The following is a 72089-nucleotide window of genomic DNA, read 5'->3' on the forward strand; positions in this document are numbered from 1 at the left end:
AAACTCTATGAACACAATACTTAGCAACCTCGTCTGCATATCAGTTGCCACTGTAACATTGTCATCTCCTTTACGGTGCACAGGGCACTTCACAACAGCAAACTCCATAGGCAGTTGTAAGGCAAGCAAGTTATGGATATACTCTCCATTCCTGATGGGAGATCTAGAGGAGGTCATGAAACCTCACTGCGGACATAGCTGTCCAAAGTCATGGACCACACCAAAGCCATTCTGACTATCAGTGAAAATTGTCACTCTTTACTGCTCAGAAACACAGCAAGCTCTAGTCAGATCAACTAGTTCAGCCACTTGTGTGGAAAGAACTCCATGATGCCAGAAAGCTTCAACTACTCTTGAAACTGTACGAACTGCGTAGGCAGCTCTCAGATTTCCTCCATGTTCTCTCAAACAAATCTCATCCACAAACAATATGTTATCAGACCCAGGTAGTGGCTCATCTTGGACGTCCAGTCTTGGCTTGGAGCACATGTTAATAACATCTAGACAGTCACCCTCTTCTCCCCTAGCTTCAGGAAGTGGTAACAGTGTAGAAGGATTCAGAGTGGTACAATGCTTAACCATCACATTCTCGGCAGCCAAGATCACTTGTTCATAATGTGTTAACCTGCTGGTGGTCAAGTGTTGGGTACGAGTATGGTTCAAGAACAGTTCAACTGAATGGAGTACAAATACAGTGAGGCGATGACCCATCACAATATTCTCACACTTCTCAATGCTGATACCTCTCGACACCACAGATTGAAGACATTCAGGCAGTGCTGCTGCTAGTGGATCATGTGTAGCAGAAAAAAAGTCCATAGGCCTCTTTGTATTACCATCCAATTGTGTAAGCACTGAGAGAACACAGCCCCCCTCTCATTGTAAAAGAGAGCAAACTACTTGTTGTAATCAGGCATTCCCAGTGCCAGGGCACAGCAGAGACTTTCTCTCAGCTCCTAGAAGGCAACCAAGCAATCATCATCCCAACATACCAGTCAGACACATCCTTGAGTGTCTGCCTCTGTAAAGGCTTGACCACTAGGCAAACGGTGGGTATCCACTGATAACAGTGACACCTTCCTCGCTCCTTTATCAATGTGATGTCAAAGGTATTGGACTTCTCTTTTGCAGTACTGCAATTTACTTAGGGACACTTTATGTCCATTCTCAGCTAGATGGCCCAACACAGCAACAGTGTACTGCTTACTTGTTTCGTGTGTATGCAATGCCACCAACAAGCCATTGGTATATTGGACTAAGACTGAGCTGCAGGGCATGACTAGGGACTCCAGATTCTTTTTGAGAATCTGGTGAAGATCAATGGACTCTCATTATAGCACCTTGGGTCTTGGCACCATGCCAAAACACATTTCTGAAACCAGAAGGCAAAAAGGAAATGGCTCTCCTCATGCAATGTTATGGAGACGAACATTTGGCACAACTCAGTAACACTGAACCACTAAGTCTTACATTGGGATCTGTAACAATATTACATCTGGATTCGGTACTACAGGATAACATGAAACAACAATGGTGTTCACTTTTCTCAGATCTTGTACAATGTGGTACTTACCGCTAGGCGTCTGTAAGCCCATAATGGGTGTGATACATGGACTTCCCATTATTTCCTTTAGGATACCTTTTTGTATCATGAATTTAATCACTGGAGTGAACCCTGAAGTTGTTCCGGGGGTCCAACTGTACTGTGGAGTTCTTGGGTACTCAACATTAGAATTCACTTTAATTTGGACAGGCTCAGCACCCCTGAGGAGACCTATGCCCTTTCCTGAAAAGTCCCAGATTTCAGGCTTCTTTGTATATCTGAGGTCTGGCAGTAACTCATCAACTGTCATCATGGGGAACAGTGTGACAGAAAGACCATCTCTTGCCATTATAAAGGCAACGTCCTGGTTATACGTCTGCAGTACAACACCTCTTGGGGTTTGAATTCAGCCTGCACAAAATATCTCTTCCCAAGAGACTCACTGGGCTAGAATCTTATACCACAAGCTGGTGATTCTCTTCAAACGGCCCAATTTTAACAAGAATGTCTTCTGTTACCGGGGTTGTCATTTATTTGGGCGCAACTCCTACAACTTGGATTCTTTATCCACAGAGCAGTAGGTTTGGAACCTCCACTGTTCTGACTGTATGACAGGTAGCACCAGTATCGACCAAATTCACCTCACCATCCATGAATGGACCACTCAGGTTACCTCTAAGCACGCAATCTTCCTCCCCTCTCAGTAACTGTCATAAGGGAGAGTTTGGACCATCGTTCTCAAACTGAGGGCACTGCTGAAAGGCACCCTGATTTTGGAAAAAATCTTGATTCAGGTTCAGGACTTGATTCAAATTCAATCTGGAACCATATGCATTCTCCTGTGGCATTGGGGCTCGGGTAACCTACATCACTCATGGAAATTCTGTGTTCTCTAGCCCAGCATGTTCATTTACTGTATGGGATTATGATTCTAAGACCCTGCAAACCCTGAATTTTGAGGATTCATATGACATTCACACTTCCAATTTTCCCATTTATTACAATAATGGCAAGGAATTGTCTTTTTCAAAGTTGCCACATGAATTTCAGTACTTGAATCAATTGGATCATCACAACTTCTACCCTGCTGTGGGAAGTCATTTCTATTGTGCATAATCGGAGCTCCCTGCTGATATACTTTTGCATAGTATCAAGTTACCCACAAATGGTTGACTCTGAGTTCCTCTCTGCGCTGCTTTCACTTGTGCCATCATCAATTTCTCTTTCAAGTATTTCTGCTTCATTTCCATACATCACTGCAATATTTTGTATATCTCAAAATCCCATCAACTGCTTTCTTAAGCCAAAAAATCAAATGCTGCTGAATCATCAAGCTAACCTGAGATCCCAATGCCATCACAAATCTGGACACAAAATGTCATATGTCTTTAGTTTCAAGAGTCTACAATCCACTATGTTGTTTAAACACCTGCAACAATCTCTAGTAAAAAGCATGCACTGACTCTCGGGGCTCTTGTGTCGTCCTTTCAATATTAATCCAATCTATATCTTTAGCAGGTATTTTTCCTTTAAAAAAGGTGAACTCCTGTTGATACTTTTTCATCACCAAAGATGAAGGGGCTTTTGTTATTGGATTTCTCTCAGGCTCTCTTTCTGGACATTCTAAAGTCACTTTACACTCTGCCCATAAGTCACTCTGTACCACAATGTCAAAGAACGTGTTCAAACCCTCCCACCAAACCTGCAAAATCTTCTCAAATTGCTCAACCTGCTTAAACCATTTGATATGATTCTCTCTTAATTTAGGAAAACCATTGGTGAATGATGCAAGATCACTCCTACTCGAAGGCACATGACATAACTTCCACCAGGCACTTCTCTTAATGGGAAAGCTGAGGTACCTTGTCCACCCCTTAAAGATGGAGGCACTCTCCCTTTGGTTTCTTCTGTTCTTTCTTTTTCTTCCACCTACTTTCCTATTTATCCAGCTCACTCCATTTTTAAATGTTCTTGATTAGTTCTCTAATTTGCATTTGTATTCCTGCCGTTCTCAGACTACAAATGTCATCTTCATCAAAACATGTGCAATAGCTTTTCTGCAGTGACTTAGTTCAAATTAGGTCTACCTCATAAGTTTGGGCCAATTCAGACAGCTTATCATGAACTGCATGTTTAGTAACATCTTTGCACATAAATATTAGGCCTGAGTGGAGTGAAAAAAACTCTGCTGCGCTACGCAGAATTCCGTGAGCGGCGGAGTTCTGGTAAGTTGCACTGTTCATGCTGATTTGAAGTGCCAGGGCTTTCTCCAGTGCCGTAAAATCTGCACAGATGGCATCACATTAAGTGCCAGAGGGTGCTAATGTCTTTCTCCTGCGCAAGTAGATTTTCTACTAGAGCAGCAGTTTCCTTCACGAGCTTCCTCCACGAGAGCAGCAGCTTTCTCAATGTGAGTGGTAGCACCACCTACATTCACAAATCTCACCTGTGTGTGCCAACTTAGAGATTTCTGTTGATCGCACTTGCCAACTAAATGTTTCTGTTCTGCATACCACCTATCCTCGTCACAAGTGTGCATCACCTTTTGGTCTCTTCAGTGAAATATCTCTCTCTTCTTGACATGAGCTGTACACTCCGAAGCATTAAGTGCTTCATACTGTGCGGGTCTAGGTCTTGGTTTCCCCTCATACAGTACTCTCCTCAAATTCTCAGTAATTCTCAAATTGAATGTGCCATAAAGTTGAAATCTCAATGCACCTTCCTTTTCTGTGATCTTATGCCATTGACTCAGCCAAATACCCACAATTATGGCCATGTAATGACCTGCCATATCTTCGGGTGGCGCCTCTTTCCCTACCTGAACAGATAGTTGCACATCTCCTCTCAATAAATCGCATAAGGCTCTAAAGATTTTTCATTTTTCAACAATAGTTTCCAATATAACACTGAAATCAATGCCGAATAAAATCTAGCACTTCACCCACAGATCCCATCTGACAGTAACAGCCAATAGCAGCATATAACTCTATGATGTAGGCGACCAATATCAACTCAGCTCAACACCATCCCAGCATGACACACTTGGATGTCAACCTCACTCTTCGCAGGTGTATACCCTCCATTGCAATTTTCACGAACGCACTCTTCTTAATGTTAAACATGCACAACAAGGTGCAAAGCAAATTCAACAAACAACTTTGTCTTCTCCACTAAAGAAATTAAAGTAATCAATCACACAAAAAACAGTTCGGAATGACTCACTCTTAAAGGAAACCTTAGCCTGTGGTGAAAACCCAAATTGGTGTAGCATTTTTTTCTGTGCACTAGGAATCTTCAGCACACCAATTGCACCTTTTTTTCCACACAAAGATAAATGTCCCTGTCTTGATTGTACTGTTGACAATATCTCACAAGAAGCATCTCAAAACTTAGCAGGCAATATAGTGTCTTCTACACTTTTTAATGCTATCCCAGGATCTCAGGCCATGTCGGACCCAATAACAACCCCAACTTCTCTTCATCGATCGCCACAATCACACAACAGCTTAAACATTACTGCATCATATCACACAATCTCCACAACTCTGAAAGCGAAACATAAGTGATGACAACATACAACCTAATTGTTAGAAATGGGGTCTCTAGTTGGTAGAGGTATACACCCTTGTCCAAGTAGGGACCACAATCCCAGTTAGAGTTTGTCAAACCCGGTCCAAATTATCCTATGCCCACCTTCTGGTAGCTTGGCACTGAGCTGTCAGGCTTAACTTAAAATGAACTGTGGAAAGTATTTGTGGAATTAATCATGCAATAACACAGTGAAAACACCAAAACAATACACCACACAGTTTTAGAAAAATATAAGACATTTATTTGATTAAATTAAGGTAAAAAACAATCAAGATTTAATAATCACAAGTCAAAATATCACTTTTGTAATGATGAGTCTTTTGTTCTTAAAAGCGACAATTGTCTCTTGCAAGCACAAAGTACCTGGTCTGCGTCAAAATTACACGCACGAAGACCGCAGAGGTAGACATGCTTGGAAAACGAAGGATGTGCGTCGGATTTCCGGGTGCACACAGAAGCTGCGCAGATTCCTTTCCATGCGGCAAGGACTTTGCGTTGAATTCTGGCATGCCGGCTTGAATCCTCTTTGCTATGCGGGGTCTTTTGATGACTAGGGATGATGTGTGGAAATCCTGGACGTGCGGGACAAAGTCACAGTTGTTTCGTCAATCCGGTGGGTGATGTGGTGGAGTTTCTGTCGCACGGCTCGTGCTGCGGCAATTCATCTTGCAGGAAGTCGGACTGCGTCATTCGGCTTGGCGATGTGTCGATCCGGTTGGCTGTGTGTCAAAGTTCCAGTCGCAATGCTGGCACTGCGTCAATCTCCACTCGGGGAGCCGGGCCGCGTCATTCCGGTTCGGCGATGCAGTGATTTTCTCACCGCTGGGCAGGGTGTGCGTCGATTCCGGCAGGCTGTGCGTTGATTTTTCCCACACAGGAGTTTCTTTGCAAAGATGAAGTCTTTTCGGCCCTGAGACTTCAGGAACAGGAGGCAAGCTCAATCCCAGCCCTTGGAGAGCGCTTCTCAGCAGATCCAGAGGCCGGCAAGACAGCAGGGCAACAGCAAGGCAGCAGTCCTTTATAGCAAAGCAGTGTCGGTGAGTCCTTTGGGCAGCCAGGCAGCTTCTCTTGGCAGGTTGCAGGTTCTGGTGCAGAGTGTCTTTCCCAAAGAGTGTGTGAATTGGTAGGGTCAGGGACCCAGGTTGTATACCCAAAAGTGCCTTTGAAGTGGTGGAGACTTCAAAGAGTGGTTTTCAAGTGCATAAGGTCCCCTTTCAGTACAACCCTGTCTGCCAGGTTCCCATTAGGGGGTTTGGCAGTCCATTATGTGAGGGCAGGCCACTGTCCTTTGAAATGTAAGTGACAGGCCCTCCACCCTACCAGCCCAGGAAGACCCATTCAGTATGCAGATGTGTGCAGGTGTGACTTAGCATCCTGTGTTTGTCATTGTAGGGGTGAAATGCACAAGGGAGCTGTCAACCAGCCCAGCCCAGACGTGGATTGGAGACAGGCTGTAAGGCACAGAAGGATTTTAAGTGTATAGAAATGCTCACTTTCTGAAAGTGGCATTTCTAAAATAGTAATATAATATCCAACCTCACCAGTCAGCAGGATTTTGGATTGCCATTCTGGCCATACTAAGTATCACCTGTTTACCCCTTCCTGATCAAAATCTACCACTCAAACAATAGATGAGCGTAGCCCTAATGTTAGCCTATAAAAGGAGCAGGCCTCATAGCAGTAGAAAATGAAGTTAGGAGTTTTCCACTACCAGAACATATAAACCACATAGGTATATGTCCTGCCTTTTACCTACAGAGCACCCTGCCTTGTGGGTTACATAGGGCCTACCTTAGGGGTGACCTATGTGTAGAAAAAGGGAAGTTTAAGGCTTAGCAAGTACTTTTAAATACCAAGTTGAATTGGCAGTGAAACTTCCCTTTCACTACATGTAAGGCACCCCTAAGGTAGGCCCTAAGTAGCCCCATGGACAGGGTGCAGTGTATTCAATAGGTGGGACATGTACTGGCATCTTTTACATGTCCTAATAGTGAAATATGGCCCCATCTGTTTTTCACTTTTGTAAGGCCTATATCTCCCATAGGTTAACATGGAGACTGCCTTTAATTATCTTTTCAGTGCAGTTTTCCATTGGGAGCACATAGCGAGGTGGAGTTTGGGGTCTCTGAACTCAAAATTTAAAAATACATCTTTTGGTGGAGTTGGTTTTTAGAATGTCTGTTTGAAAATGCTACTTTTAGAAAGTGGACATTTTCTTGCTTAACAATTCTGTGCCTCTGCCTGCCTATAGAATCAACATCTGGGTTCAGGTAGTCTGCTGACAGTTGGGCCCTTTGTGAATTCCCTCTAGACAGTGACAGGTATAGCCTGCACATCCTGATGAGTCTCCTGATCTAGAGTGGGGAGGGTGGAGCTGACACCTGCACCTGAAAGGGCTGTGCCTGTCCTCATACAATGCAGTCTCCAGCCCCCAGGAGTGTGTTTGGAGCCAGGCCTGAGCAAGGTAGGATCTTGCCAACAACAGAGACTTTCCTTTGAACTTTGCCTACTATATAAGTATAAGTAGTGGACTCAAAACCCCAGGTGTTTAGAACACTTCTGGGTCAAGAGGAACCTCTACCAAGGAGAAGAGCTGAAGAGCTGGAGGAGGAGTACTGCCCCTTTGCTGTGTGTGCTTTGCTGGGTTGGCCTGCAGTTGCTGCTTCTGCCTTAAAGAGGGAAAAGCCTGGGTTTTGTTGTGTATCCTGCTTGTGAAGTTTCTCCAAGGGCTTGGAGTAGAGCTTGCCTTCTGTTGGAAGTCTCAGGGATATCAAAGACTTCAGTTTAATCTCCCTACAGAACTGGAAACTGTGTGTTTTGTGCTGCAACAGAAGAATAACCCTGCAACACAGTGAACGATGCTGCTGACTGCACCGTGACCTGACAACACCGCACAGAGCCATGCCCCTCTTCGCACCGCAACCCTGGTCTCACCGCCGCCGCCACCAGATGCCGTCACCGAGCCACTGCTTGCACTGTGACCCGTGGGCCCCGCACTCGGCATCGACTTGCTCACACTACAGCCTTTGCATCCCCAACGTCGCTGCTCCCTGCTGACACCGATGCCACTACCTGCACTGTGGCCCGCTCGTGAGGTACATGAAGCACCATCCCATCCCGCACCCCAGCCCCGGTCCACCGACGCCAGCGCCATGAATTCCAGCATCCTCAACAAACGCTCCTGTCTGCACCCGGATCCTTGGACACCGCATGGAGCCTGCCCTGTGCTGCACCACTGCCTTGGGCCTACCAACGACACCGCTTCAGCAATGATGATACCGCTGCCTGCACCATGACCTGGAGACACCACATGTCACACCACCCCGCTTCACACCGCAGCTGTCACCGAATCGCTGCCTGAACCGTGACATGTGGGTACTGCACATCGCAGTGTCCTGCTTCGCACGTGCAGCCCCGACGCCATCAACGCCTGCGCTCCTAACTTCATCATGAGCCCAAAGTTCAATCTGCAATGCACGTGACTTCACGGGCCCGACAACTCCTGTACCAATCTCCAGGAACTGATGCCTGCTACGCCAGCACTCCGGATCTCATCAAGAGGATCACGAGGCCCTGCATTTTCAAGATACTGCTTGCGGGTCTTCCCGACACCCTAGCTTGCCCGCATCACCACGGCCAGCCGGAACTGTTGAATTTGTTGTCCATGATGCGGTGATAGCCCCAGACAGAGCTATTGACTTCAAGGAACTCTATTTTTAAGTAATTCTTGTAAAATTCCTATCTTTATTAGTGCATGTTGGATGTTTCTCGTTTTGGCCTTGGTTTACACAGATAAATAATGGCTATTTTTCTAAAACTGGTGTGATGTCCTTTTGTAGTGTTTTCACTGTATTACTGTGTGTTATGTGCAAATGCTTTACACAATGCTTTTGAGATAAGCCTCACTGCTCGTGCCAAGCTACCAAGGGGGTGAGCTGGGGTTATCTGAGCTGGCTGTCTCTCTTGCCCTAACTAGAGTGAGGATCCCTACTTGGACAAACTGACTGCCAACTAAAGACCCCATTTCTAACAGAGCCCAAGTACAAAATACAACCATGTCTCAGAAAAGACAAATGTAGGCCACAATAATTGACTGAGTGAATTCTGTAGCAAACAACCTGCGCACACTAGAGGAAATTAGTAGGAGGTTGCATGACCTGCGGAGGAGAGTGCATTCCCTGGCCTCCAAGTATCACCTTGTGGCCCAGAGGACTGGTGGTGGTTCTCCCAGCCCCCCTAATAATGTTTTGCCTGGGGGGAAAAGGTCTTGCTGATCCTACATTCTGAAGGCTTGACAGGAATCCCTGGTAGAGTGGAGACTGGTAAGTTACACTTTTGAATGTCCTACTAAAGCTAAATGTCAATTTTGCTCTTACATTAGCTGTTGATATTGTGTTTTGCACCTTTGTAAACCATATAAACCCACTTTACATTTTTTCACATCTATTGTTTTAATCAAATTAGTAGCATTATGGTACTATCGCTCGTTTTACTACTGGCCAATATATGTGGTCAACATGTTGTTCTTCATTGATAATTTATTTATTTTGCTTGTTTGTCCATTTATTTGAATGTATTTTGTTGTAATTAAGATAACAGGTTTAATGCTCCATCTATTATACCATGAAGATATGGTGTCTGTTAGTGTTTTCTCACATGCCAACATATTTCACATGTAATTATTTAGGAAGTGCGTGTGTACATCTTCACTGCATATTTTGTACTAGGAATGTCCAACTTACAATTTGGCAAGTGTTTTTAATATTAAATTGAAGTGACTACAGTTACCCTGATGCCTTGCTTTTGTATCTGGAAAAAAGTTTTAAAATATGATGTTGGTCATTCTCTCCTTTATTCCATATATGCACATATGTTAAAGTGTTCTGCATTTGTCAATTTCCATTTAATGCTATGTATTAAAATGTCATTATTTTATTAAGTATGTTGTCACTTTCTTGTTATTTCATTTAACTGATGCAATTGGTTTCACACATGATAGTATTTTGACCTAAAGATTTCCCTCTATGTTATATTGTACGCTGAATATAAGTTGCAATGATATTAAATGTATTTTGCAATGTGTACATGGTGACTAATGCTATAAATCCTACTAAGTTGTATAATAGTCTGAATGTTTACCTGCTAGACCTAAGAATGGTTTCCTTCTCATTTTTCCTCTATAGTGTGCTGGGTTGAAAGTGTGGTATATGTTATGTACACTTCCTAAGTAATCTGTTTCTTTTCAGGATATCTCTTCACCTGCTTTTTTTGAAGTTTGCATGGATGTAATTTTAAATGTTTGTGTAATCAACAGGAGGCCACTGAAAGGTCTAACCATACTAATAATTATCTTTTTATTCTTAGGTTGCTTAATATGTAGCTCAAAACTCATACGATGCATAATCCAGACCTTTACATTATGGTTATCGTGTAAGTCATATTAGGTCCAACACCCTGAGTACGTGGCAACCATCTGCCACTGAGGATACCTACACTCCAGACCAGGATCAAGCCTTCACTGAGGACTCCACTCCTGTAAGTCAGGATGATGAGGAGCTGCTTGGTCCATCTGGTCTGTCTGGGCGGACAGCTCCATTGAGTCTAACTCGGCCCACATCTATACTGTCTACCCCAGCTGTTACCACACCTCAGCCTATGGATACCTCCACTTCCTGTGTCCAAAGGAACATCATCACAATCTTGTACCCTCCAGTCCTGACTGCTGTTGAGCCAACACCATCACCACCTCCAGTTCAGCAAGGACCCAGTTGGATGGGGCACATTGGCTTTAGGACGCAGGGTAGTGGGGGTGGAGTTCATGGGAGGGAATCTGTGGGGTAGCAGAGTGAGGCCACTGATTTTACTATCACTCAGGCCACCATTGACTAAGTCTTGGAATCCCTACATCAGTCTCAAGACAGGATGTCCCAGGTCCTTTCAAAGCTCCAGGACATGAGGAAGATGCAGAGGGAGCACAATGTAGAGAAGCAGAATCTAAACTCTAATTTGAGATCCCTGACTGGGGTGCTGTTTGATCTTTACCACCATATGTGCAGGGATTTCCCAGCAACATCTACCCCTTTCTGTGGCCCTACAACATCTATGCCCACTGCACCTGCCTCAGCCACAGAAAGGGAAACCCTGTCACAAGAAGAAACATCTGCAACCACCTAAGTCCCTGCAACTGTGGTTCCCTCCACCCCCACCAGGAGAAGACGTTCATCTGGACCACAAGGAGAGGATGGCAAGACCTCCACCACCACCAGCAAGAGACACAGAACCTAATGTCTTCCAGTGTGTGACTACCATTCACTCTGTGGGCTTTTTTATGGGCACATTTATATTTTTATATGCTAGTTGTATTTTGTGTCTTGAATTTTGACAATATTGGCTCCACAATATTAGTTTCATTCACCATGATTGACTGTTTGATCTGTTTTTTGCCTTTGACATTTTTGTTATCGTCCTGTTTCAGTTTACTTGTGTCTGTAAAAGCCAATAAAGTAAAAGGCTGGTGTTGCATTTTCTGTGCTGAATGTTTCTTTTGTTTTCTTTCCATCATTAATTTTTAAATGCGAGTAATAATAAATAATGTTTCTAAAATAATTTTCACATAGATAAAAATATAACACTACATCAAATCTACAAGTCATATTTTCATACAATTGTAATAAACATTTCTCAAACTTTTAAAAATTATTTACAACACTAGCAGAACACAAATACTCTAAGCTATTTCTATATTAACAGTCCCAGACCTTGACACCATGGAAATCAGATTCAATAGGCAACCTATATTTGCTTCATGTCATCAGCTGGAGCCAGACTTCCTGCCTTACAATAGGAATCCCACATCAATAACACCAATCGTCAAGATTATTGCAGTACTCCATTTTGTGGCCACAGGATCATTTCAATACACTGTGGCTGTATCTGGTAGAATGCCACACTAACTGTAAGTGATGTACTACAAAAAGTTCTTCCTACAATGATGAGGCACATCAACAGCTTCATACACTTAACACGAAACGAGGATTTTACCAAGGTGAAGGGATCTGAGTACTCTTTGTGTAACTTATACATGTGGTTAGACCAATTTAAGCAACGCATATTGGCTTGGTCGTAACATTCAACAGAGAACAAGTCTAATGCAATCTTAAAAACTTCAATTCAATGACTGTGCAAGTTGTCATTGTACAAGATATGTACACCCAAAGTCTATGTGTCTTTCACAGGCTCAAACCAGGTTCCCTTTGTACTTTGCAACAGCAGCATATAACTGCAAATGTCACAACTTTGAAATTTCCAAATGAAGATGATATGTTGAAGGAACCTAAAACAGAATAACAACAAAAAATTATTAACTTTACATGACAAAATAGAAACATTACAAATGATGACTTATGAGGGCACATTTACAAAGAACAATCACAGATAAATAATGTAAGTGAACACAGTAGTCAATGTGTCAAAACATTGATCAATAAACATCTTTGCCTTGGAATTTCCTTAGCTTCCCATTACACAAAAATGTCAAGCACAGACTTATATAATAAATATATTAAATGTTTTTCGACATTTGATACAACATTATATAAAGATATACTTGCACTCATGTGAAGAAGTTGTTGATAACATTTTGACATACATCAATTCCTTTCTCTTCACTGCTGCATTTGCAATTTCAACATCCTCACCCGGTGACTCATCATGGTTTCCATACTCTACAATGTGGGTGATGTTCCATCATAGGGCAATGTTGTGCAGCATGCATCGGGCCATGGTGATCTTGCACACCTTATCAGGTGAGTAGAGGAGAGCTCCACCAGTCTTATCCAGACATCTAAATCTGGCCTTTAGAGGCCACAAGCCTGCTTCACTTGCCTCTGTGATCTTCACTGGGCCTCATTGAAGCAGACTTCCCCTGGCGTTGTTGGATTCCTCAGGGGTGCTAACAACCATGGTTGATTAAGATAACCTGAGTCTCTTATATTAATTTAAAGAAATACAATGAGACAATATATATAATCCCATTGTAGATCCTTAAACTAGAAATTAACCAAATATTTATATTGACAGTTTGAACTTACGAACAAGCCAGACCCTCTCAGGTCCAAGTTGTGATATTTGCAGGGGAATGCTGTTATTCCATAGCACAAATGAAACATATGTTGATCCTGGGAAATCTACACAAATGCTGGTGATGAACAAATCAGGTAAGCAGACAACTTGCACATTGTTCTTTCGATTTTGATAGACCTCTTCTCTGTTGTGTGTTGGCACTACGCAATACGTGTACAATATGAATGCCATCAATTATTCCAACCACATGTGGTATGCCACCCAAAGCATAAAAATCTTCCTTCATATTGGCAAAATCCACATTTTGTGGAAACTGAACAAAGCTGTTGATGATTCTCATCATTGAAGAAATAACTTCTTGTAGCACACCTCTGAAATTTGGTTGTGACATGCCACCAAATATGGCCATAGTATATTAGAATGATCCTGTGGCTACAAAATGGAGTACTGCAATGACTTTCACTATTGGTGTTATTAATGTGATTCCTATTGTGAGGCAGAAGAATTGGCTCCAGATGATGACATAAATCAAGGATAGTTTGCCTATTCAATCTACATTTTTTGACAATATCCCATTCTTCCATGGTGGCAAGGTCTGGAAATGGTCTAAAGAATAGAGACTGTTGTCTTTTACCATTCAATGGGTTCATATGTCTGCATTTAAAAATATATATATATTACGTTTAAATGTGCAAAAAAATGTTTTTGATATTCAACACAAATCTAATGTCTTTGTAAAAATTCTATATATTTTTTGTAACATATGTGTACACAACACTTTTAATGATATTGGAAAATAATATAACTAGTTTGACATGCCTGATAATTTAAAAACATATGTGATTCATACATATAAAATGTATTATTTGCACATTATTTTTGTTTCTCAAAAATCTGTCTACAGAAGTATAAGCTAAACCGTGCAGCTTTTGCATTTAAACACAGTAACATATTACATAACACCGTTTTATTTAAGAAAAAATGAGAAACTTTCACATTTTGTACATGTCAACAACCTAGCCACTATTTTGAGTGTGGTGACCTACTCAACATTAAAAAACACACTGTTTCAGAATCCAAAATGGTGGCCACCTGACCTTGCTGTCAAGACATTTGCAAACATATGGCCGTTGGTGGAAATTGACCACGTAGTGGGTATAAACTCTGTAAAGGACACACTCATAGGCTAACATGTGTGACAGCAATGCAGGACAGCCAATGGCTATCTCCATCCCACTGACGCCTACGTACACTGTGTACCTGTATGTGGTGTTTGTAAAAAAGCTCACTTGCCTCCTAACACTGCGGCCAACAACACCTCCTCCACTTTTTCTGCTGTTTAGGGACTCTGGGAGCCATGAGGGCAGGAAGAGCAGGTGAAAGGTCCTCTAACTTCTCAGCTGAGGAGCTGGATATGCTGGCCACAGAGGTCCTGCTCCTGTACAGCAAGCTATGTGGCTCACCAGAAGAATAGGTACATGTTTAAAATGAAAATGTAATTCTCACTAACTTGTTTGTTATTGAAACACAGGATATAATGTCACTTTTAGTTCCAGTGTGAAGTGCAGTAAATGGAGTGCAGTCAACACAGTATTGAAGCTGTGAACAAAATGATGTTTCTGAATGCTTTTAAATGTCAGGGAATATGAATGAAAAGGTACTTTGAAGATTGAGATAACTATTTACTTCAGTTTACTCACCATGACCCAGCAAGTCAACGCCATCTCCTCCTCCTGCTTCAACCCCCTCTGCATGTTCTGAAAGATCTACAAATGGATACCCACCGAAACCAGAAGAACAGTCACCCAAGCCCTCGTAAACAGCAAGCTGGACTATGTCAATGCACTCTTCGCAGGAACCATGGGCAAACTCCAGAAGAGGCTACAACACATCCAGAACGCCTCTGCATGCCTCATCCTGAACATTCACCGCCACATCACAGACCACCTGAAAAACCTGCACTGGCTCCCAGTCAACAGGAGAATCAGTTTCAAACTCCTCACCCACGCTCAAAAGGCACTGCACAATACCAGGCCAGAATACCTCAACAGATGACTCTCTTTCTACACCCGGACCAGGCATCTACACTCCACGACCTGGCCCTCACAACCATCCCACGCGTCCCTAGTACTACAACGGGCGGTAGATCATTCTCGAACCTCGCCACCAAAACGTGGAACACTCTTCCTACCCACCTGCACCAGACCAAAGGCCTTGTTACCTTCAGGAAACTTCTCAAGACCTGGCTGTTTGAGCAGTTGCAGCATCTCCCCTACCTTTGCCCACCTCCCCTCCTCAGCACCTTGAGACTCTCACGGATGAGTAGTGCGCTTTACAAATTCCTGATTAATTGACATATAAAAGTGCTGACTTTACGAACTGCAGATCCCTTACTCCCAGTGGCAAGTGGACACTATGCCATAAGTATCAGTGAAAAATGCAGCCACATGCTGAAATGGGAGAAATGTGAATTGCAGAAAAATAGTTCATGTTATGAACTTGTCTGCATATATATTTTCGGTCCTTTAAATGTTTCAATTTTTCAGTATAATGAGTGTTTGTGTTATACATGTAATGGTGTCACTTATGGCGAAATGTATGTCCAGTGCTGAAAGTACATATGACACAGGCTCTCAGTCACTGATACAAATATATCCCATTTCTACACACACATGTTCATACATCACCAAAGACAGCACTTTCACTAACACACATGGAAGCCCGTCATAGTTTTAGTTTATAACCATAGTATCTGGTTCTATGGACATTAGGCATTCTGGGGGGGGGGTTGGTAACAGTGCACAAGCTGTTTAACTTTCAGTAGCTCACAATCATTTGCACTGATCATAAATGGCTCACAGTAAATGTTTCAACCCCCTAGCCTAGAGGATGTTAGTGGCCTACATTTGTAAAATAAAAATCTGAAAAGCGATGAGGGTACTTATCAGGTCACTACAAATTTGTAGTTAGAAGTAAAAAAATGTTTTTGAAAATACACAGTACTAACTTATTAAAAATGCTTGTGACAGATGTAGCAATATTATGTTACATCAACACAATAAACAAAAAAGCTAACAATTGTTTTTGTCCTTTCTTTTTTTGTCCATACAGGTCAATGCTCATCAGAAAAAGATCATATGGAAGGCCATCACAAAGAAGATGCGGGCCCCGGGGTCTACAAGTGTCACAGCATTCACTGCAGGGAGAGGTGGGAGGACATACAACGTTGGACCAAGAAAATATCCAAATTCCAGCGTGGCCAGTCCTCCCAATGTGAGAAATGTGTGCACAGCAGCCTGACCCACCCAATGGCCAACATACTTGCAGTGACCTATCCCGAGCTCGATGGGCAGTTGAGAGCTCAACAGCTGCATTTCGGGGGAGCTAAGGTTTTTTGAGTTCTTATTCTTAAATATCTTGTTTTGGCTACAGTAACTTATTATGGCATCAACATAAAGATTGACACACATCCAATGCACAAGAAGGGTTCAGGAAGGTGTAAGTTTTGTACAAGGTGTTTGACTACGCATCTTGTGAATTAATTTCTGGAAAATGTTACCACTAGATTTCTGATCACTATCAAAGGACTGTTTTGAGCAGACACATGCCTGCGTAAGAAAAAGGAAGCACCTGGATTTTCTCTATTTTATGAGGGACAGTTGTACCACACCGGCCACAATTCATGATTGTTTCAGGTGTGACGCTCCATCAAAATTGTGAGGAGATATTGGCCCTGTTGCAGGTGACATAGTATACAATGCACTTATGATACATTGGATGTTCCAAACTTCACATTGCTGAGTTGGTATAATAAACAAACAATAGTGAGCATGTGATCCAAAATGACTAGGAACATGAGAGCAATGGCAACATTTTTTAGCAAAAACATATAAAACGATGTTTTCACTTCAACATTCAAGTCAGTTCATGTTCACAGTTGCAGTGTGACATGAAGCTTTACTCCTTCACAAATGTGCATTTAAGCGAGTCTATTTTTACAAACATGAATTTTGTAGGCAAACATCAATTTAAATTAAACAGGCAGAAATGTACACACATTGGTAACAGAGTAACACATACCCAAAAACAACATTTTGGCCCTCATTATGAACACGGCGGGAATCCCCGCCATGTTCATGCTGGCGGTCTGGATACAGACCGCCAGCCTCTTGAGGACTCCGCTGGCCCAATAATGAACATTCCTCAGGGCTGGCGAGCATAAACAGTGTTTCCGCCCGCCGGCCCAATGGAATGCTGGGCCTGGACATTGACGATGGCTCTACATGGAGCCGTCGTCAATGCCACAGTGCGGCGGGTGCAGCAGCACCTGTCACGCAAATCACTGCCTATAAATCGAGCAATGACCTGAACTACGGGGCTGTGCACGGGGCCCCTGTGCACCACTTCCGCCAGCTTTTCCCTGGTGAGGGAACCCACCAGGGAAAAGCTGGAGGAACAAGGGTTCTTTATCCGGAGGGCAGCGCTGCTTGCAGTGCTGCTCTGTTGGATAGAGAAATCCGCCATTGTCATGCTGACTGGCGGAGGTAGCCTGGCAGTGGTGTAGGGCCGCCTGTGGCGGTCCCACCTGTGTTCATTTTGTGGCAGTCCAGAATGCCAGGCCGGTGGAGGTAATTTCTACCGCCACCAGCATGGCAGTCTGGACCGCCGTACGACGCCCTTTGTGTCCTTTGTTATGTCCAGACAATGTCAGTTTTGAAAAAAAAGAGTTATTGAAAGAAGCTTTTGCAGATAGACAATGTACATGGTACAAAGGTTTCTTGATACATATTTATTTTTGTGGCATGAGTTCACTATTCAAAACAACCAATATGTACCATTCAGGGGTCCTAAATAATTCCTGGAGAAATGTGAAATGTTTAAGAGAAATGATCAAAAGTGAAATGGGAGTAATAATGGTTAATTATAAAACTGTGAGCAAATGGGTCCTTGATATGTTTTCTACGTGCATGCTGTAATGGCAAAGTATACCTAGGTTTCAAAGCCTTGAATCAGATAAAATATGAAAATTAGGAAATGTTTTGTTAAAAAAAACCTCATGATCATTTTTCTTTGCCCAGATCAAATAAACATTTTGTGCCTGTCTTTCCAGCACCTTCAAGAGCGGGGACATTGGCCATAAACCAGGGGAAGCAGCTGGTCACTGTGTGCTGGGTGGTGAGACCTCAGACACTGATGGACACAGTGGTATGGAGGATGAGGAGACTGGAAGAGAGGCCACCAGTTTGTCACTTTCTTTGGAGGCCTCCACAAGCAACCAGTACCTGGTAGGGGTGGTCCCTGCAGGACCTTTGCCACCTGCTTCCTTGTCTGCCACCCAGATTCCCATCTCCACCTGCCCTCTTACTCCCTCGCAGTTGGCTTAACCCACTCCCATAAAGGTATGGGGGTCTCCTTTGCTGTAGGCTGCCCCTTCCACTCTCCTCCTGACTGCGATCAGTCAAGAGGGTAGTGACCAGTTATGCCGCATCAATGTAGGACAGACAATGATTGTGAATTGTGATGCCATTAATAGTTAAATGTCTGGCATGCAGATATTGCTTATGAAAGTAGCCCCTGCACTGACCGCAGTCCTCCAACCAGTCCCTTCCTCATTCCAAATTCCAACTCCCACCCAAGCTCAAGGACACTTACTTCTTTACACGCACCCACTCCAACAGACAAAAGCAGCACACCCACATACAAACATAAACACACAAAGAAATACAAACATACACCTATCCAACATACACACACGACTGGCCCTACACCCACAGGTACCACAGCCACCACCACAACCATCATACCCACCACTACACCCACAAACACTACTAACACACCCATAACCACAACACTCGCCACCATAGACACAAGCACCACCACCACATAAACAACCACCAGCACACCATCAATCACCACAACGACCAGCACACCCACAAACACCACCACAACCACATGCACCACAACATTCACCTCAACAGCACACTAATCTAAACAAACAGACTCACACAAAAACACATCTGCATGCACAACACCCACCAAACCTAAAAGCACACATTTACTTGAACACCAAACACCTTCCAAGAAACACACACCTAGACATACAGCAGACACACTTGCATCTGCAAAACATACATACACAGGCACCACAACCATGCCAACCACATCAACAGCACACTCATCCAAACAGGCACACTCACACAAAAGCTCACACACAACAACACCAACCAAACACAAGTACATTCCCAAACAACAAACATCTTCAAAGAAACACACACCCAAACATACACCACCTATACCACACCCATATGCACCTACAAAACAGATACACACACATCACCCGCTCCAGCATCCTCTACCTCCCAAAAACAATCCTCTACCCATCCCTTCTACCCCTTCTCCTCCACCCAATTTCACTTCTTACCTGTCCCTGACCCCTGTGAAACCCAAACCCACCCCTCTCAAGAAGGATTCGAAGTGCTGCCTGTGTGTCCACTAGATGCCCCTTCCTGAGGAGGTTGTTCCTTGGAGGTTTAATTAAGAGGCAGGTGCTTGGGTAAAAACCCAAACATTGATGCAGTGCATCCTGTGTTTTTGGACATTTTTGTTTTATTTATTCAGAACGTTTTTGAGAGAGGGATCTCATTTAATAATAAACAAACATCTTTTCGCAGAGTTTGTGCTGACATTTTTAATTAATTTAATTAAAAAGTAATTGACTGTTAACAATGGTATTCATGAAAATATTAGTAACATGAACTTAATTTCATTTATGACAGTGAACAAAACATGTTTTATTTTTGACATATTTGTATAGTGCACACACTAGTGATGAACATTTGTAATGGATATGGTAATTTTGATGTAAGCATTAATCATGAGAATGGACATTTACACAAAATTTAGCATGTTTTTTTAAACTTGTTAATACAGACATGTGTATTAAAAATGATAAGTGCTAATGATAAACACATATGGATTACACATAAAACTTTTTTAAAGTAAAAGGAAATGTAATGATATACAGAAAATGCGCTAGACAAGGGGAAATGTGACATTAATACATCTATTAAATGTTTTAAGTTTAGAAGTGACATTGAATATACAGTTCTTGTTAACCCACTTGTTACATTGTGTAGTGCAATTACTACATTTTATTAGAATAATTTTGTTCAAATAATGTGTAATGCATATGTATCTGTTTTGATAGTTTAGGAAAAAATAATTAAACACACCGGTATGGAAACATTGTGAATTTGGCATTAATGTGACTTTTTGTGTAGGTGTCCATTAGCATTAAGGCAGCTTGGAACAAATTGGTAAATGTAAATAAAATATGCAGGGGTGTTTCTTTACATTTCTTAAACTATTACATTACACACATGTGCATTAGGTGATATTATACTATTGCTTGTAAGTATTTATTCAAAATGCACGAGTAAAGAGCTAATGTAAACAGACAGTTCAGATGGTAATAGTTAAAAAAGTTCCTTACCTTTGGTTCCGGCGATGACGGGATTGACTTGCATCGTGGTCAAGTAGCAGCAGCAGAGGAAGGACTTGTGTGATCAGATTCATGGCGGCAAAGTAAGTGAAAAGTAGAAAAAAGGTATGTTTTGACCCCACATGCCTTGGAATCCGTCAACTCAGATGTCGAGGTTTAGTTGCCACACAGGTGTAAATTTCTGGCAGCAATGGTGATTCATCGATGGACTTTTTTCGTCTTTGGGTCTGCCAGCATTTAAAGAAAGCAGGCAGACCACCTTTTCGCCAGATGGATTATCCAATGAAAAAATAATGGGGAAACAAGATCCGGAAAGATCTAAATCATGCCCTTAGTTTCCTTCTTTTCAGCAAAAAGAAAAGTAGGGACATTTAGCTAGGTTCTAGGCTAGATTGGACTAGGTTTAAGAATATTGGGACAAGGCAAGGTAGGTGTTAGCATTGCAAAGACATCAATAGAATCCAAAGAATCCAATGTTAGCATGAAGCTGTGCACTGTGGAGACAAGGGGTCTAAAAGGTCTGCACCTCTTTAAAATCATTTTGCTGTTTCTCTAACAGCGTGAACACTAAATTAATGTGGAAAATTCTAGGAGCCTCTGTATCTTCTGAACACATCATCAGAAACCCAATTATTTCTCCTTATCACAGAGGGCACTTGCAACATGGAGTGATTCTCCCAACACACAGAATACTTATGAAAAGGTCAACCTTGATTTCCTTGTTCCCAGGTAGACAATGAAAAGGTGGCACACCAAATCATCCTGTCTGTGCCAAAGTTGTCTTGCTTGACTTTTGTATCTCTAATACACATTACTCCTTTCACTAGCTAAGCAATCAAGAATGTGCACCTGCAAAGAAAAATCATGTAAAGTAAAAAGAATGAATTTCATACGTTAAATGTACTTATGCTTATGCTAACTCAATAAGTCGTAACCAATATGGACTTTTAAACATTCTGCTATAATTTGCAAAAAGATAATTAGATAAAAGCAAACACAAGCAATAATTCATAAACCTACGAGCATAGCTGCTTTTGATAAATGCAGTACTTCAGAATACAAGTGTAAATATGAATGAGAACGTCAATTCTCACATTAAAGTTAAACATTAGAACTCACACATATAAATGAAACCCCTTATTTCTACAGTCAAATCAAATCAAATAAAAAAACATTTATAAAGCGCGCTACTCACCCGTGAGGGTCTCAAGGCGCTAGGGGGAGGGGGTTACTGCTCCTCGAAGAGCCAGGTCTAGAGTTGCCTCCGGAATGCGAGGTGGTCCTGGGTGGTCCTGAGGTTGGTGGGGAGGGAATTCAATGTCTTGACCGCCAGGTAGGAGAAGGATTTCCCAACTGCCGTGGTGCGGCGGATGCGAGGGACGGCGGCGAGTGCGAGGTTGGCGGAGCGAAGTTGACGGGTGGGCGTGTAGAAACTGAGGCGACGGTTGAGGTATTCGGGTCCCTTGTTGTGGAGGGCTTTGTGTGCGTGGGTGAGGAGCCGGAAGGAGATCCTTTTGTTGACGGGAAGCCAGTGTAGGTGTCTCAGGTGGGCGGAGATGTGGCTGTTGCGGGGTATGTCGAGGATGAGGCGGGCGGAGGCGTTTTATATTCACTGCAGACGTTTCTGGAGTTTAGCGGTGGTACCAAGCGTATAGGGTGTTTCCGTAGTCCAGGCGGCTCGTAACGAGGGCGGGGGTCACAGTCTTTCTGGTGTTGGCGGGGATCCAACGGAAGATCTTTCGGAGCATGCGGAGGGTGAGGAAGCAGGAAGATGATACAGCGTTGACTTGTTTGGTCATGGTGAGAAGTGGGTCCATTGAACGCACCTTCGATAATGCAGTTTGATGTTTCACTTTAAATCAATAAGGTTAAGGCACACAGTATATATGATAGAGATTACATTATCAAGTTACTGTCTGTAACGTGTAGGGGTACAGCCAAAACTGTGCTGTTCCACTTCCTGTAGACAGGGGTAGGGGGTGACACCTCCCCTGAGAGAGTACCTTCCCAGGGAATATATATATATTATCAACAATACTGAGTAATTACAAAATTATTTATTTGCAGTATTATAATAGAAAAAATATATATGCATACAGATTATTTTAAAAATGCATATATATAGCATTAATTTCAACAAAACTTGATAAATGTTTTATGTTATTTTACTTAAAAATGCTTAATAATAGAAAATGTGAAATAATGTAAACTGTTTATATTATTACTGAAACATTAAACTGAAGTATTAAATAGTAATAACTCCAAACTAACCAACTTCACCAAATTAAAAACTATTTTTGTAACTTACTTTAAGTATTCCCACTCCAAATGTAATCACTCTGGGGAAAGTGCTGGACTTTAAGTAGCTAGATTTACTATTCCAACTAGACATGTAACCACACTGGGGAAAGTGTTGGACTGGTGGGAGAGGGTTCATATTTACTATTACCACTCTTACGTAACCACATAGGGGAAAGTGTGGGGCTTTGGAGAAAGAGGTGTGGGAGGAGGGGACTAAATTTATGATTTCCACAACCACAATCGAGAAAAAGCTAGACTTGGGGTGGGGGCTGAGGTGTACTATTCCCGCTTCAGACTTAATCATATTTCTGAAATATTGAAATATGCAGTGGCTAGATTTACTCTTCCTGCTCCAAAAATAACTGCGTTGGGACAGTATTGGACTTGGTAGGTTATACTTACTGTTCCCACTCCAAACGTAACCATATTTGAAAGTTTTGAACTTTGGAGGGGCCAGGTTTGCAAATACAACTTCAAACCCAACCACATTGGGGAAAGTGTTGGAATTTGGGGAGTGGTATATTTACAATTTCCACACTAAACGTAACTATATTGGGAAAAGAGTTGGAATTTGGAGAAGTTTGATTTACTATTACAACTTCAAACCCAACCACAATTGAAAAAGTGTTTGACTTTGAAGAGTTGGATTTAATGTTCCAACTTCAAACTTAATAACATTGGTGAAAGCGTTAGAATATGGGGTAGGTGTTGGATTTACTATTGCCATCCAAAATTACCTACATTGGGGAAATTGGTAGACTTTGGGGGGTGTAGGATTAGATTTCTTACTCCCATGCCAAACTTAGAGCCTAATTATGAGTTTGATGGACAGGAAAACTTGTCCGTCAAACTACGGACAGGGTGGCTGCTGCCGTAGTGGTGACCACCCTGCCAGACCTATTAGGAGCTTCCCGCTATGCTGATGGGCAGAAACCAAGGTTTACGCCCTTCAGCCTAGCAGGGAAACATGCAGCAGCATTGTCCCCGGCTCGAAATCGAGCCGGCAGAAATGCTGTCACCTGCTGACTGCACCAGCACCCTTTCAATGTTCACTGCTCTGCACAAGGGTGTTGGACAGGGGGACCCCTGCACTGCCCATGCCAAGTGCATGGGCAGTGCAGAAGCCCCCCTGTGGACCCATACACTTATTCTCTGCCAGCCTTTTCATGACTGTGAAACCGCCATGAAAAGGCTGACTTACAGCGAGGTCGTAATCCGCAGGGCAGCCCTGCATGCAGCACTGTCCTGGCGGATACCGACCTAAACCTGCCGTCTATCCGTCAGGATCACCGATCCAGGCAGAGACGTTGGAACCCTGGCAGTCTGACTACCAGTGTCTTAATGTGGCAGACGGACCACCACAACAGCGGTGGTCCTGACCGACACCATGAGGCTGGTGGTCTTAAGACCGCCAGTCTGGTAATGAGGCTCTTAATCACATTGGTGAACGTGTTGGAATGTGAGGGGGTTATGTTTTCTATTCCCACTCCAAACTTTACCACATTACAAAAAGTGGTGGGCTATGGTGAAGGGTGCACTAGATTTATGCCTATCACTCTATACTTAACCACACTGAAGAAAGTTTTGGACTTTGGATGCAGAGATTTACTATCCCTACTCCAAACTTAACCACATGGGGAAAGCATTGGACTACCGGGGGAACGGGCGGTTGCTAGACTTACTATTCTAACTCTAAACATACCAACTTTGTGAAAAGTGTTGGGCATCCCTGGGGGTGTTGTATTTACTATTTCCAATGAGAAAATAACCACAGTGGTCAACACATTACATTTAATGCTCACCCTTCAATCTCAAACACACTGGGGGTTATTCCAACTTTGGAGGAAGTGGTAATCCGTCCCAAAAGTGACGGTAAAGTGACGGATATACCACCAGCCGTATTACGAGTCCATTATATCCTATGGAACTCGTAATACGGCTGGTGGTAAATCCGTCACATTTGGGACGGATTACCACCTCCTCCAAAGTTGGAATAACCCCCACTGTGTCAAATGTAAACTTTAGAGAAAAAATGCTAAGAACACACACAGTTTCTTACACTTAGAAACATCTCTAACATCTTGCATACAAGCACATTACATTAGAAACACACACATTACATTAAAACAAATAAATTACCAGTCAGATAAAAAGGTACATTTAAAAACATTTACCCTTTTCAAAGAAATATTTGAAATAATTTAACAATTATTAAGAAAAATAAAACAGACCATGAACAGTACACAATACAATTTTTGAATATTAACATGAAAAAATATTTTTAAATGCATCAATGTAAAATTAGCATAGACAAAATTAAACACAAAAAAGTAAATAAAGATTACAAACAACAGTTAAAAAAATAAAAACTCTAATAAAATTCTCCCCATCCAATTCCCCTTGTACACCCATAACCTGCTCTTGAAACAATAAAAAATCAAATAATATACTAAATAATAAATGTAAAAAATAATAACACCAAAATGGCTTACCAAATAATAAATAATGCCTTTATATGCAACAACATCTTAAAACTCCGTATAAAATAAAACAATTATTTTACAAAATGTCAAAACAATAAAACAATAGTTATTTCTAAGATAAACTATACTACAATATAAAATACATCACTATATTACTCCAACAATATTGAGAACTGACTATTTTTTGATACCACGTTACGGTCATGCGCCACTACACAACCCACAAAGCCTGAGCTGTGTCAATTTAGGCCTACTGAGAGACATGTCTAGAGCAATACAGATTCTACTGATAAACTTGCCGGAGCCAAAACAGAGTCTACTAAAAGACAGAACAGAAACTCTATTGCACCTAATGAGAGAAATAGTAGTGGCAATAAAGGGTCTGCTGAAACGCAGCCTACTGAGAGACACATTTGAAGTGATTACAGAGCCTTCTAGGGGTCAATTCTGGAATAATATTAAATCTACAAGACAGAGTAACAGAAAACCCCCTGAGAGACAAGGCTAGGGTAATATAAAGCATACTTAAACACAACACACTGGAAGATACAGCAAAGGTAATACTGGAGCTAGTAAGAGGCACAGCTGGGGCAATACACAAAGCCCACTAAGCCTCAGCTAGGTCAATATTCCGCCTACTAGAATGCATAGCTTGTGCAATACAGAGCCTACTACAAAGATCCTTCACTAGATTTTTTGCCTCTCTCAGAGGATTCATTAATTAGCCTGTTACACATTATAAAATCAGGATCTCCACTGGACCCTGCCCTTCTTCACATTTTGGCATTAGGTTCAGACATCATTGCCTCTGCCCTAAGGCCCTCATCGAGTCTTTAATAACAGGCCTCATTCCTTTCCATTGGAAACATGCTATCAATATACCGTTACTTAAAAAGCCTCATCCTTATTCAGCCCTACTGAGTAATTACAGGCCAATCTCTCTTTTGCCTATAGCAGCTAAATTGATCGAAAAACATGTCAATAGACATACGTCAGGTTTTCTTGAAAATCACAAGATTCTTCATCATACTCAAATGAGCTTCAGATCCCTACATGGTATCGAGATGGACCTTCTGCCAGTGTTCGAAGATGTTTGACGACGACTGGACTCAGTGGGCACTGCCGCTATTATTCTATTGGACCTAAGTGCTGCTTTTAACACAGTGGATCATGACATTCTGCTCCAAAGAATCTCCCATGCAGGCATTAAGAGGCGTGCCTTGAAATGGTTCTCATCCTTTTTGGAGGATAGAACCTTTTAAGTTCTTGATCGTGACTTTTTCTCCAATAGTCTTCGTCTCAGCTGTGGCATGCCACAGGGCTCCTCTCTCAGCCTCTTGCTGTTTGATATCTACATGTCCCCTCTGGCCGAGATTGTAGAATCTTACATTTTGACACTGGTTTCTTATGCTGACATTACACAGCTGGTCTTTTTATTTTCTACCATGTCCAAGACACATCAGCCTAACCTGACACCCTGCCTTCAAGCAGTAGAGAGATGGATGGCCAGCTGTAAACTTAAGCTGAACGAAGAAAAAACAGAAGTCATGCTTGTGGGTAACTATAGCCCACTTAAATCCTCCTCTTCTCTCCCGAATGGGTTGGAAGCCTTATCTCCACCAAAAGACAACATAAAGTCCTTGGGATTCTGGCTGGACTCTCACCTTACCATGGACTATCAATCTAAAAAGCTGGCAGCCTCCTGCTTTAGCCCTCTAAGACTGCTCAGAAATGTCTTTAAGATTCTTCCATTTCCACCCAAAAGACGAATCACTCAGGTGCTCTTAATTTCACGCATATACTATGGAAATATCCTGTTTTTGAGCTCACCCCATATGTACTAGGAAGACTTCAAGTAGTGCAAAACGCCATGGCACACCTACTCATGAACATCCCCCGACACCTTTCCGCAAGACCTGCTTTAGCTTCCCTTCACTGGCTGCCTGTGGAACAGCGAATCAACTTCAAGGCCACCTGCACTCTACACAGAGCTCGGCATAATAGGGGTCAGGAACTTCCTTAAACAGGTTGCAATGCCCTCTATCCTTCAAAAGGCTTTAATCCTCAACGGCCTCCCTAATTAATACCCCACAGATTAAGAAAGCAAGATGGGGAGGTCGATCTCTAGCATACAGAGATTCAAATCTCTGGAACTCTCTTCCCTTGGAGCTCCGTCAAGACAGTTTAGAAATTTCCTTTTGGAAGAATCTGAAGACCCTTTTGTTTACAGCATAAGTTATCTCTTTGCAGTCTGCTTCCGCTCTAGTGCTGGAAGGCCTTCAGGTAGCCATTTGTTTTATAAATCTCCTAAACTAAACTAAACTAAACTAAACTAAACTAAACTAAACTAAACTACTAAACGGTACAGCTAGTGTAATACTGAGCCTCAAGAAAGTCTAGTATAGAGTAGTACAAAGCCTGCTCAACAGCCTGCTGAGGGACACAGCAAGTGCAATACTGATCCCCCCAAGGCACATGGTTGGGGCAATACAGAGCAACTGAGAGACACATCTAGGCAATACAGAGCATTTTGAAACACAACTGTGGCAATGCACATCCTAATAAGAGACACAGCTGGAGAAATATTGGGTTTTCCAAGAGGCAAGTTTAAGGTAACAAAGCCTACATAAACACAGCTGGGGCAATACATAATTTACTGAAACAACTTAGATATACAGAACGTACTGCGAGAAATGGTTAGGATAATACAGAATCATCTGAGGAAGAAGATGTAGTGACACCGGGTAACCATTCTCTGCACTGCCAGAGGTCATTGAGTGGCCACCTGCAGTCTGCCATCCTGCTTCATGGGGGCACCGCTTTGCCTGCCTATGGCCTGGGAACGAGGGATTGTTAAGGAGGAGGCCTGAGCTGCCATTGACAGTGCTATGAAGGTCAATGATAATCTGGCCTTCTGGAAAGTGAGAAATCCCCAATGTTCAGAGACGAGAGCAGTTCATCACTGGAAGAAGCCATCCCGGCCCATGTATAGACTTCTCATTTTAGCAGTAATTATGCAATTAGAAATATAAACAAGAAGCCCAGCCCCAAGGTCAGGGATCATGTAATCCCCTTCCCTTCTTGCAGAGATGGTGCACTGTTTGCGCTGCTCTTGCAAGCGGTAATTACCACAATTAATAAATGCCCTAACTCAAAAGCCCCAGGCCCTGATGAGGTGCCATCAGATCATAATAAGGATAACATTGATTTTTGGGGGCCATTATTGACAAATGTCCTCGAGGTTTCTTGAAAATGAATACCTGGTCTCAATCTTTAACTGTTCCCATCTACAAGGTAATCGTAGTTACCCGAACTGCTATCGCCCAATCTCCTTGCCTTATACACTGGTCGATGTGCTGGGAAGAGTCATCCTAGGTAGGTTAGAGTGGTGAGCAGAATACCACATCTTGCGAGGCATCAAATATGGATTTTGGGGGTGTATAAGCATTATGGAACAGTGTTTTAACCTGTTTTTGTTGTCTTTGAAATATACAAAAGCTAAAAAGGGCACCATCTTTTTAGGCGTTATGGACCTGTCAAGTACATTTGATGCACACATATTTAAAATATCAGAGCCACCTTCTCTGGGACTGTTGCCTGAGTGTGGTGTGGAACTGATATGGAATGCTCGGAGGAATTCACCATAGCTAGGGTGGTGAGCAAGGGCTGTGTCCTCATGTCCTTTCCTTTTACTATTTATATTAACAACTTCAAGAGGGTTTTGGTGGGGGGGTGCAAGGACATGCCCCAGGTTCAACCCATCCATGTGCTCCTCTCTGCAGGTGACACAGTTTTAATGGCCAGCTTTCCAAAAACTCTCTAGCTTTTACTAGATAACTTTGCATCTTTTATGGTAGACTTAGCTCTGAAAGATAACCTTAATAAATAATTTGTAATGACCTGTGGTCAACTACCCCCAGAAGCCTATGATTTAGTATACAAAATGTCAGTCACATACTCATGCATTGTCATACCTGGGAATATGTTTTAATTCTGCTGGCACCTTTAAACAGCAAGTCAATATGAGGAATGGCTAATATACTAAGGCTGCTACTGCTCTTTTCTCCTTTTCAGCCAAGCCATGGATAAAGTCCATGAAGGAATGTTGACAAATTATGGTCCCAAGTGTATCTCAGCGGTCACTTATGGGACTGGGATATGGGGATATACTAATGTGGCAAGCCTAAAGCTCTGTGAAAATGCCTGCCTGAAGAGACTTCTGTCAATTCCCTCAAGTTGTGTGACTGCCATATGTCATAGTGAAATAGAGTTGCCTTATATAGAAGATCTTATTAGAACACAGACCCTTCTTCTATGGCACAAAGTATTGACAAAGTCTGATGCACAACTGAATAGATCAATAATGGAGAACTCTATTTCTCCTGACGGATGAAGTGATATCCTGTAAATTAAGAATATTAAGACTGCGTGATAAAATTGATACACCTCACTATTTTGACGACCAAGAGTCCTTGTCCTAGGTGGGTAGGACTGAATGCAAACATTTGTGTCTTCAGTATTTTGAAGAGGAGAGTGTTTTATCCATTAGTAATGAAGTGTCCTATGATGCATACTCTAAATTATCAACTGGGTTCAGTCTGCAGCCCTATTTAGCAGATATCACAAATAGCCACAAATAGTCAGCAGAGATACATCCTGACTTGATTTAGACTCAGTATGATATATCATATAGCCACCTTCCCAGAAATTATTGGTCTAGAATGCTAGATAACATGTCCGTGTGACGATTGTTCACCTCAAGGTATGCTCCACATGTTTTTTGTGGCTATTTTACACTGTTCATAGACTGTGCTTTTTAAAGCCTCTTTCGAAGGAATATAGGGCCAGATTTAAAAGAAACAGGTGCCACACTGCACTAGTTTTGAAACACAGGGCTGCGCCATATGTACAAGAATACAGCGCAGCCCTGTATTTTCTACTTGCACCAGTGGTAAATTAAGCTGCCTACGCCAAAACAGGCATCCTTACACCATAGTGCAAGGGTATCTGTGTTGCAGAGAGTTATTCTTTATGTGCAGGAAGGTGTCCATTCTACAATCAACAGTGGTGATTTGGCACTTCTGTGTGTGCTGTAAAAGTACCAAGCGTCTTTTTTGAATGATTGTTTATGTGCAGAAAGGAACACCTTCTTGCACATAAACAATCATCCATGGCATTTTGTAGAGTGTGGCACACCTAGAAAATGCAAAAAAACTGGGAGGGATAAAAGTATTCCTCCTCGTTTTGCCATGCAAACGCCACCCCTGGGGTGGCATTAGTTTTTGGTGCTGGCACAGGTTTACTATTTCTAGTAAATTTGGGGGAAGTGTCAAAAGCAGTGGTTGTTGTGGTGGAACGCCCACAGCAACACCCATTGCACACCCCTCTGATGACTGTGTCAGTGGGGCCCATTTTACAAGGAGGCCTAAAGCCACAAAAAAGTGTCATTACACCTCCTTGTAAATATGGAAATGTGGTTAGCGCATCTGGAGCATTGAAAAAAGTGACACTCAGGTGGCAATAGAACCTTGTAGATCTGGCCCATAATTTTGGATAATTTAAAGTGGCACTGAAGTTTTTACAACAGTTACAATCGTCTGCAGTTTGTACCAGTGTCTCGTCACATTTATGGCACTTGTTACGAATGTGAAAATGCATGGGGGACTCATGAATTTGTTGCTGCTGACAGAATGTGAGGTGATCATGTTTTAAAGGTTTAAATTAAATTGTACATATGTACATTCCGTTGATGACTTTGATGATTATTTTGATGTGTTTTTAAGTTGTATATGAATTAATACATCATTTCAGTGGTGTTCTGCTTCTGTGCCTATGAAATATGAAGTCAAATAAAGTATTTGAACTGAATTGAGTGAAATCTGGAATTACTGAGAGTGAACAAGATCCCCATCAGAGAGTGAGCGAGAGAGAGAAGGAGTGTTTGTAAGTGGACAAGAAGGTGAGAAAGAGATGAATGGAAGAAAAGAAACTGATGGTAAATGACAGTCAATAGGTAGTGGAGAGAGGGCGGCCTGTAAAATCTTATCTCAAGAGAAGTCTGTCGTAGACCTCAGTACTATCATTTAGATGGGAGGCTTTAATTTGGTTAATTGGGGTTAATTGTGGGACAGCTTAGGGGACAAGGGCAAAGTATATGTTTTTTTTTCCACTAACAGACTTACAGTGAGAGGAGATCCTAGGACACGGGCCCTCAAACTGTGAGACAGACTCCCTGGAAGACCTTCATTGATTTTGGGGAAGAGGTGACCTGACTCCAGCCAAGAAGATCATTTATTAGTGTTTTTTTTATTTTCTCTTTTTCCCCTGGGGTACAGAGACAAAACCATACTGAAAACAGTGCTGTCTTTTTGGTGAAAGAAAGAAGAGATGGAGTGAGCTACTCTGTAATGGGTCATTGGTGATGTAATTTGTCACTCATGTCCTGGTTAGAAGTAGGTGTCACAGTGGGACTGCGGAGGGAGGGCTCCAAATAGCTCTCAAAATCTCTTCCCTTATTTCTGCTAAACTAAAGCATGCAAAAAAGTGATGGATGGAATGCTTGAATTAATCTCAACCAGTGGTAACTACTTGGGCCTCATCCCAGTCTATAGGTATTTTACACACTATGCCACTGCAACTTGGACCTAGCCATATGCAAATCAGTCTTGAACCTTCTCCAATAGGAACCATCCAGCCAGAACTGCCAGGGTAGGGCCTCACTGAACTGGAACACAAGCAACCTATGACAGTTTCTCCCAAGTTAGGACATATCAGTAAGATATAGCTTGGTTCCAGTGACACAGTATGCACGGGACCCACTTAGGGTGACTGTACAAAAAAGTGATAGATGGAATGCTTGGGTGAAACCTATCCTAGGTTGCTTTCCTAGGAGGAACTTTTTTTTCTATGCTTGCATGTTTATTTTGTTTGTAGTTCTATTAGCAACTATGCTGTCAGCACAACACACAACATGAAACAATACGGGTAAAACAAACAGCTCAACCAAACAGAATACTCCAACCCAACAGCCACAGAGAACAGCATCCACCCATCCCAAGAACTCTGCAACACCATCTCAGACCCCACTCCCCAAGCCTCATTAGTCCCCAGGACTAAATTCAATTAAAAAGGGAAGAGGGGCCCTGCACCCCCCTCCTCAAGCCACCTTAGGCCTGGGTAACCCATCACCTGGGGTCACAGTCAACATAAAAGGGGATATGTGCCCTGGTGACCTCATTCTCGGGGGTAGTATTTTATCAAAAAGAGAAGGGGGCATACAGTCCACTTCCCCAAGGATGCCATCACCTAGGGCCTCTCTTTGTAATAGGTAGGTTCCCCGGTGCCCACCCGAGACACCCACAAACCAATGCATGGGAGGTGCGGGCAGACCCAGATCCCCTGCAGGCCCAGCCAGCTCCCCACATGATGAAGGAGATAGCATAGCTCCCAGGTCGTGTGAGCAGCTGCTTTTTGCAGGCTTCCTCCGGGCAGGAGCAATATGTGTTTTATTTCCCTGGCCTCATGAATGTTAGCAGGGAAACAGAAAACAAGTGTGCTCCCAGCCGACGGGGTCATGTTTAAATCTGCCACTGAATTGTTTGCTCCTGTTTGGCAGGAGACTTAAAAAATGCTCCCAACAGAATAGTACAAACATATGTTTCCTTCCCTGAGGTAGTGCAGGCACAACAAACTACTGTGTCCCAGGGATGGGCTCCTGGGAGACAGTCACTGAAGTCAGCACCGGGAGATGGAGTCCCCAGGACCTCTAAAGGCTCAGGGAGAGGGGCTGTGCAGCCATCCTTTACTTTAATTTACATTTCAACGCCAGGGGATGGGGTCTCTAGGACCTTATTCAGCTTGTGGAAGCACAAGCCCCCTCCCTTCATTAATTACTTGGCTCAGAGGGATTGGGTCCCTGGGGACTTTCAGGTTCAGTGAGGGCGGCTGTGCTGCCCCAGTCCCCTTTAAATGCAATTCAGCCACAGAGGATGGGGGTCCCTGGGGCCTTTTTAAGCTCTAAGAGGGAGGCAGCGTACCCACTTCCCTGTTTTTATCTTAGCCCCATGGGATGGGATCCCCGGGGCCTCTCAGAGGCTCAGGAATTGGGCCACAAGCCCTTCTCCTCAAAAAAATAAACAGACGTCACCTTCTGGGCCCTGGTCAATCTCGGGGTAGGGGCAGAGCCCACATTTGTTTCTTTTTAATTTTGCTGCAGGTTTGCATTTTGTCTTAAGTAGGGTCCCTTTGAGACCTCACCAGGTGGCGTTGGGGTCAGGGTATATGTACCCTGCCCCCTATGTCTTTTTATTTAACTTTGTTTCCTTAGGACTCCGAACTCCTCCCTCTGAGTCTTAAAGAGCCCCGGGGACCCCGTCCTCAGGGGCTGGTTTCTGCAAAAACCAGAGGGAACCACATGACGTCCCTCCCCGAGCCTTTAAAGGCCCATTGGATCCCACGCCCCAGAGTCGGAATGAACTTAAAAGGGAGGGGGCTGTGCCGCCCCCTTACCTGAACCACTTAAGGTCCAGGGGATCCCATCCCCCTGGGCTGGCTCACAGGCTGTGTTCTGGGGAACCTAGCACTAGGACAAATTAGTTTCCCTGTCCGCATGAGTGCGGGCTGGGAAACATATGTTTGCTTCCACTCAGCAGGAGCATTTTAAAATCTCCCACCAAGGTGGAAAAAACATGCCTTCCCTGTCTGAAGGAGCATTAGCAGGGAAGGCATGTCTCTTCTCACTCAGTGAGAACTTTAGAAATGCTCACCCTGGGTGGGAGCAGCAGACTTCTGGTTCCCTGCCTGCGCTTACAGGGCAGGTAAACACATATTGCTCCCGCCAGGCTGAAACATGGATGAATAGTTTCTCCCGCCAGGCAGGAACAATGCTGGCTCCTGCAGTATGTGGGGAGCAGGCTGGGATCGCAGGGGTCCTAGTGTTCCCCCAGAGCCTCCAACTTGCTCCTTGGTGGGTGCCTTGGGAGGGCACCCACCTATAAATAAGACAGACCCAGGGGAATGGGGTCCCTAGGGGCCACAGTAGCTTCAGACAGGGGGGCACAATGCACCTTTAATACATAGGTCATCCCTGCGGTTGGGTCCCCAGGTCTATTAAGGCTAAGGGAAGGGGGTGCGTGCTTCCCTCCTCTTATAAATGCAATTCAGGCCCGGGGGATGGTGCTCACAGAGACTACTTGCCACCCTCCTTTATTATTAATGTATTTGGCCTCAGGAAATATGGTCCCAGGTGCTTCTTAAAGCACAGGGATGGGGGCCATGCAATCCCTCCCCTATATTTAAAGTATTTCTTTGGGGGTGGTGTCCCTGGGGCACTTTTGGGGTGGGGAGGGGAGCCACACGCACCCTCCCCTAATATTAATGAATTTGTCCCCAAGAGATGGGTCCCTGGGGCTTCTTAAGGCTTAGGAAAGAGGACTACTCACTCCTTCCCCCTAATAATTTATAATTTATCTCCAAGGGATTTGGCCCCAAGGACCAACAGTGGCTTGGGGAGAGGAGTCATGCACACCCTCTCCAGTTAAAAAAAACAAAGGATTCTATGGTCCCCAGGACAAATAGTGGCTTCGGGAGGAGGGCTGCACAACACAGCGGGGATTGGCTGAGAATCTTCTGCCGCACTCAGCCAAAGAATGTGCGCAGTGGTTTGTTGGCTTTATGCATGGTGAAAAATATTACTTTATGCTAAAATAACCATAGAAATCCACTGTAAAAAGTAAGTGTCAAGTCACGTTATATTTATGTGAAAATCTTAGTGCCAATGTAATGTTTTAAACCAGAAAAACACTGAAATTCACCAGTTATATTTACCTCTAGCAACTATAACGTGTGCCCTCAGGTAACTATAACTGGCACCCTCACCTTTCATTGCTAGTTACCTCCTATAGTACATCATTCATGACGTGTTCTATGACATCATTGATAACATCACTACTACATCTGAATTGACGTCTTTGATGGCAAGACTGTGCATGGCGAGAGCATGAGTTGTGGCTACTTTAGGGCAATAATTATAGTTACTAGAGATAGCTTTAACTGGTACATTTCAGTGTTTATCTTTAATTTAAAAGGCTAGGTTGACACTGACATTTTCACCTAACTATAACATCCTTTAACCTTTGTTTTTTTAAAGAATAAATATATACACACACATATAATATATATATATACGTTGTGACGGGACCAGTGTGTATTGATATATATAATTTCCCTAAAAAAACTGAAAGTTACAGGGACTTTATAGTTAGGTTCTGAATTTGCATGTACAAAACCTTAGAAATTCAGCAGTTATAGTTAGTTATTTCAAGTAACTATAACTCGTGCCTTAAGGTAAGTACAACTTGCGCCCTGCCATGCACAGTTTTTTCTTTTTTTCTTCATTAATTTGACTACTAACACTTCACTGATATTTTTAATGATGTTAAAAAGGTTGTCACAATTGCTGTAATATCTTGAGTATTTAACAGTGCATGTCAAGGGAGTGAGTTATAGTTACCTTAGGGCATATGCAATTCAACATTTGCCGTGTCATTGTGGCGGTTCCCGGGGCTGTGTGTGACCGTACAGCCCTCCAAATAATTGAAACTTTGCTCTGGGGAAGTGGCGTTCCCCAGAGGTGTGGGGGGCCGCCCAGCCCCCCACATACCATTGTAACTTTGCCATGGTGAGGTGGCGGTCCCTGGGGCTGTGAGGGGGCCGCGCAGCTCACCTGCATACAACTCAATGATTACCCCGGGGAGGTGGTGGTCTCCGGGGCTTCAAGTATGCCCAGGAGGTGGGCCCGTGTCCACACCTCCCTATTTTTGACATTGCCCCAGGACCAGGCCCAAACGGGCGCTTCATTAAAACAAGCACGGAAGCCTGCACTTGTTTTTTTTTGCTGGATCCGCTGCAACTCACGGCAAAAAAAACAAAAAAATGCTTTTTTGCTTTGGTGGGTCTCTCTGGGACCCCAGCACCAGAGCTAAGGGGTCAGGGTGTCCCTAACCTGTCCCCTTTCCTTTGTTTATTTTTTTCTAGTGGGATTCAGCCAAAGCTGAGTCCCAAGATGGCTGCCAACACTTCCTGGTGGAAGTCTTGGCACCCAATCAGAGCTCTGCATTTTCCTACGTGAGCTTGTTATTATTCACAAATCCTTTGTGCCTCTATTTAGCTATATTTCTTTTTCTTTCAATTTCTCACAAACTACTGAATGGATTTACACTAAATAATATAAGGCACTCTTTCTAGACCAAGAGGTACCTTTCTGCCAAATTTGGTGTAATTCTGTTCACATGTTCGGGCTATAGTCATGTCTAAAATCCCTATAGAAATTATAATGGGACACACACTTTTTTTGACAACTCCTTTTTCTCGGCCCCAGCTTGACGGATCTCCTTGAAAATTTCCATATGCTACAAGATTCTCAGGAACACTTTTTTAACATTACGTGAAGATTCGTCAAATGGTGCCAGAGATATAGACAAGTCATAAAAAGCTTTTTCAATGGAAACATGGCCCTAACTATAACTATCTACTGGCAACCGTAGGTTAATTCCCATAGGAGTTTTGAACATGATTACAGCCTGAACTGTGGACAGAATTACATCAAATTAGTCAAAAAGCTAGATTTTTTTCCGCAGATTGAGTTTTTGGTTATTTGTAGTAAATCTGTTCAGTAGTTTTTGAGATATTAATGGGAAAATACATTTGTATATCTAGGGCCACAGATCCTCTGTGACAAATTCGCAAATAAGAAGAGCTTGTGCACGGAGCTGCAGAGCTCTGATTTGCTGTGAACACTTCAAACCAGGAAGTGTTGGCTGACACCTTGGGACTCGGCTTCAGCCAAGTCCAGCAAAAAAGTGAGAAAAATTAAAAAGAGCCAAACTAGGAACACCCTGACGCCTTCTGGTGCTGGAGTCAAAGAGGGACTCTGCCAGGGAAAAAAACACTTTTTAAAGAATGTTTCCGTCACAAATTCAGGGAAAAAATAAAAAATAAAATACAAGCACGGGCCCGTGCTTGTTTCTGTAATTCCCTGGGGTGGGCCAGGTCCTGGGCCATGTTTAAACAAAGGAGGAGGGTGCATGAGGCCCCACCTCCTAGGACATTTTGAGGCCCTGGGTATCACCACCTCTCCAGGACTTTAATTATACTGAATGTGGGGGTGACGTTCAGTCCCCCCTGCCCCCCGCAGCCCTAGGGCCCGCCACCTCCCCGGGGCTTTAATCAGATACAATGCGGGTAGGAAAGATTAGTGTTACACCGGATTAGGGACTGTTACACTATTATCGCATCCAGGAATAATGGTAGAAAATTACCCACCAACTTTTTTGTGAATTGATTGGTATTTTGCGGAACAACCTAAGTACCAATAAATTAGTTCACAAAATGCAGAGTCTTAAGGGTCGCAGAATGATTTGCCTAATTATTAGTTATTAGGCAGTTCACAATTTGAAAATCCCTGTGATTGATTGCAATCACAGAAAAGATGGTTGCATCCTGAAAGTGTTTTTAAAGCAGCCCGTGTTCTTTAAAGTGGTAAATAGCTGTTTTAAAAAATTATATATATTTTTTTTGGAAACCTTCAGGCTGAGTAGGCAGTGATACCAGGACCACTGCCTTCTGGGGACCACTGCTTACTCCCCCTGAGCCTGCCAAAACATTTCCAAAGAGGAAGGGGTCCTAACTGGGCTCTTTTCCCTTTGTGAATCCATTATCGCCCCAACTAAGGCGTCGTAACTGGTCAAGACTTTGCAACAGCAATTAAAATCATAAACCACTGATACATTCCTCTTAGAATCAGAAAGAGAAGGTCGATGTCCTTTTGATGGCTGCACCTTTTGCAATTTGTAAAGGATGGCAAAAGTCCTTCACGAGTAAGAAATAATTTTCAGACTCGCAGAAATCGCAAAAAAGACTTGTAGATACAGAAGAGCTCTCCTGCACTTGCACGCCCATAGATTTTGAGAAGGAGTTGTAACCACAAAAGGGCTTTGTACATGATTTTTAACGTTTTTCGTGAGGGTGTAAGATGTACAGAAAAGTCTGGTGAGGTACCGACTGGCTGAAAGAAAAAAATGTCTCAATCAAGAGAAAAAGTCTGTAGATTAATTATTTTCTATAAAAAACAGTCCCTTGTGGGCAAATAATATGCAAAATAATGTGTTTTGTGCACTATTGCTAACCAAAAAATTGGAATTGCACAAGAATATGCCAGCATAAGCCTTTCACACAGGCCTTGTGAGTGATTACAGGTTTACAGTACAGTGTAACACTTTGAAGTTAATCGTACAACCCTTACTTATTAGACGCATCTTTTAATTTAACTCTTTATTGCATCAATGTACTTCCACTGCTTAAAAAAATTAACAATATACCTGAAGGCTTGACCTGACCAAGGTGTCAATCTCCTCAATCACAATTTCAAGCTCTTTTGGAAGATTCCCATGAACTGCTCCAGCTAATTAGTTATTGATCAAGGATTTGAACTGTAAACACAGAATCAGCCAATTTCCGTGAACTATTGATTTGGTCATTCAAACTTGGGCTGAAATTGTCAACAAATTCTTGTGATTGGCAAGCGTACATCCTTTGTTATTACTGACCTGAAACTACCATCTACCAAACAATTCCAATAATGTTGTCGGAAATGGAGATGGTCACTTTAAAATCTCTAAATTAATATTTGTTATCACTTTCCAACATAAAATTGTTTCCTGATCTTGATGGAGCTTTTAAGAGTCTTAGGGGGTCATTCTGACCTCGGCGGTAAAAGGCGCTTACTGCCGGTCCGAAGACCGCCATAACACCGCCGCGGCCGCGGTAAACCGCCACGGTCATTCTGACCCACAACTGCCAAACCGCCAGAAACCCGACCTCCACTGAAGGCCGCCACATCAGCGGCCAGCGATAAACTGGAGATGACCAAACCTCCACCGTCACGCCAACAGAAATATGCCCATGCCATTACGACCCACGAATCCACGCGGCGGTCTTTCAACCGCGGTATTCCATTGGCGGTACACACCGCCGCGCTCAAAATACACACACATTTACAAAACACAACCACATTGGACAATTCAAAATACACACACCTGATACACATACAAACACCACTCCCACACACCCAACACTATATAAAACACACACCCACATCACCCACAAACCCCCACAATTCGAAATTCAGAGACAAGGCGCAATACACAGAGAGAGAGCACAGGGAACGCAAACCACAACACACACAGGAACCCAACATCATCCCCAACACTACATCTACGCACAAAACACCACACACCACTACACTCATCACCACAAACACCACCCCACACCTCATCCACACCACCCCAAAGACACCCCAGGTTCTCGGACGAAGAACTCAGGGTCATGGTGGAGGAAATACTCAGGGTAGAGCCCCAGCTCTTCGGCACACAGGTGCAGCACACCACAATAGCCAGGAAGGTGGAGCTATGGCAAAGGATCGTCGACAGGGTCAACGCTGTGGGACAGCATCCCAGAAATCGGGAAGACATCCGAAAGCGCTGGAACGACCTACGGGGGAAGGTGCGGGCGATGGTGTCAAGACACAACATCACTGTGCAGAAGACTGGCGGCGGACCCCCACCCACTCCACCCGAATTCACAGCATGGGAGCAAGAGGTCTTGAACATCCTGTGGGCCTCGCTGGAGTAGGCGGAGGAATGGACTCCGGTAAGTCTAATCTCAACTACTTCACCCCCCCCAACCACCAGCATGCCAACCCACACCCCCACCCAAACCAACACCAACCCCTGAATGCCAACACAAACCATGGACACCCATCACCTAAGCATGACCACTGCACATACCCATCCCCCCCCCAAACCACCCTCACAACTCCTCCCACAAGGGAATGCCAGCACTGGGGAACAAGGGCACCCACAAATCGCACGCCATGGCACACACAGAAGCAATAACCATACTCTTTTACCCCTGCAGGGCCCGAACGCCAACACACCGGCCCGGAGGGTCCAGAAATGTCCATCCCACCCCCAGAACAGGCCCCCAGTGATGACAGCAGCACTGTCGACCTAGAACCTGATGACCAGCCCGGACCATCGGGGACCTCTAGACAGTCGGTTCCCCTCAGGCAGCCACAGGCCACAGCAGACCTACCCCCCTCTGGAAACCCCAGCACAGCACCCACCCAGCGGGCCCATGCCTCTGTCTCCAGGACAGGTCAAGCAGCGGTGTGTCTACCACTACAGGGCACCCAGAGCAACCCACCACCCCAACAACAACAGGGACCTGGGGGCAGTGGTAGTGGGCACACCGGCCAGGGGACAGAGGCCCAGGAACAAAGGGGAACTGGGAGGGCTGCTGTGCGACAGAGGGAGGACAGGCCTAGGGAACCCACTGTCCAAGAGGCCCTCACCACCATCATGGGAGCGTACCACCACTCCCAAGAGGCGATGGCGACGGTCCTGGCTAGGTTCCAGGAGATCCAGGCCATGCAGGAGGGCCAGTACATGGGGTTCCGGGAAGAACTGCGCAGCATCAGTTCCGCAATGGGTACAATCGTGGTGGCACTCAACCAGATTGTCACCACATTGCGGGACCATGTGGCCCCCCAAAGGGCCCCTGCCACTAGCATGGAGGAAGAACAGCCCACCACCTCTGCCGGCGCTAGTGGTCAGGAGGCCCCGACACAACAACAACGGGCCACCTGGACCCCACCCCCTGCAGAACATGAACCACCCAGCAAGAAAGGCCTGAGACCTAGGAAGAAGACAGAGTAGGATGTCAAGACCCCCGCCATGCACTGATCCCCCCGGATGTCATCCCACTGTCCCACTTGTTCACCCTGTCCAACCTTGAACTGCCCCTGCTCCACCTTCCACAGGCATATGGACAATGCACCTGTGCGAACTAGACTCTGGACTCTGCCATGGACATGCCTCCACCATCACCCATCACCCTTTTTTAACTATACACCAATTTTTGCACTTCAATAAACACAATTATTGCACAAAAACCATCTGGAGTCTGCTATTTATTTCTTTAAACCAAATGTATTCGATATAACCAACCAAAAATGTCCAATTACATTGTGATGACAACATACCAGTGTCACACAGCGGTAGTCCATGGGGAAATAAACCAGAGGGCACTCCGTGGGGACCAGATCACTGAAATAGGAAGGCAAATTCACAACTAAGTTACCATACATTGGGGTGAAAGGTCAGACAGTAGAGAGCCAGTACTGTTACAGATATAATAAAATGCAGGAGTAGATTCTTACCCGTGTGTTACTGGAAATACTGCAGTATCACTCTGTCCCTGTTGTCTGTGTCGTCCTCTTCGTCTTCCTCCTCTTCACTCTCCGCAGGCTCCACAGCGGCCACAACACCACCATCTGGACCATCCTCCTGCAGGAAAGGCACCTGGCGTCGCAAAGCCAGGTTGTGAAGCATGCAGCAGGCCACGATGATATGACACACCTTCTTTGGTGAGTACATTAGGGATCCACCTGTCATATGCAGGCACCTAAACCTGGCCTTCAGGAGGCCGAAGGTCCGCTCGATCACCCTCCTAGTACGCCCATGGGCCTCATTGTACCGTTCCTCTGCCCTTGTCCTGGGATTCCTCACTGGGGTCAATAGCCAAGGCAGGTTGGGGTAACCAGAGTCACCAATTAGCCACACACGCTGTCTCTGTAGCTGTTCCATCACATAAGGGATGCTGCTATTTCGCATGACGTACGCGTCATGCACTGACCCTGGGAACTTGGCATTTAAATGGGAGATGTACTGGTCAGCCAAACAGACCACCTGGACATTCATCGAATGACAATTTTTTCGGTTCCTGTACACCTGCTCATTGTCTTTTGGGGGGACCAAAGCCACATGGGTACCATCAATGGCACCAATGATATTGGGAATGTGTCCAAGGGCATAGAAATCACCCTTCACTGTAGGCAAGTCACCCACCTCAGGGAATATGATGTAGCTCCGCATGTATTTCATCAGGGCAGACAACACTCTGGACAATACCTTTGAAAACATAGGCTGAGACATCCCAGATGAAATGGCCACTGTAGTTTGAAATGATCCACTAGCCAAAAAATGGAGTACTGACAGCCCTGCACTAGAGGCGGAATCCCTGTGGGTTGGCGGATGGGTGACATCAGGTCTGGCTCCAGCTGGGCACACAGTTCCTGTATAGTAGCACGGTTGAGTCTGTAGGTGAGGATGACGTGTCGTTCTTCCATTGTCGACAGGTCCACCAGCGGTCTGTACACGGGAACATTCCTCCGTCTCCTCGCAAGTCCCAGCGGACGGTGCCTAGGAAGGACAACATGGAGCACAGAGTCAAGAAACCCACAGGTAAGTGCCCACAGCATGCACATAACACAAATCTCTCGGGATTGAATGGCTAGTATGATTGTCGGTGCAAGGCCTAGCCATGTGTGACGCAGTAGGAATTGAGCCATGTGGGCCCTTGAAATGGCGGCTGCCTGACCTGTGAAGTGTGACAATGTGAAGTGAGGTCATTGCGCTGGCGTGGCACACCGTGGCGGTAGGCGGTCGCAGTCCGCGGCGCAAAGCCGCATTGGACAACATTGAACCCTATGGGTTTCAGGAGCCAATGGCGGTGAGCGCCGGCGGTCGCGGTACGCACCGTCGCGGTACGCACTGCCGCGGTACGCACCGCCACGGCCGTAACCGCCATTTTCTCAATGCTTAATCACACAAGACCTGAGCATCCACAGGAGAGGACCTATACTGCAAGTGCTGCTGTGACCTCGGTCTGGAAGTGACAATGGCTACTGCGACTGGGGAAAGGGCCCCCGCCTTCAGTTCCGAAGAGTTGGAGAAGCTCGTGGATGGGGTCCTCCCCCAGTATGCGCTACTCTACGGCCCTCCAGACCAACAGGTGAGTACATGGGGGGCAATGCATAGTGGGCTATGCTTGTGATGAGTGGGGAGGATGTACGATGGAGGGGAGGGCAGAGAATGACGAATGCATGGCACGACAGATGTGAGCATGTGCCACATGGCAAGTTTGGGGAGGGGGGGCCACTCACATCGAGCGTGCAGAAAAGTGATGATGTTTCTCTTCCCCCCCTGTACATGTCACATAGGTCAGCGCCCATCAGAAGATCGACATTTGGCTGCCATCGCCAAGGACGTCCGGGCCCTGGGGGTCCACAACAGACGGGGCACCCACTGCCGCAAGAGGTGGGAGGACATCCGCCGCGGGAGCAGGAAGACCGCCGAGGCTCTGCTGGGGATGGCCTCCCAACCTAGGAGGGGTGCCAGTCGTACCTTGACCCCCCTGATGTCCCGGATCCTGGCGGTGGCCTACCCCGATTTAGATGGGCGCTTGAGGACATCACAGCAGACACAAGGGGGTGAGTACCAGCACATTCAGCTATTTTGCGTGCAGTGGAGGGGCCAGGGTGGGGGAGGAGGGCTGTGGGTATCCCTAGGCCAGGGCGATTTCTGTAGGATAGGCCCGTCTGTGAGGTATGATCCTGTGCCCCCGCCCCTCACCTCTGTAGGGTGCCTAGTAACGCGATTCATGGACCTGTGTATTCTGTGTGGGCAGTTGTCGCCCATAGGCTTGTAGGGCATGTCCCAGTGAATGAGTAGTGTACCCCAAGTGCGCAGCGTAGTGCAGGGGGCTTCTGTGTCTGTCCTCTCCGCCAACGGTGTCCCCAATGCAAGCACTGAACTTGTCTTTATGTTTCCCCCCCCCTTTCCTTTTTTTTCTGTGAATGTGTGCATTAGCATCATCATGCGGAGGAGAAGTGGCATCGGCGCAAGAGGGAGCTGCATCTCACATGGCCACGGAGGGCCATGCAACGGACTCCGACATGACCAGTGAGACGGAGGGCGAGGGGGGCTCCACCAAGGGGACCCGTGCAGACGTCTGTGACACCGACACGTCCTCAGATGGGAGCTCCCTTGCGCTGTCGGCAACATCCGTGCCCACCGATACTACAGGTACAGCCGCCACCCAGCGCACCAGCTCCGCCCTCCCAGCAGCCCCTCCGCCTTCGGCCCGTGCCGCACGGCCAGGAAGCCGGCCATCTCCTTCGCCCCAGGCACCTCGGGCCCTGCCCCAGTCACCCCTGCTGCCCTCAGTGAGGAGGTCATTGACCTCCTGAGGACCATCATTGTTGGGGAGTCTACCCTTTTGAATGCCATCCAGGGTGTGGAGAGGGAGGTGCATCAAAGCAATGCATACCTGGAGGGCCTTCATTCGGGTCAGGCTGCCCAGCAGCGATCGTTCAACGCTCTGGCCTCAGCACTGACGGCAGCCATTGTCCCTGTCTCCAGCCTCCCTCTTCTAACTCCCTCCACCCAGTCCCACTCCCCTGTTCCTCTGCCTATCCCATCCACACCTACAGACCAGCCTGCACACACCTCAACACCCAAGGGAAGCTCATCCAGACATAAGCACCACAGATCACACAAGCATTCACCCAAGCAACATACAGAGGCAGACATGCCAACAGTCACTACCTCCTCTGTGTCCCCCACCTCCTCGTCTCCCTCCTCCCTCCCTGTGACGTCTACACTCACACCTGCAAGCACACCACCATCAGCCATTACACCCATCACCAGCACACCCTCCAGACCAGTCCGCACACGTGCAGTCACCACCCCCACTGCCATGTACACGTCCCCTGTGTCCTCTCCCAGTGTGTCTGTCACCCCCGCTTCCAAACCACACAAACGCAGGCAGGCACCCAACCAACAGCCATCCACCTCACGTCAGCCTCCAGCCCAAGCACCTGCACCCAAAGACAGCACACTTGACTCTCCTACAACCACATCCTCTTCCTCCACTCCCATACCCACTCCAGCTCCCCCTCCCATGGCTCCCAAAAAGCTTTTCCTCTCTAAACTGGACCTCTTTTCCTCACCTGACCCACCCCCTCCATCCCGTAAGAGTTCCACAAACATCTCAGCCACCACCAGCCCAGCAACTCCCAAGAACGTCGTGCCTGGTTTTTGGAGTCCGCCCTTTCCTTGGGCTGGGACATCGTCCAGCAGCAAAGGCACAGCCAGCCCCCCGCCTGGGAAGAGGAGCAAAAAACTGAAGGGCAGGCGCGACAGGCCTGATACGCCTGCCCCCAAGGAGGGTAGCCTTGCACCGTCACCTGCCACATCGGGTAAGGGAGCCAAGGGCCACGGACAGTCTGCCAAGGAGGGCAAGGGCAGCAAAGAGCAAAAGGCAGGGAGCAGCCGACCTGGCCATGAAGGCCCCACCAACCCCATTCCGGGGGTATCGGAGGAGAGCCAGGGCCCCAGGACTCCATCACAGGAGGGCCCCGCAACTGAAAGGTCCGATGCTGACTGAGTGGCAAGTATTGGCCAGGTGTGGTTGACTCGAAACACAAGACAGGCACCGCTGAACAGGGCCCCGCCGTGAGGAGCACCGCTGAACAGGGCCCCGCCGTGAGGATCACCGCTGAACAGGGCCCCGCCGTGAGGAGCACCGCTGAACAGGGCACCGCCGTGAGGAGCACCACTGAACAGGACCCCGCCGTGAGAAGCACCGCTCCGCTGGGCACTGCCGTCTCAAGCACTGCTCCACTGGGCCCTTCCTGTCAAACACCGCTCCGCTGGGCACCGCCGTCTCAAGCACTGCTCTGCTGGGCCCTTCCTGTCAAGCACCGCTCCGCTGGGCACCGCCGTCTCAAGCACCGCTCCGCTGGGCCCTTCCTGTCAAGCACCGCTCCGCTGGGCACCGCCGTCTCAAGCACCGCTCCGCTGGGCCCTTCCTGTCAAGCACCGCTCCGCTGGGCACCGCCGTCTCAAGCACCACTCCGCTGGGCCCTTCCTGTCAGGCACCGCTCCGCTGGGCACCGCCGTCTCAAGCACTGCTCTGCTGGGCCCTTCCTGTCAAGCACCGCTCCGCTGGGCCCTTCCTGTCAAGCACCGCTCTGCTGGGCACCGCCGTCTCAAGCACCGCTCCGCTGGGCCCTTCCTGTCAGGCACCGCTCCGCTGGGCACCGCCGTCTCAAGCACCGCTCCGCTGGGCCCTTCCTGTCAAGCACCGCTCCGCTGGGCACCGCCGTCTCAAGCACCGCTCCGCTGGGCCCTTCCTGTCAAGCACTGCTCCGCTGGGCCCTTCCTGTCAGGCACCGCTCTCCTGGGCACCGCCGTCTCAAGCACCGCTCCGCTGGGCCCTTCCTGTCAAGCACCGCTCCGCTGGGCCCTTCCTGTCAAGCACCGTTCCGCTGGGCACCACCGTCTCAAGCACCGCTCTGCTGGGCCCTTCCTGTCAGGCACCGCTCCGCTGGGCACCGCCGTCTCAAGCACCGCTCCGCTGGGCCCTTCCTGTCAAGCACCGCTCCGCTGGGCACCGCCGTCTCAAGCACCGCTGGCCCATTCGCAGTCCCGGTTCTGTGTCGGGCAGGGCTTCACGAGGCACTCTGCCCACCATGCCTCCTCCATGACCAGTGGACTCTGTACTCCACCTGATGGACTGTGGCTTTGCACTCCCCAGGATGGCACAGTGGGCAAGCCACCCACTGTTATCAACTTGAGAGACTGTGGCTTTGCACGCCCCAGGATGGCACAGTGGGCAATCCACCCACTGTAGAGACTTGAGAGACTGTGGCTTTGTACTCCCCAGGATGGCACAGTGGGCAAGCCACCCACTGTTATCAACTTGAGAGACTGTGGCTTTGCACTCCCCAGGATGGCACACTGGGCAAGCCACCCACTGTAGAGACTTGAGAGACTGTGGCTTTGCACTCCCCAAGATGGCACAGTGGGCAATCCACCCACTGTAGAGACTTGAGAGACTGTGGCTTTGCACTCTCCAGGATGGCACAGTGGGCAAGCCACCCACTGTAGAGACTTGAGAGACTGTGGCTTTGCACTCCCCAGGATGGCACAGTGGGCATGGAGGCCCTTCGTGGATCTGGCGTCATGGACTCATGTGGCTGAGGTGCCCCCCCTTCCCTTCCCCCTGAGGTGCCTGTTTTTTATTTTTGTGATGCCCCAGCAGTGTTCTCTCCAATGGACTCGATCTCGTGTGTGGGCTTTGCCCATGTGTTGCTGCACATTGGCCCACGGACATTTGGACTTTGAAAAACTGTGCCGGACTTTTGTAACTTGTATGAATACAGTTCTAGATGTGTAATAATTCTTTATATATTGCTAAGATCGCTATACTTTATTGTTGCAATAATATAGTTCTACTTTTACATTCATTGGCTTTTGTCTTTGCTTGTTTATTTTTGGGGGGTTTGGGGGTGTCACTCTGACTTTTTTAACTGCATTGGTGTGTAGGTATTTCGGTGGGGGTGAGGGTGGGGGTGGGTGTGTCGCGTATGTGTGTGCCCGTAACCTTTCCTCCTCCCCCCTCCCCTTTGTCGTAGGTGCAGTACTCACCGTTGTCGTCTGCGGCGAGGTTCGTGATCCTGGAAGAAGAGCAGGAAGGCAATGGCTGGGAGGATGTGGAGTTCGGGTTCCATGCTGTCCCGATTCCGCGTGGAGTGTGTCGAGGTAAGCGTTTTCCATTGGAAATGTCTGTTTCCGCCGTGTTTTTATTGGAGGGGCTCCCGCCCCGGAAAAGGTGGCGGATTGGTGAGTCGTGATAGGGTGGGCGGTACATTGTCTGCCACCTGCCTGTTGACGGTGACCGCCGCGCTGTTTGTTTGTGCCGCCGTGGTGGTCGGTGTGTTAATGCGGCGGCCTGTGTTGGCGGTTCCCGCCAGGGTCAGAATTCCATTTTTTTGACCGCCAGCCTGTTGGCGGGTTGGCCGCCGCTTTAACACTGACCGCCAGGGTCGGAATGACCCCCTTAGTGTGTCCTTATAATACCTGAGTTAGAAACGCCAGGCAGGCAATAACCAATTCACACTCAACATGTTAGTAATTTTATTACAGCTTCTGTTGCAAATGTGTCTGAGATCTGAGTGTCTGGCGTTTCTTGCATTGGTAACCACGAACCTGTCAGCAGACCAAAAAATAATGGGAGTGATATCTGGCTAGACCAAGATTCGGACACATCTCACAAACTCTGCAGCATGACATGCTTTCTTCTTTTATATATTGACTTTCTGCTGACCAGCGTCTTATTGTAGAAATAATTCTCACTGCACCTTGATGCACACACAGTGAGCTTAATATTAATTAGAACATTGGAATGCTGGGGGCTCCATTGAAAACAATGGAGTGCTGCGGGCTTTTCCTGGCCTGTAAAAGCCCGCAGCGCCAACATTCCAATGTTCGCTTTGTTCACAGCAACAGCTGTGAACAAAGCCTCACGGAGCCCGAGGGGAATGTAATCCCCTCGGGCTCCGTGATTTTTTTTTTTTTAATAGAACATTCTGCCCTGAGTGGCAGAATGTTCTAATAGCCTTAGAACCCGCCGTTGCGGGCTCTACCGGCTATTAAAGTCCCTCTCCCTTGTTAAATGCCCTCGCCTTCGACTCGGGCATTTAACGCGGGGAGCGGGCCTTTAATAGCCGGTAGAGCCCGCTACGGCGGGTTCTAAGGCTATATTGTGCAGCAGTGCATGTGATTAGAAATTAGAGCAATGGACTCTTGAGCGACCCATAGAAGATAGGGTGGGGCAAAGGGCCACTATTGTTTTTGTAGACCATCTGCCACAATATAAGCTTTATGTTTGTCTTTTTTTCTCCATGCTGAAGTTAGAACATTCTACCCTAGATGACTGGAATGCTCCTATAGCCTTAGAACCTGTGGTAGCGGGCTCTACTGGCTATTAAAGGCCCGCTCCGCGTTAAAGGCCAGAGCCAAAGGCGAGGGCCTTTAACAAGGGAAAGGGCCTAATAGCCGGTAGAGCCCGCTACGGTGGGTTCTAAGGCTATTAGAACATTCTGCCACTCAGGGCAGAATGTTCTATTAAATAAAACAAATTCCTCACGGAGCCCGAGGGGATTAAAATCCCCTCGGGCTCCGTGAGGCTTTGTTCACAGCTCTTGCTGTGAACAAAGAGAACATTGGAATGTTGGCGCTGCGGGCTTTTACCGGCCAGTAAAAGCCCAGAGCACTCCATTGTTTTCAATGGAGCTGCCAACGTTCCAATGTTCTAATATAACATTAAGGCCCTTCTACCTCAAGCTAAACAGATTGTTAAAGTCGCTCCATGATAATAGGCCCCTGCCAGACCAGCAGAGAGTGTTTCACAACTTGTAGAGCCCTCAACGGCTGTCAATAATGCTGAATTATATATGAAATTCTCTAGCATTATTGTGTACTCTTTATTACATTTTGGCAAACATACTTATTGGTACAGTATCTTTCAAAAATACGGAAATTTCTCTAAAAGAGAACAATACAAATTGAGCCTATCTTCTTCTGGTTTCAATAACAATTAATACATTTGTCTTACATGAACGCACAGGAACACACTTTATTTAAAGCTGACCTCTTTACTTACCATAATAATATTATTTGAATGAAACAGATAAAAAGGTTACAGTCAGAAGAATACACATCTAGACAAACACACTTCTTGTAGTAATAAATACCACCTGGAAAGGTATTTGAACGCTTACTTTATTAACTTGTTTTGTCTATTAAATCTAGGGGGCTTGACTGGCTCAAGATCATAGAGGTGCGCAAAAGAACATATCTGGTTGTCTTGGTTACCCTGCTTGCAGTTTGACTTTCACAGTTCCCTAGTACAATTATATTGTCCTGAAATAAAAAAAAACAATATTGCTGTGTTGTAAAAGCTATGAGATAACTGGAGGTAGAGGACTGTAAAATGCAGACATTGATAAAGCAATAAAATGAAAGCAAGAGCCTCAGTCAAGCTTAGCTAAATGGTACTGAGATCAGGTGCCCAAATAAGCCACTCGATCGATCTTATCTTATTCTGGGGTATAGTGAGTATAGTTCCTTTTTAAACAGCACTTTGACAATAGTGGATATTTCACTGCAATTTTATTTGCAAGCTTAGATCTACAATACCTTGCACTTCATTAGATAATTTCAAGATTAGTGCATTTGCAAGTTAGAAAGAGAGTGAAAAAGTTTAGTATACACTTCAGAAATCATCAGCCCACATTTAAGTAGAAGTACTCACCTGTAGTATCTCAGTGTACAGCATGCAGCGTTACAAGAGAACGGTGGTGTCCGAAACAAACACAAACAAGTTTGTGGCATTGCATTATCTATGGGACATAGCAAAAGAAGAGATCTGCCTTAAAATAATTCTTAGGCCATGAAGATGCTCCAAAGTAAGATCTCCCGGTCCAGTCAAGTGGAGTCTCAGTCACGTTTATTAGGCACCTTTGCTCAATGTTACTAATCCCGTTTATCCTGTGTTCAAGCTTATCTAGCAAGAACGAGCCCTATGTAGTGGCATGTACATTACATATTTAGTATGCATGCCTCAGTGACAGAGACGTTAAGACTCAATTCATCCGGTTATAAAAGAGGTACCAAATGTTTGTGGTTTTCTAGGGAATGACTAACTTCTCGAAGTAACTCCTGCTTAGAGAACTTTGAGCATAAGTTGGCATCAGCACTACGCAAATGAGTTATTTCACCCTTTTGAACTATGTTTAAATTATTCCCGGGTGAAATTTCATTCATGCCTGTGAAGTCTTGCGTAATTTCCAGTGTTTTGCATTACAATTATTATGTGAAATACTCCGATTACACCATTAGGCCACATAATGTAGCAATTTGATCACCTTATGCTGAGTCTGTAGTTTTCACTGTGAATATTATTATTATTATTATCATAAATAGGCTCCACTTGAGAGATAAGCCATATTTGGTTTTCATCACCTCTTGAGAGCAGACCCTTTTCAGTCTGTCTCTTGCTTAGTACTTAGAATATTTTTAATCTGAGACTTGACTTCATGTCAAACCCTTTCCAGAATTTGAGTGAGGTTTATGCTAATTCCTTATATTGATTTACCACGCATTTTTGGCTATTACATTTGCCTTTTATAGTGCACTATAACTATTTAATACATCTTCAGTGTTTCAGTGTTTCTGCTCTTAAGCCTTTTTGAGTTTTGAGGCTCATTTAATTGACTATGCTGATTTATTTGCACTAAATCTAATCTTCGTAAAGACATCGCCTCATTTGTTCTTGAGGACAACACCATCCTGTCTAGCACTTTATCTTAGATTATCTGATAAAATTGCATCACCACATATTTACCATGTACCAAGCGTGTAGGCTAGGGGTTCAAAGAGAACCCAAGGGAGAAGGAACATGTTTTACTGCAAAAGTAGGAACAGTAGAATCTTAGCCTTCTTAAGGCTCCTCCTCAGATAATCCCACCTGTAGTTAGCATCTTTTCATAAGGTTACCGGTAAGTGACTTCCAAACTGCAGAAGGGCAGTATGTACTGCACTCCAGTCTCCAGTGGCCACAATGAACAATATCAGCTGAAGGCGGATTGTTTGACTTTTGCTTATGCAGGGTCATCCTGAATCTTTTTGCCTCCTGCATCCTATTTTTTTCTGACCTGTCGCTGTTGGCTTTTGAACTCTGAGCACTTTCCCACTGCTAACCAGTGCTAAAGTGAATATGCTCTCCGTGTAAATTGTATGTAATTGGTTTATCCATGATTGGCCTATTTGATTTACTAGTATGTCCCTAGTAAGGTGCACTAGAGGTGCCAGGGCCTGTAAATCAAATGCTACTAGTGGGCCTGCAACACTGGTTGTGCCATCCACATAAGTAGCTCTGTAATCATTTCTCAGACCTGCCACTGCAGTGTCTGTGTGTGTATTTTTACACTGTAAATTCGACTTGGCAAGTGTACCCACTTGCCAGGCCTAAACCTTCCCTTTTCTTATATGTAAGGCACCCCTAAGGTAGGCCCTAGGTAGCCCCAAGGGCAGGGTGCAGTGTATGGATAAGGTAGGACATATAGTAATGTGGTTTATATGTCCTGACAGTGAAATTCTGCCAATTTCGTTTTTCACTGTTGCAAGGCCTGTCTCTCTCATAGGATAATATGGGGGCTACCTTTAAATATGATTAAAGTGTAGATTCCCCTAGAGAGTAGATGGACATGTGGAGTTTGGGGTCACTGAACTCACAATTAAAAAATACATCTTTTAGTAAAGTTGATTTTAAGATTGTGCGTTTGGAAATGCCACCTTTAGAAAGTGAGCATTTTCTTGCTTAAACCATTCTGTGACTGCCTTGTTTGTGGATTCCCTGTCTGGGTAAGTTTGACAGTTGGGTTGTTTTTCACCTCGCACTAGACAGTGACACAAAGGGGGCTGGGTGTAACCTGCATTTCCTGATTAGCCATCTCTGCTAGGAGGGATGGGTGGAGTGGTCACTCTCATCTGAAAGGACTCTGCCTGCCTCTGACTATGCCGGCTCCAACCCCCTGCTGTGTGTCTGATGCCTTGCCTGGGCAAGGCAGGATTTTACAAGTAGGTGTGAGTCCCCTTTGAAGAAAGGTGACTTCAAAGACTAAAATGGGTATAAGAAGGGCACCCAAATCTACAGACTTGAGAAACACTTCTGGAACCAAGAGGAACCTCTGCCTGGAGAAGAGCTGATAACTGAGGAAGAAGTGCTGCCCTGCCTGTGACTGTGCTTTGTGGAGCTTTCCTGCAGTGCTGCTTCTGCCAGAGTAAGAGGTCAAAGACTGGACTTTGTGTGCCTTCCATCTTGTGAAGAAATCTCCTAGGGCTTGAGTTAGAGCTTGCCTCCTGTTGTTTGAAGTCTAAGGGACAGCAAAGACTTCTCTCTGCCAGCACCTGGAGTCTCTGGAGAGACTCCTGCCCCGACAAGTGGTGCCCTATCCAGTCCCTGGGCCCTTGAAAGGAAAGCTGGTGGAATCCAAGGAAATCGACTTCAGACGACTTCGGACAGACGCCGCTGCTGAATCCGGTAATGCCGCCTGCACCTGACGCCGTGACCTTCGCTGGAACGCGACGCTCTTCGCAGGCCCGGCGCTGCAGCAGCCCCTCTGAAGTCCGCGACTCCGTGGAAGTCGCCGCACCACGTCATGACCGACGCCGCTCGAAGTGCGTGGATTCAACGTTTTGCACAGACGCCGCGATCCCCGACTTCGCGCATCGGCTTGTTTTCACTCTTCACCAAAGGTACTGTACTTGGGGGTCTACACGACTCCGTGTCCAGCGCCGCTGGTGTCGGTTTGTTGGGAACGACTCCGTCACGACACCTTGTTAACATCCCATCGAAGCATTTTTGGTTTCTAAGCGCTATTTTTTATTTTAATCTTTAAAAATTCATAACTTGACTTGTGTATGTTGCATTTTTGTTGTTTTGGTCTTGTTTTGTTTAGATAAATATTTCCTATTTTTCTAAACTGGTGTTGTGTCATTTTGTAGTGTTTTCATTAAGTTACTGTGTGTATTGGTACAAATACTTTACACCTAGCACTCTGAAGTTAAGCCTACTGCTCTGCCAAGCTACCAAGGGGGTAAGCAGGGGTTAATGGTTCAACCGCAGGGTGGTGACTCTGGGTTGAATGATCAGGTTCAGGGGGTAAACTCTGACCTGATGGGTGGTAAGTGTGCTCCCAAGGAAGTCCTGGTGCTCCAGGCAGTGGTTCAACCGCAGGGTGGTGACCCTGCGTTGGATGACCAGGTTCAGAGGGTAAACTCTGACCTGGTGGGGGGTAGGTATGCCCCCCAGGAATTCCTGGGTTGCCAGGCAGTGGTCCAGTCTGTGGGTACAGACCCTGGACTGGAGGATCAGGTGCAGGGGCCTGACCTGAAGGGGGGGCGGTTTGCCCAATCACCCCCCCTGGTGTGATTTCAAGGGGGACTCTCCCTGAGGGGTGGGTGCAGAACCCTGAGAGTAGGAGAAGGGGAGAGAAAGACTTACCCCTGACCCCAGAGCAATCTAAGGGTACAGACCCTGGATTGGAAGGCCAGGTTCAGGGTGCCCCCCTGACCTGGAGGAAGGGGCTACTGCTAACAGTGCCCCTACCATGTTGTCTTCTGGGGGGGCCACTCCTAGTTGGGTGGTTCAGGACCCCAGAAGAGAGGGCAGGGGGAGGGAAGCCTCACTCCTGGCCCTAGTCCAACCTGAAGTTACAGACCCCAGGTTGGAGGATGAGTTGCAGGTTAACATCCCTGCACTGGTGGAAGAATTGTGCAGGACTGCTTCTACAAGCACCCTGACAATTTTTTACTCTGGGGGTGCTGCTCCTGGAGGGAGGGTACAGAGCCCCAGAGGGGAGGACCAGGGTCAGGTTATCTTCTCTGACCTGGTGGAAGGTAGAGTGGTCAAAGGGTGTCAGGCACCTGGGGCTACCGCCCCCCACTCTCCGCAGTCACAGTGGTTGGAGAGGCCTGAGGTCAGGCTCTCATCCCTGACAGTTGTCAGGGGTCACTGTGGCTTGCTGTCCTGGACAGAGCTGCCCCTGGGGGGGGAACGAGAGTCACACCCCAGGGGTGGAGTGGGCAACACCACTGTGTTGGCCCTGGTGGTACTATCTGCCCATTGCAATACATCTGTGAGCAAAGTAAAGTTAGGCGCTGCACAGATGGTGTCTGCAGATGTGTAGAAGGGTTCCCCATGGGTTAGCTTAGTGGGCCCTGAGAGTATGGACAGAGGGATCCAACTAGAGTCAGGAAGGCGTAGAACTGGAACATGCCCCTGCTGTTGTGGGCCTGGGTCCTTGTTCTATTGCCCCAATCAGGGAAGTACATCAAGGTATTGATTGTTCTCCCCTGGCTTTAGGCTGGTAGGGGTTCGTGTTGGACTTTTGCTTATGCAGGGTCATCCTGAATCTTTTTGCCTCCTGCCTCCTATTTTTTTCTGACCTGTCGCTGTTGGCTTTTGAACTCTGAGCACTTTCCCACTGCTAACCACTGCTAAAGTGCATATGCACTCCGTGTAAATTGTATGTAATTGGTTTATCCATGATTGGCCTATTTGATTTACTAGTAAGTCCCTAGTAAGGTGCACTAGAGGTGCCAGGGCCTGTAAATCAAATGCTACTAGTGGGCCTGCAGCACTGGTTGTGCCACCCACATAAGTAGCTCTGTAATCATGCCTCAGACCTGCCACTGCAGTGTCTGTGTGTGTATTTTTACACTGTAAATTCGACTTGGCAAGTGTACCCACTTGCCAGGCCTAAACCTTCCTTTTTCTTACATGTAAGGCACCCCTAAGGTAGGCCCTAGGTAGACCCAAGGGCAGGGTGCAGTGTATGGATAAGGTAGGACATATAGTAATGTGGTTTATATGTCCTGACAGTGAAATACTGCCAATTTCGTTTTTCACTGTTGCAAGGCCTGCACCCTCATAGGATAATATGGGGGCTACCTTTAAATATGATTAAAGTGTAGATTCCCCTAGAGAGTAGATGGACATGTGGAGTTTGGGGTCACTGAACTCACAATTAAAAAATACATATTTTAGTAAAGTTGATTTTAAGATTGTGCGTTTGAAATTGCCACTTTTAGAAAGTGAGCATTTTCTTGCTTAAACCATTCTGTGACTCTGCCTTGTTTGTGGATTCCCTGTCTGGGTCAGTTTGACAGTTGGGTTGTTTTTCACCTCACACTAGACAGTGACACAAAGGGGGCTGGGGTGTAACCTGCATTTCCTGATTAGCCATCTCTGCTAGGAGGGAGGGGTGGAGTGGTCACTCTCATCTGAAAGGACTGTGCCTGTCTCTGACAATGCCTGCTCCAACCCCCTGCTGTGTGTTTGATGCCTTGCCTGGGCAAGGCAGGATTTCACAAGAAGGTGTGAGTCCCCTTTGAAGAAAGGTGACTTCAAAGACTAAAATGGGTATAAAAAGGGCACCCAAATCTACAGACTTGGGAAACACTTCTGGAACCAAGAGGAACCTCTGCCTGGAGAAGAGATGATAACTGAGGAAGAAGTGCTGCCCTGCCTGTGACTGTGCTTTGTGGAGCTTTCCTGCAGTGCTGCTTCTGCCAGAGTAAGAGGGCAAAGACTGGACTTTGTGTGCCTTCCATCTTGTGAAGAAATCTCCAAGGGCTTAAGTTAGAGCTTGCCTCCTGTTCTTTGAAGTCTCAGGGACAGCAAAGACTTCTCTCTGCCAGCACCTGGAGTCTCTGGAGAGACTCCTGCCCCGACAAGTGGTGCCCTATCCAGTCCCTGGGCCCTTGAAAGGAAAGCTGGTGGAATCCAAGGAAATCGACTTCAGACGACTTCGGACCGACGCCGCTGCTGAATCCGGTAACGCCGCCTGCACCTGACGCCGTGACCTTCGCTGGAACGCGACGCTCTTCGCAGGCCCGACGCCGCAGCAGCCCCGCTGAAGTCCGCGACTCCGTGGAAGTCGCCGCACCACGTTGTGACCGACGCCGCTCGAAGTGCGCAGATTCAACGTTTCGCACAGACGCCGCGATCCCCGACTTCGCGCATCGACTTGTTTTCACTCTTCACCAAAGGTACTGTACTTGGGGGTCTACACGACTCCGTGCCCGGCGCCGCTGGTGTCGGTTTGTTGGAAACGACTCCGTCATGACGCTGTGTTAACATCTCATCTAAGCATTTTTGGTTTCTAAGCGCTATTTTTGAGTTTAATCTTTAAAAACTCATAACTTGACTTGTGTATGTTGGATTTTTGTTGTTTTGGTCTTGTTTTGTTTAGATAAATATTTCCTATTTTTCTAAACTGGTGTTGTGTCATTTTGTAGTGTTTTCATTAAGTTACTGTGTGTGTTGGTACAAATACTTTACACCTAGCACTCTGAAGTTAAGCCTACTGCTCTGCCAAGCTACCAAGGTGGTAAGCAGGGGTTAGCTGAGGGTGATTCTCTTTTATCCTGACTAGAGTGAGGGTCCTTGCTTGAACAGGGGGTAACCTGACTGTCAACCAAAGACCCCATTTCTAACACTGATGCTGACAGTTGGAGAGATTTCACTTATACCAAAACAAAGTTGTGTTTTTATCACCCTTAGCACCAGCGCTTTCACTAGACACACAAATAAACAGTCCCAGAAATGAGTTTTGCATTCCTTTCCAATGCATTATTTCAACACAGGGTATTGTTAAATAACTTCAAGGCAATTTCTTTCACTTGATATATATCCAAATGTTACAGGTTTTTCTCTCTCTTAATGCATTACAATTTCTAGAACTATTTGAGTAGTATAATGTTGAAGTCACAAAAAAGCAGCATAAATATAATTTGTCTCATAATCCATCAACTGTTGCGTAATCTGTTTATTTCAATGAAAAAGTAAAGCAACAATATAACATATAAAATGTATATAACTAAGGGTACTTTTTCAAAGTTAACTAGCCTCATGTCGCCTGGTGTTATATTCCGGCATTAAGTATATACAATATTATCCCAAAATGGATTTAATAGTATTATTGTTCTCTACCTGCTGGTTGATATTACAAAAAGCCCTGGATAGTTGTGGCTTCCCAGTCCAATGGGTGGCCAGAAATTTTTGTCTCTACACTCCCAACCAAGTTCACCCACCCAAAATGAAGATACTTGCTACACTGATGAGGGTTGTTTTGCTAAAAGTGCTTCCCCTGCTGCAATACGTTTGGCTAAAGTGGAACACAAGTCAGCCGCCATGTCACAGCAGTCTGTCTGCAATATTTTATGTTTTGTAGAAAAAAAAAACAAGCAGGGATTTGGTTCTGACACGCAGTCAATGGTCCTGACACAGAAAGTTTCCCTTTGTGTGTATGTGTGGGGTGGGGGTGGGTGGTGCACTGTTTTGTCTCCATGTTCACAACCGCCTTGCCTGTCACATTATACTATTTAGGATAGACCTTCCAACATTCTCAAACTGGGGTCCTGTGGCAGATGAGCTGCAAAACAGTGACTTTTCTCAAGTAGGAGCGGGTTGAGGCTCCATTTTGGAAAATCTGCCAGTTCTGCCAACTCTAAATGAAGGACTAGAACGACAAGTTTGACATGCATTAAAACTGCAAGTTTATGGTGCTTCTAACATCCCTCCAAACTCTATTTGACCCTCTTTGTGTTGTGCTTCACTAGGAAATACTATATATTTAAACCAGGCCTGGATGAAATGCTCAAAGCCCTACACCAAATTACTTATTAATATGAGAAGTGCCGTCTTGAGCATTTTGCAAAATATTTAGTGCAACATGTGTCCTTGAGTCCATTTTGGGAGCATTTCCCGCAAACAACAGCTACTCAATTTAGTTCTTCTGCTTATTTCCTGTGCTCCCACAATAGGATTTTTACTGTGCAAATTCTCAATCTCACAAAATCATTAGCCAAAATATCTTCTGGCAGAATCATCATGTCGTAAATGTTGGTTACAAAAACATTGTCTCATTATGCGTGCATTTTCTACTAAGAACTCCAATGGGGTGAGTTTTGTAAACAATTTTAAGGGCACAATATCAACCTGTTATGTGCGCCTGTCAGCCAATGGTTGACAGATCACATATTTTGCAGATCTTACCAATGCACACACCGACTGAATGGTTTAGAACCATTCTTCTGTCTTCTACAATGGGACAGTGTTTTAGAAAGAAGGTTTTAGCCAGGCCGCAGTGATGGCATCTCACTGGATGAGTGTTGCCCAGGCCTTAACCCGACTTTAGGAGAAATTTGGAAGTGATTTTTCAGTTGGCAGAATGACTCATCTAGCGATTCTGAGGAATATGGTCATAGCAGTCATGATGTCCCTTCACAAGCACAGTCTGAGCAGTGGAGTACACATACCAGGGTAGACCATTCAAGAGAGCGGGCAAGTGCGTCTCAAGCACAGATGGAGTGTTCTCCATGCAGCACAATGTTTGAGGAACATGGAGGTGCTCTTGGGACTCTTTCGAGTGCACACCAGTGGACTTTCACTTCACTTGAAGCATTGAAGACATTTATGGGCCTTACACTCAAAATGGGGTTAGTACACGAGCCAAGCTTGCAGTCCTATTGTTTACTCGCATGAATTGGGTAACACCCAGCTTTGCACCGTACATGAGCAGAGTTTGGATTTTGTCACTGTAGCGTATGTTTTATTTCAATCATTTCAATGATAATTCAACTGCATTGCCCTTGTATCATCCAGACCATGACAGGTTGTCTAAAATTCAGAACATAGAACATTTGTCTGCCAGGTTTTGAGAGATTTATACTCCAGGAAAGAACATAGGCCCTCATTACGACTTCGGGGGTCTTGTAAAAAGACCGTCGAAGCCGCGGAAGCCGACATACCGCCAGTGCTGGTGGTATGCTTGGCCCCCTATTATGACTTTTCCGCTGGGCCAGCAGACGGAAACAGCGTTTCAGACCACTGGCCCAGCGGAAAAGCTACATCAACATTGTCACCGGCTCGTAATCGAGCCAGCGACAATGTTGATGTGCATCGGGTGCAGCAGCACCTATAGCGCATTTCACTGCCCGTAATTCTGGCAGTGAAATGCGCGATGGGGCTGTGCCTGGGGGCCCCTGCACTGCCCATGCCAAGTGCATGGGCAGTGCAGGGACCCCCAGGGGCACCCCTAGTCCCCCTTACCGCCAGCCTTTTCATGGCGGTGTTTACCGCCATGGACAGGCTGGCTGTTGGTGACTCATAATCCCCAGGGCAGCCCTGCTTACAGCGCTGCTTACAGCGCTGCCCGGGTGGATTATGACCACCTGACTGAAGCCTGGCGGTATCCTGGTGGGACCGGCGGTATGACTGTGGTGAATGCGCCACGGTCTTAATATGCTGGCGGACACACAGCCAGCCTGTTGGCGGTATTACCGCCAGTGTTCTGCCGTCCGCTGCGGTCGTAATGACCCCCACAGTCTTTGATGAGCCCTTGATCCTGTACAAAGGGTGGCTGCAGTTTAGGCAGTACATACTAAGCAAAGGAGCAAAAGAACGTGCTTTGACATTAGGATGTACATGCTTTACTTGTGATGAATACATCTTGAAAGTGTATACAGGGAAGGATTCCCCTCTAAACTGTGTAGGTTGCCATCCTACATTAGGAGTCACTGAAAACATTGTATGAGTGCTTGTCCAGCCACTTCTTCACAAAGGTTGTAAACTGTATGGGACAACTTCCATATGGGAATAGAGTTGTTCAGTGAGCTGTACCAAACTAGAACTGTGACACGCAGTACAGTTCATTATTGTCACAAAGAACTCATGCAGGAGCTTGTTTGTAAGGAACTACAACAATTCTAGAGCACTGCGTTGCATTCTAATGAACTGCTTGCAATCAAGTTCTCTAATAAGCATGATGTGCACGTGCTCACTACAATCCATAATGACAGCACTTATTGTCATCTGTATACTTGATTAAAATAAGTAAGTGGGCAGAGTGGATAAAAATGATCAGGTTCTTCTGCCATACAACATGAGTCGTAAAACTCACACTTGGTATAAGAAGTTGTTTACCCTCCTGATCCAGATGCCAACATGCAATGAGTATGTTTTTATTTGTCTGAGCACCACAAGAAGACCCATGTCATCCCTTGACTTTCAGTTGACCATTATTGTAACAGAAGCAGCAGCCTCCACTTCATATGCTTTGAAAGATGTGGCAAGGCTTCAGAATCAACACTTTGACAACCACATTCCTGTAAAAGCTAGAAAGACTTGTCCATTGCCATTCTTGCAGAGCCTGTTCTAAGCAAAAAAAGAGGCAGGATATTCCTTGTTACTGTCCCCTGTGCCCATCTCAGGCAGCCCTATGTTTTTCTGTGTGCTTTATGTTGTACTGTAAAAAGTGAAGAATTTGGAAATTGACTGAGGTGGAGCTGCCATAACTTATAACTTTCAATGGCTGTGCATGGATACATACCTTCCATGGGCCAATACTTCACTCAGCAAGCAGCTGTACAAATAGTTTTCTTCTACTTGAGGAAATTATGGACTTGCTTATGACATGCTTGGCACCTTTATCTGCTGTCTGAACGTGGTAGGTGTTCTGTCTGGGGGATGACAAGGCCACTCCAGTCACCACATTGCACATAATGGTGGACAAACCATAAACCACAACATCATAGAGTACCCTGTGTGGCAAAACCATAAACTCTTTAGTAGTTTTTGTAGTGCTCTCTATGTAACTTAGGCATTCTTCCTTAGCATGTTTACCTTAGATTTCAAGGTGGATATGCTCACACAGTTCAAGGAATGTGGGCCTTGAAAGGCAGTCTCAAACACCCCCTTATTTGCATTCACAAATTGGAAGGTGTTGAATTTAGCATAGTGAGTACACTAAAGGACCATTAAAGACACGTCTTCCTGAGTCTCCTATGGCTGTCATGGTAACCATTAGTAAAAGTTTAGTAGGCACGCATTCAGTGATGCTCAGAATGTCGATGGAGGTGGACACTTGACAGGTAGTGAAATCGTGGTCAAACTTTTTTTCATTTGTGAACATTGTTGAAGCACCAACAATCAACATGCCTTGACATCCATGTTTGTAGAGGTTTGCCTGCGGTGTGGTTGTATGGGAGTAGGTTGATGACTGGGTGAGAAGCTGTTTTGATTGGAGATTCCATCCTGTGGCATATGAATGTAATGAGCCCTTGAATGGTTGTGGTATGTTGATTTGAGTGCACTGAAGTGTTGCATTGGGCCTGTGAGTGGCGGTATGTGTGGCGCATGAATGGTAGCTCACCTTTGGTAGTCTTGGTTTAATTTCTCATATAATTTGATTAGTATTTGTTCTTTTAAGCTAGCATTTCTGAAAGTGCCAAAACCAGCCAGTGTAAGTGGTGGAATAACTTAAAGAACGTAGGGCCAGGCTTATATCTGTGGTGGTAAGGATACTCTGCCACAATGGCTATGGAGTATCATTACCACTAAGATAACGGTCTGCCCATTGGATTTATATGTGTGGGTACCATTGATGTAACCACGGCAGAGACTGATCCGCCTCTGGATTGGTTATACCCCTTCAACTGCCCGACAGTGCCCAACCTCTATGTCCACCCATCTAATTTAGATAGGCAGACATACAGGTGATTTTTCACTGTCTGTCACCGGATGGAAAACCCTCATGGTGAGAGGCACTGAAAACTGTCTTAAGCCCTCCACACTACGAGAAATATCTCACATGGCATTGAGGGGCATTTTTATCTTCAGAAAGAAAATTCTGCTTCAAGATTTCATTGTTGAAATTAAAAAGAAAAGTTTGAGAGACGGCTCCATCGTGTTTATGGAGCCATGCATGATGGTGGTTCCTGTCAATGTTTTTGAAAGGACTGCCAGCTTGAGGTAATTTCGAAAATTGGCTGTCGGAGTAGTCTCGGCCTGGAGAATGTTAAACCCTGTGCTATGCCGACAGAGGATTTTCTGTCTGCCAGTGTAAGTCTGGCCCTTTTTTTGCAAACTAAACACCCGGGGATGTCCAGGGTGGTGTACCTTGCATTGATTCCACTCACTTTCCCATAAAGCCCTGCAAAACTTGAGGGCATAAATGGCTAAGATCACTCATTTATTTACATGTTGGTTAGAAAGTTCTGGAATCTGTCAAGATCTACAAATTGACAACAACCCAGCATTTCCAGGTGTCTCCATAGGAAAACTGAACCCTATTTTTGTGGTTCACCCTAGCCCCTGCAAATGGAAAGGGAAGAAAAAGCAACATGGGCTCCTCAAATTTTCCCATGGAAAACTCAGAGCCCTCGGACTCCCATTGACCTTGGTTTGATCCATTCCCAGCAGCAAAAGTGTGGCAGCACCTTTATCAGCACATGTGGGGAAACACTGGGTGGTCGGACTTTTGTAGATCCCTGCAGTTTTGGGAGTTTCCATCACAGAAATTGAAGGAAAATGTGATTTCAGGCAAAGTTTGAGGTTTGCAAGTTCTTTTGGGTAGGGAACTCTATTGATATTGATTGATATTGATATCAGTTATAGTACGCAATGAATACCCAAGGGCTTCTTGGCACTGACAAGTACAAGATAAGGGACAAAGGAAGAACATAAAAGGCAGAAACCAATAGATGAAGTAAAGCCTAGACTAATACTGTAGAGCAAAAATCCAAGATTACAGTTGTTTCCTGACACATTTCAAATAGGGATTCTTTTTTAACTAGATGGGCAGTTTGTTTCAGAGCTTGCATGTTAAAAAAAAAAATCTGCTCCCCCAAGAGACTTTGTTACATTTGGGAAACTTTCTGTCACATGAGGTTAAAGAACATGTGTGTTTGCAGTCAAAGTTTGAGGTTTCCAAAGGCTCATAGTGAGAGCCATGCATGCCACACATCTCTGGTCTTTAATGGGCGCCTGGTTCCCAAAACTGGGCAGGTCTGCTAGGTTTCCCTAGTTGCTGGCTTAACTAGGGCCCTAACTCCACAGCTTCCCACATTGCAAAATAAAAGGTCAGTTATCAGTGGAAAAATATAATGTGTCCATATTGCATTTTGAGCCCTGCCCTGTCAAAGGCAGTAGGCCTGACCACACAGGTGAGGTAGCATTTGTATTGGGAGACTGGGGATAATGCTGGGTGGTACGACATATTTGGCTTCTTGCACATTTCAGAAGTTTTCCTCACAGAAATGTGAGCAAAAAGTGGTGTTTTTAGCCAAACTTTGAGGCTTGCAAAGGCTTATGGGCAAGGAAACCTTATGAGTGCCACACAAGTCACCCCTCTCTGCATTCCACTAGGTGTCTAGTTTTTACAAATGTACAGGTTTACTAAGTTACACTGGGTGTCGACAGAGCAAGGGCCCAAAACCCACAACTACCCACATTGCCAAAAAAAAGTGTCGTTTTTCAATGGGAAAATGTGATGTATCCATGTTGCATTTTGGGGCCTTTCCTATCATGGGCTCAAGGCCTACCCACACAAGTGAGGTAGAAATGTTCTCAGTAGACTTGGGGAAATGCTGGGTAGTACGAAATTTGTGGCTCCCCACATATTCCAGAGGTTTTCTTCACAGAAATGTGAGGAAAATGTGTGTTTGTAGTCAAAGTTTGAGGTTTACAAGGACTTCAGGGTAATAAAACCTGGTGAGAGCTACACAAGTGACACTACCCTAGATTCCCCTAGGTGTCTAGTTTTAACAAATGTACAGGTTTGCTAGGTTTTCCTTGTTGCTGGCTGAGCTGGGGCCCACAAACAACACCTATCCACAATGTAAAAATAAGGGTCAGTTTTCAGTGGAAAAATGTGATGTTGCGTGTTGGGCCCTTTCCTGTCATGGGCAGGAGGCTTTCACAAGTGAGGTAACATTCTTATAGGGAGACAGGGAGGAATGATGGGTAGAAGAACATTTGTGGCACCAAATAGATTCCAGAAGTTTTCCTCACAGAAAAGTATGATGTGTCTATGTTGCATTTTGGGCCCTTTCCTATCGAGGGTACTAGGCATACACACACGTGAGGTAGCATTTATTTAGGGAGACCTGGGAAAATGCTGGGCGGTAGGGAGTTTTTGGGTCCATGCAGATTCCAGAACTTTCCATCAAAGAAATGTGAGGAAATCTGTTTATTTAGTCAAATTTGAGGTTTGCAAGCAATTCTGGATAAGAAAAGTCATGCAAGGCACCCCACTCTGGATTCCCCTAGCTGTCTAGTTTTCAAAAATGTATATGTGTGCTACGTTTTCTTATGTACCGACTGACATAGGACCTGAGTCAGTATTCAGTGGAAAAATGTGATCTGTCCATGCAGCATTCTGACCTGTTTCCTGTCATAAGCACTAAGCCAACTCACACAAAAGAGGTACCATTTTTATCAGAAGGCATGTAGAAACACAGAATATTAAAAGAACATTTCTTATTACCAATTTGAATTTTGCAGCATTTGTGCCTACCAAATGTAAGCCAATGTGAATGAAAGAAGACTTTTTGAAAAATGCCCTCTGAATCACATGCTACTATGGGTGCGGATAAGGTCAGAGATGTACAAATAAGCCCTGCTCCTAAATTCCGTATCTGGTGCCAAGTTCATAACTACATTGGTTTCTTTGATACCTATTTTTCACTCTACACATTTTCACCCTATGAACTGGTCTATACTCCGCACACTAGTCATTGTACAGTTCAGACTAGCTGTTGGCTTTGGATATCTCAGGTTCTTGGAGAACCTACAATCCCTATATATCTTCGCAACCAGAAGAATTGTGTGGATGTAATGCTATATTGCTTTTGTAAATTGGCTATGGTGACAAAGAGTTAAGGGTGAAAACATCATCACAAACAACAGTATTTTTCCTACTCATTTTCAGTATCTCTATAGTTCAACAGTTCATTTTCTTGGAATTATCGTGAGGGTTCTACACAGATGCCCCCTTGCTGAATTTAGAATTCTGTCTACTTTTCAGAAATCTGTAGCTTTCCTGGATCACCCATTGGTTTTACACCATTTCCACCATAAACTCGAAGCAGGCTGAAAGTACAAAAAATAGGGGAAATATGCTATCTCTTTGAAAAATGTGAAAACTGTGCTTAAATATAGGTCTTTTGATTCACCTATGCACGTTCCTGAATACTTGGAAAGTGGTGACTGTAGCACTGCAAACCTTTTGCTGATGTCATCTTGAGGGAAAAAGCAGGTACTTTTATGCAGAGTATGGGTTGGTGTCAAACTCAGCTCCACCAGTGGAGTACTCTGAGTTTTTGCTACTCCGCGCTACGCTTGGAGTGTGGAATTCTGAAAAAACCCCTCTCTTTGCCTAATGTCAGTGGAACAGAGTTTACTGGTGTGCTCACCCATGATGTCATTCGAAGGGGATACTGATAACTGTCAGATATGGAGGGCAAGCACAGGAAGTGGTGTGAGCTCCAGCTGCAGGGCAGTGCATGAGCCTAGTTGCACACCAATTGTGGATGGCAGAGCGCGCGGACACCTGTGGAACTGGCGCATACCGGATGGCAGTGACAGCCATGGTGAGAGGGCAGCAGCACCGCCATTAAAGACTGAGTAGGGGCCCATATTATATTTGCAACCCCTGCACCGGAGACCCACTCAGTGTCCACTGCAAACATGATGACATCTGCTAGGACTCCGCTGCCCACCATGAGCGAGAGGTCTACCCCGAGCAGGCGAGTTGGGTGCGAGGTTGACTTCCGGGCAGGAAAAGGTGCACCTTTGGTCCTGGCTCCCCCTTGTGTTCTGTGCTGCCCTCTGTACCTCTGTCTTGAGGAACCCTGTGGCTGATTTCCCCCTTTCAACTACCAGGCCTGTACCAGTTTTGTATATTAATGTAAATGTATAATCGTAGGTTATGTATTTTATTGTCCACTTTTCCGCACCATTCAGTGTGGTTTTACTTCACAGCTTACACCCTTCTTTGGTAACCTCTATTACACTCTTTTTTAGATTCCGCGAAACCTCAGTAAATATATATTTTCCCACCTCATGTGCTTTCCTTTTGAGAACCATTTCCTGTATCTTTCTCATCAGTCTCCCCTCGTGGTGTGACTGACTTTTCAGGATCCCCCCGACAGTGATGTTACTTAAGCAGATTTTAGGATGGCCCGCACTGGTTCACAGATAAACAGGTGGGGCAACCTGCACAGGGCAATTGTAAAATGCTTGTGTGCATTTACATTATAGGCAGGCCTGGGTGGAGTTCACGGAGTCCGACTCTGTGTAATTCCACGGAGTTGAATAAAGACTCTGTGGAATTACACTGAGGTGGAGTTCTGTGATCTGCAGAGCCCTGAATATACCAGATCTTGAAAGCACTAGCAGGGTCAGGCCTGGTTAGTCAGGTCCGACCCTGCTTAGCACTTCCGAAATCGGGCACATTCAGGAGAGGGCTGTAGGCAGTGAAAGATGCCATTTCAGGCCTCTTGTGCACCGGCCTGTCCTGTCTGCAGTGCATCCGGGGCAAACCGGTGCACAAGAGGCCTGAAACTGCAGCTTTCTCTGCTTATGGCCTTCAGGCCAGGGCCGTAGCCAGTGAAAGCTGCAGTTTCAGTCCTTGTATGTGCACTAGTATGCACAATCAATGAAAAAAGAAAGAAACGAGTACCTACCTGGGCCTTCCAGGGTTCCTCCTCTCCTCGTTGTTGGATGGCAACGAGCCTGCAGCGGCATCCTCCCTCTGTCCTCTGCTCCGGTGCGGGCTACAGCCCAGTTATGGGCTGCACAGCGAAAGCGCAGACTGTCTGCCCTTGCGCTGTGCATCGCAAAACTGGGCTGCAGTGCGCACCGGATGAGCTCCGTTCTGCTGCCGGAGCTTTTGGACTAACTCCATGCACCAATCGGTGCGCGGAGTTCTAAAAACTCAGTTAGCTCCACCAGTGGAGCAGAGCTCCCCACACGACCCTAATTATAAGCATGTTTGCTCAAAATATTGAAAGCTGGCTATGAATGTCTCTGTATACCTGCGTATATATTAAGACAGGGAGGAAGTGATTCCACAATAGGCAACCTCCCCTCCCTCCCTCCCATTCTTTGTCTGCCTGTCTCTCCCTTCAGTTTGTTGCTGCGCAGTCACCATCAAGCCGCATAAGAAATAAGTCGATTCACATACGGAGACTTACTCAAGCGATTGCTAGCCTACGCCGCTCCTCCTTTTCCCCAGACAGAGGACAAGGCGCAGAACGTTCGGGGGAACAGGAAACGCAGCCGTAAGACTTAAGAGTTGTTTAAAATTATGAATCCTGTTTATAGCCATGGGTCTTCAGGAGTTCCTTATGCCAGTGCCAAAGGACTTGGCTATCACAGAACTCTGAGGGACTACATATCCCAGACAGCTTTGAGGCCCCAGGAGGCGGCCATCTTGTGAGCACCTGCATCCACTTGATCACACCAACGAGCGCCAGGAACTCTGAGGGACTACATATCCCAGAGTGCTTTGAGGCCCCAGGAGGCGGGCATCTTGTGAGCACCTGCATCCACTTGATCACACCAATGAGTGCTATATAGCGCGTGGGGGCACTTCACGGCGCGGGACACGCCAGGGACTCTGAGGGACTACACATCCCAGACTGCTTTGAGGCCCCAGGAGGCGGCCATCTTGTGAGCACCTGCATCCACTTAATCACACCAATGAGCACTATATAGCGCATGGGGGCACTTCTCGGCGCGGGAGGCGCCAGGGATTCTGTCAGGACTACATATCCCAGACTGCTTTGAGCCGCCAGGAGGCGGCCATCTTGTGGCCACCTGCGTCCACTTGATCACACCAACGAGCGCTGTAGAGCACGTGGGGGCCCTTCACGGCGAGGGATGCGCCAGGACCTCTGAGGAACTACATATCCCAGACTGCTTTGAAATCCCCAGGAGGCGGACATCTTGTGAGCACCTGCATCCACTTGATCACACCAAAGAGCGCTATATAGCGCGTGGGGGCATTTTGTGGCGCAGGATGCGCCAGGAACTCTGAGGGACTACATATCCCAGACTGCTTTGAGGCCCCAGGAGGCGGCCATCTTGTGAGCACCTGCATCCACTTGATTACACCAACAAGCGCTATATAGCGCGTGGGGGCACTTCGCCTGTCGTAGCCCGAAGGAGGCTGTGCAGGGCCACCTCCATAACATTCTTCTTTAAAAAGGCGCTTTGACTTAGCCACTACTGTGTCTTCTTGCAGGAGTATTATCGAGCAGCTATCCATTAACTATAAGCATATTGGCAAAAGGAAGGCAATAGAGGGTGGGGCAGGGGTGGTATCAAAAACCAAGCGGAAAAGGCAGAAGCATGTAGTCAATAATTGTGTTATGGACAGAATTGACAACCTTCTGGACGAATGTGAATGAATTTTAACACCCCCCCCCCCGGATAGCAGCCCCACTGGAATTGGGGGAGAGTGCTCGCCTGCTAGGAAGGGCGCTCGCCATAAGAAAATTGCTGACATATTTGTAAAACTTGGCCAACAGGCCAAAACCTCCACAGGCCAGGGGTAGGATAGGGGTGTCATCAGCCACGCTTCCCCAATATCTGCGGATAAGCCTTCAGCTAATCCCAGCGACCCTATCCAGTGCATTAACCGCTTCACCCCCCAATAAACATCTTAGACTCTCAGGACGACCTAGATCAATGCGCCAGGGTTGGTGGGTTAGCAGATGTAGATGCAAATAAGCACTCAGCCCAGTCAGATGCACAGCACATGCTATGCATACAAGATCTAAAAAGGGAGGTGTCAGAGTTAAAGTCTATGGTTAATTCATTAGTTGCGATAGTTAAGCAGTTCATTTCTCCAGACTCAACAACTTCCTTAAATCACTATTGCAATCCAACACCATACCACTTAGGTACCACAATGATGTTGCCCACAACGCAAGCAAATGGTTGTGCTGACCAATTCTTAGCTAATGCCAAGATAAAGCAATCTGATCAGCCCACCTCCCACATTAGTTTGAGCGCAGGGAATGCACTGGATGCCTGCTATCCAATTACAAAACCTACAAGCAATATTGTCCCTAAATACACAGCTAAACCCATCATTGACCGACTCCAATCCACAAGGACTGTTCTAATGGTAAATGTTCCTAAGCTACATCCATTGGCACACAGAGAAGAGGGAGATTCTATCAGAAACAAGGCAATTCATCGTATTTGCCATGTAAGAGGATGTTACTCTGTAATCCGTGAGGACATAATTCATGCAGTAAGAAGGCCCGACCCTGGCATACACTTTGACATCTTACAGCTGACATTCAGGGATAGGAGTATGGTGAGCAACCTGGTGGCCCTAGATACAAGGACAAGTGCTCCAGAGCAATCTCGTATCCAGTTTAAATATCCTAGCTCACCTGCACATTGTATGGCCCGCCCCATCCATGGCCCATCAGGCAAACCATCTGCTCTTAGCGAAAATGATTGACTTAGAGTATCACTTGAAACACACGTTGAGCCTCCCCCCCACTCACATGAAACAATTGTCCCCAGTCTGGCTGTAGCCCCCAGCACTGCCCCTGCAAGCACCCACGGTCTTCCTCCGTGTAGACCCCACCTAGTCCACCTCTGATCTATTGCACGGCCATGACAACATTGCACATTCTTTCCCCCGTGACTCACACTCATTACAGACAGCAAAGTACGAGAATACCGCACCTAGGACCAGGTGAGGTCCCGTAGATGCTTACCAAAACTCAAATCTGCATCAACTGGACAACAGTGAGGATGATCCCTCTCCTTCTAAGCGACCTCACTTGCTAAACCCACCCTTGGCAACCAAATCCTCAAATACATCAGTAGACAGAGTTGTCCATTCAACCACCGGGGTATGAATTGTCTTGTGGAATGTGGCAGGCCTGAGATCTACCCTTCACCTTCCGTCCTTCACTTCCTTTATTGATGAGCACGACATATGTCTCTTTCAAGAGACATGGTCAACCGATCCACTCTTTCGAACTGGCTACTCCAACTTTTATATTCCTGCTATGGCCAGCACCAGGGGGAGGCCCTCTGGGGGTCTAGCCATCTGGACCAGGACGTCACTAAACTGCTGCATAGTACAGCTACCAATTGACTCCCCCGATCGGCTAGGTCTTCGACTATCATTCGGGGCTGATGCAGTTGTGATTTTACTTAACATCTATGCCAGAGGGGTCGGTGTGGGGGACGGGTTTCCAAAACTGCAAAACTGTCCCCGACATTACAAAATCATTGTGGCAGGGGACTTTAACGTCACATTTGAACCTCTTGACTGGGTTGATCTTGGGTCCACTCACGAGGAGAACCAGGCATGGGCTATCCCTGCCCTGGATATCCCGCCCATCAAAAGGTGGTCCCAAGTTACTGTTCGAGTAAAATCACTGACCATGGGATTTGGATTTAGGGCACTAAATGGTAGGACCAAGTCAAATGTAAAGGGCTGTCACACGTTCAACCAAGTTAACCACACCAGTAGAATCGACCATTGTCTAGTCAACGTAAGATTATGGCCTTTGGTGATTGGCATGATGGTTGTCAAGAGATCAGAAAGTGACCATAATCCTCTTTCAGCCCACTTGTTAGCTTTGAGCAGCCACCTGCCTATAATTAACAACTCAGCTAAAGCACCAAAGGGGATTAGTTTGTTCAATGACAAACGCCACCTTAAGTGGCCCAGCAAATAGCGATCTGCACATTACAACTATTATCGCACCAAAGGACTGGGTAGATCAGTTCAGTGGGTTATATTCTTACAACCATGATAGTTCTATTGCTCGTCAGAAGGACACTTGCTCATCTACCACTCTCACACCTACCCCTCCCGTGTTACAAATATTTTCCCAAGCAGACATAGCATGCTCCTTAGGCTCCCTAAAGCGCGGCAGGGCACCTGGTGCGGATGGTGTCCCAGTAGGTCTATTCTTAACTGATATAGCTATCTGGCCAAGATATATTACCATCATAGCAAATGCAATAACATCTTGGGCACCAATCCCCGAGTCTTGGAAGGGGACCATCATTATCCCCATTTTTAAAAAGGGCGACAAAAGCCTTCCCAGCAATTATAGGCCTATTAGCCTAATAGACTGTGTGCAGAAAGTGTTTTGTCATTGCCTTCTGGGTAAAATTCAAGACTGGATAGAAGAACACGATATTCTTAGTCCCCTCCAGGCAGGTTTAAAAAACAAAATATCTACCATTGAGCAAGCCCTTAGGTTCCTGCTCTTATACTGGAAAACCATTTTTATTGGCAAAGGGAACTTGTACGTTGCTTTTGTGGACTTGAAATCCGCATTCAATTTAGTACTCCGTAACAAGCTGTGGGAAGTTCTTTCCCTAATGGGAATCCCTGAGCACATTCTTGTTTTACTAACTCAGCTCCACGAGGGAAGCTATGCAT

Source organism: Pleurodeles waltl, chromosome 7, assembly GCF_031143425.1.
Source record: "Pleurodeles waltl isolate 20211129_DDA chromosome 7, aPleWal1.hap1.20221129, whole genome shotgun sequence".
In the NCBI taxonomy this organism is placed as follows: Eukaryota; Metazoa; Chordata; class Amphibia; order Caudata; family Salamandridae; genus Pleurodeles; species Pleurodeles waltl.